Consider the following 72,089-nt stretch of genomic DNA (forward strand, 5'->3'; position numbering starts at 1 on the left):
AGGGCTTATGGTTGTACACTTCTGCTGGAAGCAGAAATAGACAGATATGCAATTACACACTGATATGTGGGTTCTCACCAAGAATCTGACTCGATACAGAGTTGGAAGGAAAATGATTGGAAAACTCCTAACAAATAAACATGGGGAATGGGTAAATAAGTGACCTCTGAATGGGCTTAAGGACATCCCCAAAAACTGACTTCAGTAGAAGAGTAATAATCAGGTGGGTAGTGTGGCTTATTTTGTGTACATTAATCAGCCTCTTTCCTTAGCCACTTCTGTCATTACCCAGTTGATCCCTAAACAAAGTGATCATGGGGACAAGGGGAGGCCCAGTCATGCCTTGGGCTCTGCTACAACAGATGTACACCCACCAAGACTGACCCAGTTACAACCACTGCTGAGAGCCCCGTCAGCCAGCAGCAGTGAGAGTGTCGAGTTCCACAGGTCAGGATAACCCATGGTGAGCAGCCAGCTGCCCGGTGGCAGGTTGACTATGTTATGTAGTTTCCATCATGAGAATGGAGTGGCACCTGCTTTAGATAGGGATTTGCCATTCCTGCCCATAACACTTCTGATGTCACTGAGCTTACATCAGCATTTAAATATTATTACTTTCACGTCATTGGGTTGAAGCTATTGAACATCAGGAGAAAGGTTAACCTCCCTCAAGGAATTTGTCTTGTCTTCTAGTATATCTTTGGTTACACACAGGTGGCAACTGAAGTGACACTATCCCTTATTTGTATCTTTATTTAACATTATGGCTTTAGGAGGTGCCGATGGGTGCCATGTGGTGGGCTTGTGATGGGTAATTTTAGGTGTCAACTTAACTGGGTTAAGGAATACATGGAGACTTGGCACTGCGATATTTGGGGGTACACTTGTGATGACATTTCCAAAGGAAATTAGGGAATGGGTCTGAGTGAGTAGGTGGGGAAGACCCATATCCTCAAGTAGGCAAACATCAGTCCATCCTCTGAGATTCAGGAACCACAGAAATAAAGATAGAAAAGGTCCCCATGTGTCTATCTCCTGGAGTGAGAACATACTCTGCCTCTTTTTCCTTGGACATGAGAACTCCAAGACCACTCTTTTTGGGGACTCCGGGTGGGTAATACACAGACTTTGCTAGCATTCATCATGGTGACAAATTCAAAATGTAAATTCCAAATGTCACTACCATGTTCACTATCATGAATATGTTTTTCTCCATTAGTTTGGAAAGAAATTAAGTCTTCACCTACTGAGAGCCACAGCACAGGAGTAACCTCAGAGTAAGTCCGGTGGGAGAAAAGCATTGAACAGAGATATATAAATCTTAAATCATGGTGACATAAGAGGCTAAGAAATCTAGCCCTAGTAATATTTTGGAATTTTCTGTTGCATGAGATAGTAATTGTCCCATTTTATTTTCTTACATCTTTCTAAGTGGAGGTGTTCCTATATTAGTCAGCTTGACATTAGTAAGGTACCTGAGGTTTACTACTTATGGAATAATTTCTTTTTTTAATAAAGTTTTTATTGTGAAAATACTGTACAGAGAGGTTACAGTTACATGAGCAAGGTAATGAGTACATTTCTTATCAAGTATTGTCACCTCCACCTTTGTTTGTTTTTCCCCTATCATCCTTTCCCTCCCACCTCCACAACTATACTTTCCCCCCCTAAATTGTAAAGGTCCCATCTCATTATTACAATGAGTCAGTCTGTATCCCTATTTAAGCATTTTTTTCCTTCCCTTCCCCAAATTTGAGAAGTGTACATATAAGATGAAGGGCACCGACATCAAATACAGTGAAAACGGGTTATATTGTGGGGGAGAAACATACAAAGCAACAACAACAACAACAAAAAATCACATGGCTCATTACAAATACGCTAGAAACAATAGCAAGAAAGAAAAAAACACTTGTGTCCCTATCTTGGGGTTCAATTTTTAACGTAGCATCATCTTATCTGGTCATATGTACATAGCTTTTGACCTTTTCTGCTTGTCCCAGACATATCCTAGTTATTGCAAATAAGGGAAACCATGTGAACTATGTTTCTTTGGGCCTGGCTTACTTCAGTTAATATATTTTTTTCAAGTCTTTCCATTTCCTAACAAATGGGGCCATGCCATTCTTTCTGATGGAGGCATAGAATTCCATTGTATATATATGCCACATTTTTTTTTTTTTTGGGTCCGGTCGTGGGGCCTGAACTCTGGGCCTGGGTGCTGTCCCTCAGCTCTTCAGCTCAAGGCTAGCACTCTACCACTTGAGCCACAGCGCCGCTTCCGGCTTTTTTCTTTTTGCTTATGTAGTGCTGAGGAATCGAACCCAGGGCCTCGAGCGTGCAAGGCAAGTGCTCTACCACTGAGCCACCTTCCCAGCCCCACATTTTCTTTTTTTTATTAATAAGTTTTTTTATTGTGAAAATACCTTACAGAGGGGTTACAATTACATGAGCAAGGTAATGAGTACATTTCTTATCAAGCATTGTTGCCTCCTGCTTTTTTTCCCTTCTCATCCTTTCCCTTCTCCCCTCCCTTCCCATCTCCCCCCTGCTCCATCCCTCCTTAACTCGCCCCCCCCACCAAGGCTGTAAAGTTTGTTTTACAACATAATGTCTTGTACATCTCATTGTTGCAAGGGGTCCACCTGTATCCCTTTTTAAACACTTGGTTTTTTCCCTTCCCCTCCACAAATTATACCAACATCAAATACAGTGAAAACAGGGGGTATACCGTGGGGGAGGGACATACAAAGCAACAAAGAAATCATCTTATAAATATGTTAGAAACAATCACAAGAAAGAAAATCCATTTGAGTCCTTATTTTGGGTTCATTTTGCCTAACATCAACTTATCTGACCGTTTCTGCTTGTCTCAGACATATACTGGTTATTGCAAATAAGGGAAACCATGGGACCTATGTTTCTTTGGGCCTGGCTTACTTCACTTAATATAATTTTTCCAAGTCTTTCCATTTCCTAACAAATGGGGCAATTCTTTCTGATGGAGGCACAGAATTCCATTGTGTATATATACCACATTTTTTTTGATCCATTCATCTACTGAAGGGCATCTGGGTCGGTTCCATATCTTAGCTGTGGTAAATAATGCTGCAATAAACATAGTTGTGCTGGTAGCTTTATTATGGTCTTGTTTGTGATCATTTGGTAAATGCCCCAAAGTGGAATTTCTGGGTCACAGGGGAGCACTATGTGGAGTCTTTTTTTTTCCTATGTGGAGTCTTTTGAGGAACTTCCGTACTGCGTTTCCAAAGTGATTGAACAAGTTTACACTCCCATCAACAGTGCAGTAAGGTTCCCTTCTGGCCACATCTCCTCCAGCATCTGTTGTTGTTAGATTTCTTGATGAAAGCCATTCTAACTGGGATGGGTGGAATCTCAATGTTGTTTTGATTTGCATTCCTTTTTTGCCTAGAGAGGTCGAGCATTTCTTCATGTGTCTATTGACCATTCTTATTTCCTCTTCAGAAAAGTTTCTCTTTAAGTTTTTAGACCCCTTATTTATTGGGCAGTTGTTTCTTTGAGGATTTGTTGTTGGGAGATTTAATTTTTTGAGTTCCAAATATATTTTAGATATGAGACCTTTATCCATTGTATGGCTAGTGAAGATCTTCTCCCAATGCATGGGCTTTCTATTGATCTTGCTAGCTATGTCCTTTGCCATGTAGAAGCTCTGCAGCTTCATGCAATACCATTTGTCCAACCTTCCTTTGATTTGTTGTGTTTCTGGGTCTCTATTAAGAAAATTTCAGCCTGTGCCAAGGAGACCTAGGATTTCTCCTATTCCTTCCTGTAATGTTTTCAGGGTGTCTGCTTTGACTCTGAGGCCTTCATATGGAACAATAGAAGACCCCAAATAGCAAAAACAATCCTTGATATTCCTTGGAGGAATATCAATACCAAATTTCAAACTCTACTACAAAGCCATAGTAATCAAAACACCTTGGTACTGGCACAAGAAGAGACCTCAGGACCAATGAATAGAATAGAATTGAAAATCCAGAAGTGAACCCATAGACCTATAGTGACCTAATCTTCCATAAAGAAGCTAAAAAATAGAATGGGAGAGAGACAGTCTCTTCAGTAAATGGTGCTGGCAAAATTGGTTAATCACCTGTAGAAAACTAAAGCTAGATCCTTATATATCATCCTGCACCAGAATCAACTCCAAATGGATCAAAGTCCTTATTATTTAACCAAGCAACTCAGAAATGAGTTTTTCATTGATTTGGCAGGATTCCTTCTGCTTTCCTGACAAAGACAAATGATACATTGCAAAAATAATTTTTCTCTACAGATTGTCTGAATTGAAGAAAAACTTCCCAAATGGCCAAACAAATAATAGTGTCTGATCCCTTTTTCAATTCTTTTATTTGTTTGAAGTTCTAAGGACTGAACCCAGAACTTTCATCATGTTAGACATGTGCAACACCACTGGCTTTTCCCACAGCTTGGACTCTTATTAAGGTTGGAATAAATACAATCACCTCTGTCTTAATTGTTGAATGTTTTAAGTAATGTATAAACAAGGTTCAATAGCTGATGTCTATCAAAGTGCAAAAGATTCACATCTGTAATCCTAGCTACTCAGGAGGCTGAGATCTGAGGATCATGGTGCAAAGCCAGCTCGGGCAGACAAATCTGAGAGAATCTTACTTCCAATTACTAGGAAAATGTCAAAGGTGAAGCTGTGGCTCAAGTGATAGAGCACTAATCTTGAGCAAAGTAGCTCAGGGACAGTACCTAGATCCTGAGGTCAAGTCCCAAGACCAACACAAAAACAAAATCTAATGTCTTCTCCATTTCTACATACAGTTGTCACTACTTAAGAGCAAGTAGCAAGTAATTGTTAATAATTATTGATTGACCTGGCAACATTATTTGATTTGGTAATGCTATTAACCCAGAATAAGGTTTGGTTCACTTACAATTTTCACCAAATTCAATATTTTCAATTTAATTCAACTCAACCTGCTAATTGTCAAAAACATGCATTACAAAAAAGAGAGTTACTACATAACTGTACTGGAGGTTACTTAAAAAAATCTCAGGTAATTTGCTGATCAGCTGACTGACATGCAGGTTGACAGCTACCAACAGTGCCATCTGGTGGGCACAGCTCATAGTGTTTACATCTGAATAGAAGTCATTGCTAAATATCTCTGCATGTAAACCAAATCTAGCATTTTGTGAGATTTAGGTTTCATGACAATGTGCTAAGCAAAACCATGTTTTAAAATATTGCACAAGTGCATCATTCCTTCTTTTTATTCTCTTCTTTCATATTTACCAATTTTGGGCATTCTAGTCAGGGAATTAATTCTCTCATTGTACTATTTATCCTTAGTATGGAAGGAAGGAAATTTTTTAGAGATGATTGAGAAGGGCATTGTCTTCAAAAACACTTAGTCAAAGCTATATTATGAGAGTCACTTTGTATCTATTCGGCTGTTATTGTAGGTTGTTTATGATATGATTTTAATATTTAATTCATATCAAACCAAAGTACTATTGTGTTGCTCTGGTTAACTTACAAGCCAAGAATAATATGTTCTAACACATGGTGCTTAATAAAATTCAGAACAGAACTACTGCATCCACAAACTATATCTGTGCGGGCTAATGTATGTAAAGAATATATACCTCAATATGAGCTGAAGGAACTAGAAATCATAAGAGTGTATTGTTGGGGTGAAAGTTGCAATAATCTTCTTTGATCTCTCCCAATAAATGCTAGTAGTTTCTCAACACAAATTGCTCAAATGGTATCTTGCCTTTCAAACTAAATATTTTAAATGGAAAAAATATTAAAGATGTCAAGGAAAATATAAGGGTAAAATATCATTTTACAGGATTATATTGGAAACCAGTAAATATAAGTTAAATGGGTCTGTAGAGAGGGGAACAGATCTAGGAATGCTCCTTTCATTTCTTCCCTTTTATTCTAGGTTATATTTACTAAACCTATTAGGAATTCTTGCATTGAAAAACCCACTAAATGTTAAAAAAAATCTTTTTAAAATCATCTTCAAATAGTTGATTGTAAATCAATAATAACTTCCAAGGACTAAAGAATATCAAACATGGAGACAGGAAGGCAGGGATGGTAGGGGAAAAACAAAGGAGGAGGCAACAATGCTTGATAAGTAATGAACTCATTACCTTGCTCCTATAATTGTAACCCCTCTGTATAGTATTTTCACAATAAAAACTTTTTAAAAATTTTAAAAAAGAATATCAAACAGTGTCACCTAGAAGCTATAAACACCCCTTCTAAATACATGTGGAGAAAGAGAGAAGCAAGGTTAAGGGCAGATGTAATTCTCTATGGAAGAATCAAAATTGTGCTTGCTCATAGACCAAAGTTGCTTTTAGTGGCTAAACCCTGGGGATTAAGCTAACAATGTTGACATCTACCCAAGAGTTTCTTGTGCCTGCATGTGTATGTGTATGATACCCGTGTGGAAACTTAAATGCCCATCTCTGACTCTACAGTTCTTCACATTTAATGCACCACTTAAAAGAATTTCAAGCTTGAGAGGCATTGTAATCATTTACCCAGGAGTTTCTGAAGCTTAATTCTAATTTTGTTCCTTTCTAAATTAACTTTTTTAATAGGGCCCTAGGAGACTGATTAAACTCGTGAGATCTTTACTATGACTATATTGACAGTAATGTGCTGCAGGATACAAAAGTTTCACACCACCCTTAGGGAATCCCATGATTGCCCTGATGTGACTTGGAACTAATTATGGCCAAGCGAGATCACAGAAGTAAAGGTGGAGAAGTTAGGTTCCCAAGACTGTAGTTGTACCTTGAGACCAATGGTGTCCCATCTCACATGAACCTCAAGGACATCAACTCATCTTTGAAGAGTCTCTAACAGTTTACTGTAGAAATGGAGTATTCACTGAAACCTCCTGTGGGAATCACACTATTTGGAAACCATGAATTCAGAACTAGCGCTAAACATATTACCCTGAGAATGACTTCATCTTTCAAATATCGATGTAAATATTCTCCATGGGTTAAGGCTAACGAATGGCAACAATAGGGAGTTCTCCATGTGAGCTTCTGATTTTGTCTCCAGTATTTGTTGTTTAAAGATGCAAAATTCTCCCATCCAAGTACTAACCAGGCCCGACCCTGCTTAGCTTCCGAGATTGGGGGCATTGGGGGGGAGGAGAAAGGGGGCAGTGGAGGGGGAAATTGAGGATGTGGGGAGGGACGGGATGGTAGGGGAAAATCAAAGGAGGAGGTAACAATGCTCAATAGGAAATGTACTTATTACCTTATTCATGTAACTGTAACCCCTCTGTATACTATTTTTTTTACAATAAAAAACAAACATTTAAAAAGATGCAAAATTCTATTGTATATAGACTCCAAAAAGCACCTTAAGCCTTTTTAGGTGAAACCTTTCACCTTTTTGAGTGAAAAAATACATTACAAGGATAATTAAGATGATACTCTCTTCTAAGGAAAAAAAAGAAAATGTTTATCAAAAATGCCCTCATCAATTTCACAAAATTTTAGGTTTCAAGGGGGAATTAAGTAGACAATACAATATTTTTATTTTTTTATTTACCAGGGCTGGGGTTAGAAATAGAGAGGAATGGAACAGCAGGAAATGAAATCATAATATTCAATGTACATCCTATGAAACTAGAAAAAATGGAGGGGAGGAGTGTGAATGAGAGAGATGGAGTGGGAGATTGAAGGTAGTGATACCAACCAAGATGCCTTGTACTTATAAACTGACATGTTGACAACTAGTTAAAGATGATTAATGTTGTCTTAATTTAAAATAATTTCTCTTTTCTAATCTAAACACATGAAGGTATTATGAAAAAGAAAGCATGGTATTTGGAAAAAAGGAATGCTGTGCTCTTGTGAATTTATATTGATAAGAAGTTTACATATGGGCTAATCATTCCACATTTTGTGAAGTTCTCATTTTGAAGCTGGAAGAATTAGAGCCTTACATCACAGAATCTTTTAAAATAAAGAATCTTCTAAATTAAAGAATTGATGCAAGCAAATGCATGCATTCTTTTTGTATTCTATTCCTCAAATTGATCTATAGTCAATTCAAATGAACTGATAAAACCCAGGTTCAAATAAATTGATAAAACACAGTTCCAAAAGAATTTTTTCAATCCCTTCAAATGTCTCATTATAATCTTCTAATTGTGCCTGTAAAAACAAGTTACCATCATTAAATGAGTCTCCAAATTTACAATATATTTCTCCCTTGTATTACTTCTTGTTTCAATCTATAATAAGGAAATGGTTCTAAAATGTATCACTCTGGCAAAGGACATAGCAAGCAAGATAAATAGGAAGTCCACAGAATGGGAGAAGATCTTTACTAGTTATGTATCAGACAAGGACCTCATATCTAAAATATACTTAGAATTCAAAAAATTATCTCCCCTCAAAGAAATAACAATCCTATTAGTAAATGAATTAAAGATTTAAAGAGAGACTTGTCAGAAGCAGCAAGAATAGCCAATAGACACATGAAGACATGTTCAACATCTCTGGCTATAAAAGAAATGAAAATCAAAACTACATTGAATTTCACCTCACCCCAGTTACAATGGCCATTATCAAGAAAACTAAAAATAACAGATGCTGGCAGAATGTGGCCAGAAGGGAACACTACTACACTGATGGTGGGAATGTAAACTTGCTCCACCACTATGGAAAACAGTATGGAGATTTCTCAAAAGACTAAACATACAGCTTCCCTCTGACCTCGCAAGTGCACTTGTTGGCATTTATTCAATAGACCACAAACAATGCCACAATAAAACTACCAGCACAACCATGTTCAGGGGACCATTGTTTACCATGGCCAAGCTATGCAATCAACCCAGATGCCCCTCAATGGATGAACTGAGCAAGAAAATGTGGTATATATACACAATGGAATTCTACTCTTCCATCAGAAAGAATGATATTGTACCATTTGTAAGGAAATGAACTTTAAAAATTATATTAAGTGAAGTAAATCAGACCCAGAGAAACATAGGTTCCATGGTTTCCCTCATTTATGGTAGCTAGAATATGCCTATAAATCTATAAGTAAACACACAGGATGGAAAAAAATACACTAGGAAATGGTAAGTTATACAGATCTCGAAACATTCACAATGAGACCAAAGGAGGGTATTCTTAGGAAAAGAACACAAAGGCTCAATAGCTATATGTGTATGATCATATAAAATATTTTTGGAATACACTCCAAGAAATGGATACAAGAGATTTATTGTTGTTGCTGTCATCTTTTTCTTCTGTCTTCTTTGGTAGCTATTTATCTTTAGGAGGGGAAGGAAGAGCACAGAAAAGATAAGACGAAGGGTGAACAAATACAGTAGTGATACTCACTAAATCCTATATTGAAAATAAAAAACTTGTGAATGAGTATGGGAGGGAATAACTGGGGGAGGAGGAAAGGAGTGACATATTTCAAAAAGAAATGTAGTCATTACCTGACTTATGTAACTATAACTGCTCTATACATCACCTCTACAATAAGAATAACATACATTAAACAAAAAGAAAATAGATATGTTAGGTCATGAATAATTGTGGAACTACTGCTGCCCCTACTCCATGTGGACCATGGTGATAAGTTCTAGTGTGCATACAAATATACATGGAAATTGGTGTCCCAGAAGCAAACAGTGCAGAGCTGAAGTAATCTTCAACACAAGAGCTGCAAAGGATTTTTATAAAGCATTACATTTTTTAAAAAAAGTTTTGGGAAAATACCGTACAGAGGGGTTACAATTACATGGGCAAGGTAATGAGTACATTTCTTATCAAGCATTGTTGCCTCCTCCTTTGCTTCCCCTTCTTCCCATCCCTTCCCATCTTCCCCCCCTCCCTGCCTTGCAAAAGTTGTAAAGTTTGTTTTTCAACATTACGATTTGTAATCTCATTGTTGCAATGGGTCCACCTGTATCCCTATTTAAATGATTTGTTTTTGCCCTTCCCCTCCACAAATTATACCAACATCAAATACAGTGAAAGCAGGGGTTATACCGTGGGGGAGGAACATACAAAGCAACAAAGAAATCATCTTATAAACATGTTAGAAACAATTGCATGGAAGCAAAAATGTTTGAATACATATCTTGGGGTTCATTTCACCTGACATCAACTTATCTGACCTTTTCTGCTTGACATATACTAGTTGTTGCAAATAAGGGAAACCATGGGACCTATGTTTCTCTGGGCCTGGCTTACTTCACTTAATATAATTTTTTCCAAGTCTTTCCATTTCCTAACAAATGGGGCAATGTCATTCTTTCTGATGGAGGAATAGAATTCCATGGTGTATATATACATTTTCTTGATCCATTCATCTACTGAGGGGCATCTGGGTTGGTTCCATGTCTTAGCTATGGTAAATAATGCTGCAATAAACATAGTTGTGCTGGTAGCTTTAGTGTGGTCTTGTTTGTAAACATTTGGGTAAATGCCGAAAGTGGGATTGCTGGGTCATAGGGGAGCTCTATGTGGAGTCTTTTGAGGAACCTCCATACTACTTTCCAAAGTGGCTAAACAAGCATTAACATTTTTATAAAGCATTAACTAAAGGAGCCCAGTGAGTGCCGAGTGAAACCACTGTCACCTGTCTCTTCAGCAAAGCCTGCTGATGGTGAATAGAGGCAAAAAGCACTGAGTACAAAACCCTCAATCTGGGTTTCTGTACTTCTCCAGCTAGATATTAAACATATTTTGCTTAAGTCAGTGTCAAAGACCAAGAGGAACTAGAGTAATGGAGAGATGATGCCTAAATACCACATATGATAATCATTTCTACAATCCACCAATATTTCTTTCTACTCTGGTCCAGTTAGGGTCTAGGAGAATGTTACTAGGGAAAATTTCACATGAAAGACTTTATTCATGTTGGAAAAAAAATGGAAGAAAAGCAAATGCACACTGAAGCCTCCCAATATTAGAAACTACCTTCTAAGGGATTAAGAAAGAAAGCACCAGTATCTGGTTTCTAGTGATCTAACACCAGTAATCTGATGACACTTTGTCTTCTTTTTCTCTTGAATTGATTCATTCACTTATGAATTGATTTCTGTACATTTTCTAGTTGAGATGCAGATGAAAAGAAAAAGATTTTTCAGGAGGTTGCTTCTTTTAAAGACTCCATAAAACAAAAGTCTACTAATATAAAGAAGAGTAAACAATATGTAGTATATATATTTACATAAAGATAAGTCTAATAATGTTATAAAGAAAAATAAGGGTGCATGTAAAGCAAACTTTTTCTTCCATTCCCGTAGATAAACCTCCTGTAACAAGTCAGGATTAACAGAAATACAATCAGAAGGACAAAGAATTCAAATACTCCATCCAAAACAAGTGTTATGTAATTAAATAATTCATATATTTTAGTAACTGTCCAATGATACTAATTAAACATATACAATCAAAATTTCATGACAAAATAATGGCATTTGCAGGAAATGGATGGAGCTAGAAGAAATCATGTTGAGCGAGGTAAGCCAAGAGCAAAGAGACAAAAGGTATATGGTCTCCCTGATAAGTCGATGTTAAATCCAAAATGTTAGGTGATATGACAAAATTAACAGGACTTAAGAAACAAAGAACTTCCACTCATCTGGTCGAACCACTACTAAATAACCCCATGCTGCTGATCACACGTATGGTGTATATGTGTACACCATTATATGTTATAGACCGTGATAGACAATTTGCTCCAGGAAAGTTAGAATGAACTTGTGACTTTAAATGAGCATCATTATTCCACAATACTGTGAAATTTGGGATATTATGTAATCACTTAATCACAATTTAAAAAAAAACCCACCAGAAAATGAGAAGTGGCGCGATGGCTCAAGTGGTAGAGCATGAGCCTTGAGCTGAATTGTTCAGGGACAGCTCCCAGGCCTAGAGCTCTAGCCCCATGACTGACAAAGAGAGAGAGTGAGAGAGAAAGAGAGAGAGAGAGGGGGGGGGAGAGAGAGAGATCTTTCATGCGATTGTTTCTAACATATTTATAAGATTATGTCTTTGTTGCCTTGTATGTCCCTCCCCCATGGTACAACCCCTGCTTTCACTATATATGATGTTGGTATATGTGGAGGGGAAGAGAAAAAATAAATTGTTAAAACAGGGCTACAGGAGGACCCATTGCAACAATGAGATGTACAAGTCGTTATGTCGAAAAACGAACTTTACAACTTTGGTGGGGGATTACGGGGCAGGGGGGAGGATACGAAGGGATGGGAAGGGGAAACAAAGCAGGAGGCTACAATGCTTGATAAGAAATGTGCTCATGGGGAAGATGGCGGAGGAGAAGCTGGAATCTGAACAAGCTCTTGCATAGAAAACAGTTTCAGAGTTCCAGTGAACAGTCCCAAGCCAGAGAATCACACCAAGTGTGCCATCACAGGACAGAGAGTTAGTCAAGAGAGGGGAAGCCAAGCAGACACATCTGAGCGCTTGCCAGCAGCTGCCGCTGCGGCGGCAGGGTCGCAGCGGCGACCACCGCCACGGGGGGCATACCTGAGACACAGTCCGGGACGAAGGAGCCAGACGCAGCAGACGAGCGGATCCTACTCAACACCAGCAAGAACCGACAAGGAGTGGACAACTTCATCCTGCACTTTGCAGACCAGAGACGACCCAGGATCCAAGACTCGGCGTGAGTAGAAGCCCGACTTCCTCACTCCTTCTCAGGGAGCAGAGGAGGGAAGACCACCCCTCCCCACCCAGCACCGGTGATCTCCATCTTGGATACCGACAAAGCTCGGAGGAGCTGCCAGCTCCAGCTCAGGCCTTGGAATAAAACGAGTCATTTAGCAGGTCACAAGAACTTAACGGCGAAGTGACCTCACAGACTCAGTTCCATCCAGGGAAAAGTCACCCAGCTCAGGCACCAGCCATTGGAGTGGCTCTCCTCACCGGGTAACCAAAGCCAGAGGCTGCCCCTCCCTCTAGCAGCCACCACAATCAATTGAAAAACAGAAACCCTGAGAATGGCTCCAGGCTGGGTGCTGTGAGTTTTTTTTTCACAAAATAGCCCCAGGGAAAAGCTACTGTTTGTTGAAAGGCCTCAACTCTACCCAGAACCTAGCCTCATCACTGCATCCCCCTCTTTTGTGATTCTCAAAGCAGATCACCCTCCGATTAAACTAATCTGGGAGGGGATTTCAAAATCATGGGCAAAGCAGAGCATTGTTCTGCCTGTTCCAACAAACTGACTTAAGAAACAAATCAAGCCACAGGACCTCAAGCCGACCAGAGACTCCAACCAGACTCTGGTTACAGACAAAAGGGAGATACAGGACTCTCCCCACCCCTCCCCCCCCAAAAAAAAAATCAAAGAACTTTTTTTTTCGTCTTCTTCTTCTTTTCTTTTTTCTTTTTTTTTTTTTTCATTTTTTGTTAACTTATATATATAAAATTTTTTTTTCCTTTTCTAAAACTTTTATTAATCTTTAATTTTTGCCTCTTCTGAAAAAATAATTGTTTTCCAGTAACTTTTTTTTTCTCCTCTTATAATTTTTATTTAAGGAATACGTGAATGTGTGTTTTCCTTTCTTTTCTTGTCTTCTTTCTCTTTTTCTTTCATTCTTAATTATCTTTTTGTTTTTTGTCTAGCTCTACTGAACTTTTGATCTTTTCTTCTCACTTTCCTATCCTTTCCACCTTTTCCTCTTTTGTTCTTCTTTATGTGACTTAACTCTTGTCCTGCACATCCTCAGATAAACCCGTAGTTAACTAGTAGACCCTATCCCCCATTGTGTACACACTTAATCCACAAACTTATTACTCAATTCAAAACCTCTGAGACTTAAATTCATTAATAGCAGTACTACCTCTTTATACCTATATAATATTTTAAGCATTTTTTTAAAGTTTTTCACATCTCCTCTATGTCCCTCCCTTTCTCTCAACATATTCACATTCCTCTCTAAATAGATGGTCTTTTAATATCTATAATAACATTAATTTTTATGTTTCTATTTTTTTTCTGGTCTCTTTTCATTCCCCTTTCCCTTTCTTCTTTTTTTCTCTCTCTCTACTTGCATCCTACCCAACCTATTTCCTGCATTGTGATTAGGACATAGTTAACTCTCCCTGTGCCTCCCCACACCAATCTATTCCTAATTTTTACCCACATCTCTCCCTAACGCTAATAATTTCTGGTTTTCCAAATTCTTCTCTGCGGTTCGAAGTCCTTTAACATATAGTTGTTTGATGTCGAATAGATGTATCTGTTGAACTAGATTGTATCTGTAGACTATTGACTGTACAAATGCAAACTTTGGTTGATGGTTGCCTTAAGATAGTGTTCTAGCACAAAACTGGTGCTATCTTCATCTCAAATGGGCAGAGTAAGCCGGAAAAACACAAGAAAAATGGCAAATTCGGGTATCTCAATTCCCAATCTTGATAATCAGGGGTTAGAACAGATAATGAATAATCCAGAGGAGAGTTCCCAAATAGCTCTACAAACACTGCTCGCAAACATGATAATTGAGAAGTTTGACAACATACAAAGGACTCTGTATGAGCGTGATAGGGAGAGAGAGGAGGCATCCCAGAAGTTTATACAGGAATATCATAAGCGTGAGGAAGCTACTCAAAAACTGATACAGGATTTGCGTGAACAACTTGAGAATACTCAAAGAGAAAGGGAGGTATGGCGTGAGCAGGCTGAGAACACTCAAAGAGAACTGCAGGAATCCCACGAACGGGAGGAAGCTAATCAAAGAGTAATACAGGAATTGAGAGACCAGGTAGAGAACACACAAAGATCACTAAAGGCATTCATGGAATCCATTAACAAAGAGCTGAAGGAAGTCAGGGAGAACACAAAGGGAATGCTGAATGGAACCCAACAGAAGGAATGGGAGTCCAAAGAAAGCATAACCAATCAACTAAGTGATTTGAGGACAAACACTGAACACCAAATTAAGGAAGTACAGAAATTCATACAAGACCTAAAACAGAGCTTCAACAAAGAACTTGAAGCCATCAAAGCTGACCAACTAGAAGGAAAAGAGATAAAAAACAAAGTAGAGAGTCTTGATAGCAGGTTAGACCATGCAGAAGATCGAATCTCAGGGATTGAAGACAGCCTACATATTATAGAGAAAGAACATACAACCATCCAAGACAAGTCCAAGAAATATGATAGATCTATCCAACACCTGGAAGACACCATCAGAAGGCCTAATCTAAAGAAAATGGGTGTAGAGGAGCACCTAGAAACAGAAGTTAATGGTCTAGGAAATTTGTTTAACAGGATCCTAGCAGAGAACTTCCCAAACATGCAAAAAGATAGGCCTGTCCAGATACAAGAAGCCTTTAGAACCCCAAATAGACCAGACCAGAATAGGACATCCCACCACCACATTATAATCCACACAGGATCAACTCAGACCAAGGAAAAGATCCTTAAAGCTGTCAAGGAGAAAAGGGTAATCACCTATAAAGGGAAACCAATTAGAATCACCTCAGATTTCTCAGCAGAGACAATCAAAGCAAGAAGAGCCTGGAATGATGTATGCCATGCCCTAAAAACAAACAACTATCAACCAAGAATACTGTACCCAGCTAAACTCTCCCTCATAACTGAAGGCCAAATAAAAACCTTCCATAGCAAAGAAAAATTGAAACAATACATCTCCACCAAACCAGCCCTACAAAAGATTCTTAAAGATGTCCTACACATAGAAAACCAACAAGACCGCAATAAAGGCCAAGAAACTGCACCCAAACTGAGAATCCAAGAACCATAGGAAGAACCCAGTTTTCGCAGACCCCAAGAAGGTAGATAACATGGCAGGAACTCCCAAATACCTCTCAGTCCTATCTCTTAATGCTAACGGACTGAACTCTCCAATTAAGCGATATAGACTGTCTAGTTGGATTAAAAAACAAGACCCTTCTATCTGCTGCCTGCAGGAGTCACATCTTGCCCGTAAAAACAAACACATTTTCAATGTTAAAGGCTGGAACAAAATCTACCAAGCAAACGGACCCCATAAACAGGCGGGAGTTGCAATCCTAATATCAGATAAAATAGACTTCAATTTAAAATTCGTGAGAAGAGATAAAGAAGGTCGCTACATACTAATTAAAGGATCTCTCCTTCAGGAGGATATTACAATTCTAAATATCTATTCGCCAAACAATGGAGCACCCAAATTTATCAAAGAAACACTACTTTCCCTCAAATCCCATATAGATCCAAAGACATTAATTGTTGGGGATTTTAACACACCACTCTCCCCACTAGATAGATCAACTCGGCAAAAACTCAACAGAGAAACCACAGATCTAAACAGCTGCATAGATCAACTAGACTTAACAGACATCTACCGAATATTTCACCCAGCAGCATGAGAATACACGTTTTTCTCAGCAGCACATGGAACGTTTTCTAAAATAGACCACATTCTAGGCCACAAAGCAAACTTGTCTAAATTCAGAAACATTGAAGTTATACCTTGCATTCTCTCTGACCACAAGGGAATAAAATTAGAACTCAACACCAAAAGCCACCAAAGAAAGTCCGGTATCACATGGAGGCTGAACAACACACTGCTGAATCATGAGTGGGTCATGGAAGAGATTAGAAAGGAAATTCAAATGTTCATGCTATTCAACAAAAATGAACACACAAAATACCAGCTCCTCTGGGACACAGCAAAGGCAGTACTCAGAGGCAAGTTTATAGCTCTGAGCTCCTACATCAACAAATTGGAGAGATTTGAAACTAACAATTTAATGACACATCTAAACCTCCTTGAAAAAGAGCAGCAAGATAAACCCCAATCCAGTAAACGGAAAGAAATAATCAAAATTAAATCAGAATTAAATGAATCAGAATCCAAAAAAACTATAGAAAGAATCAACAAAACAAAGAGTTGGTTCTTCGAAAAACTTAACAACATTGACAGACCCTTAGCAAATCTTATCAGAAAAAGAAGAGAACACACCCAAATTAATAAACTCAGAGATGAGAATGGAAACATCACCACGGAAACAACCAAGATTCAGAACATTATAAGGGAATACTTCTCAAAACTGTATGCTAATAAGTTTGAGAACTTGACAGAAATGGACCTCTTCCTAGCAAATATTGACATGCCAAAACTAAACCAAGATGAGTTAAACTATCTTAACAGGTCCACATCAAGCATTGAAATAGAAACAGCAATAAGAGACCTCCCAGCTAAGAAAAGTCCAGGACCAGATGGTTTTACAGCGGAATTTTACAAGGCCTTCAAAGCAGAGCTCACACCAATTCTCCTCCAACTCTTCAATGAAATTGAAAGAGAAAGCTCACTAACGAACACATTCTATGAAGCCATCATAACCCTCATCCCAAAACCAGGCAGTGACTCATCAAAGAAAGAGAACTATAGACCCATTTCTTTGATGAACATTGATGCAAAGCTTCTCAACAAAATTTTGGCCAACCGACTTCAACAATTCATCCAAAAAATCATACACCACGATCAAACAGGATTCATTTCAGGGATGCAAAGCTGGTCCAATATACGCAAATCAATTAATATTATTCATCACATCAACAGGAGCAAGAATAAGAACCACATGGTTATCTCAATAGACGCAGAAAAAGCATTCGACAAGATCCAACACCCCTTTATGATGAAGATTTTGGAAAAATTAGGAATCCATGGAACATTCCTCAATACAATAAAGGCTGTATATGACAAACCTACAGCCAGCATTATACTCAATGGTGAAAAACTAAAGCCATTTCCTCTTAACTCAGGAACAAGACAAGGATACCCACTCTCTCCACTTCTCTTCAATCTAGTATTAGAATGCCTAGCTATAGCAATAAGACAAGACACAAACATAAAAGGGATCCAAATAGGGAAAGAAGAAGTAAAACTCTCCCTCTTTGCAGATGACATGATCTTGTATTTAAAGAATCCCATAGACTCCACTCCCAAATTACTCAAGCTGATTCAAAACTTTGGCAAAGTAGCAGGTTATAAAATTAACCCCCAAAAATCAATGGCTTTTCTGTATGCCAACAATGAGAAAAGTGTGGCTGAAATTAGGAAAGCAACTCCATTTGTAATAGCCCCACAAAAAATAAAATACCTAGGAATTAACTTAACTAAAGAAGTGAAGGACCTCTATGATGAAAACTATAAAATCTTGAAAAAGGAAATCAACACAGAACTTAAAAAATGGCAAAACCTCCCATGCTCCTGGATTGGAAAGATTAACATCGTACAAATGGCAATACTTCCCAAGGCTATCTACAAATTCAACACAATACCTATCAAAATTCCACCCTCATTCTTCAAGGAAATAGAAGAGGCAATCCAAAAATTCATATGGAACAATAAAAGACCCCGAAAGGCAAAAACGCTCCTCAACGGAAAGAACAGTGCTGGAGGAATATCAATACCAAATTTCAAACTCTACTATAAAGCCATAGTAATCAAAACAGCTTGGTATTGGCATAAGAACACACCTCAGGACCAATGGAATAGAATTGAAAACCCAGAAATGAACCCACAGACCTATAGCCATCTAATCTTCGATAAGGGTGCTAAAACAATAGAATGGAAGACAGACAGCCTCTTCAGTAAATGGTGCTGGCAAAACTGGTTAACTACATGTAGAAAACTAAAGCTAGATCCTTATCTATCACCCTGCACCAGAATCAACTCCAAATGGATCAAAGACCTTGAACTCAAAGCAGACACTCTGAAAACATTACAGGATGGAATAGGAGAAACCCTGGGTCTCCTTGGCTCAGGCCGAAATTTTCTGAATAGAGACCCGGAAACACAACAAATCGAAGAAAGGTTGGACAAATGGGATTGCATAAGGTTGCAGAGCTTCTGCAGGGCAAATGACATAGCTAGCAAGATCAATAGAAAGCCTACGGATTGGGAGAAGATCTTTACTAGCCATACAACGGACAAGGGTCTCATATCTAAAATATACTTGGAACTCAAAAAATTAAACCCCCCAACAACAAATCCTCAAAGAAACAACTGCCCAATAAGTAAGTGGGCGAAAGACTTAAAGAGAAGCTTCTCTGAAGAAGAAAGAAGGATGGCCAATAGACACTTGAAGAAATGTTCAACATCCCTAGCCATAAAAGAAATGCAAATCAAAACATCATTGAGATATCACCTCACTCCAGTTAGAACGGCAAAAATCAAGAACTCTAACAACAACAGATGCTGGAGAGGATGTGGACAGAAAGGAACCTTACTTCATTGTTTGTGGGAATGTAAACTTGTTCAACCACTTTGGAAAGCAGTATGGAGGTTCCTCAAAAGACTTCACATAGAACTCCCCTATGACCCAGCAATCCCACTTTTGGGCATTTACCCTAGTGTTTACAAAAAAGACCACACTAAAGCTACCAGCACAACTATGTTTATTGCAGCATTATTTACCATAGCTAAGATATGGAACCAACCCAGATGCCCCTCAGTAGATGAATGGATCAAGAAAATGTGGTATATATACACAATGGAATTCTATGCCTCCATCAGAAAGAATGACATTTCCCCATTTGTTAGGAAATGGAAAGGCTTGGAAAAAATTATATTAAGTGAAGTAAGCCAGGCCCAAAGAAACATAAGTCCCATGGTTTCCCTTATTTGCAATATCTAGTATAGGTATGAGTCAAGCGGAAAAAGTCAGAGAATGTGATGTTAGGAAAATGAACCCTCAAATATGTATTTTAATGTTTTTATTTCTTTCATGCATGTTTTTATAACGCATTTATAAGATTATTTCTTTGTTGCTTTGTATGTCCCTCCCCCACAGTGTAACCCCCACTTTCACTATATTTGATGTCAGTATAACATGTGGAGGAGATGGGGACAAACAAGTCGTTTAAGGATTCAGGTGGACCTGTTGCAACAATGAGAAGTACAAAATGTCATGTCAAAACCAGCTTTACAATGTCGGTGTGTGGGGGGGGGCGGGGGGGGGGTATGATTGGGTGGGGGGGAGGGGGGAGGCTGGGAATGGAGGTGAAGGGTAAACAAAGGAGGAGGCTGCAATACTTGGTAAGAAATGTATGCATTATCCTGCCCATGTAATTGTAACCCCTCTGTACAGTATGTTCTCAAATAAAATAAAATAAAATTAAAAAAAAAAAGTGCTCATTATCTTACCCATGTAATTGTAACCCCTCTGTACAGTATTTTCACAATAAAAATATATTTTAAAAATTTCACACAAGCTTTGCTTAAAATAAGTACTTAGTGTACATATATATTATTAAATTAAATTAAATAAATTAATTTTTTTCAGCTGATCCGGATCCTGGGACTTGAGTTTAGGGCCTGGGCACTGTCTCTGAGTTTCTTTTGCTCAAAGTGAGCACTCTACCAATTAAGGTGCAGCTCCAGTTCTGGCTTTATTATTTTTTAGTAGATTTTATTGGAGATAAAAGTCTCATAGACTTTCCTTTCCAGGGTGGCTTCAAACCATGATACACAGATCTCAGCCACCTGGCTTGCTGGGATAACAGGAATGAACCACAACACCCACTTAATGTAATTGTATTAATAAATAAAACATTTGAATAACTTATGTCATGTAATTGTGGATCTTTCTTCTTGCTATTTTTTTCTTTCCTTTTTGTATTTTTTTTACATATTTCTGGGGGAGATTATGTTAGTTAGAAATTTGTTTCAGATTAAAATATAATAGTGAAGTAAAAATAGAGAACTTATCATTTCCTTACTGTTGGAATTACATACTCTTCTGACATTTAATGTGTTAAAATAATTTCTGAAATAAACTAATTAAAATTATTCCACCTAATGTTGTGGCCTCATTAGTACCATTCCTCAGGAGAGACATCTTCATTCTGCTTTCCTACAAAAGTCCCCTGTGTGTGTTTCAAGGAGGTAAAAGAAACAGATATAATAAGTATACTTCTTTGGCAAATAATAATTGGAAAAACAAATTTCCAACTGGCAGGTGCATAAAGCAAAAATAAGAATTACACAAGAATTACTGAAGACTAAGTAAAACACTATATTAGTGAGGATTTCTACTCATCAGGGTCAGGAACTCTATTCCTCCTATAGCATTTTTTGGAGGGTGGAAAACAAGAGAAACCAAAGATGGAGTTTTGGACCATACTGATTAGAAAAGTCACTGTAAATTTTTGATGACGTTCTGTCTCAACAAATTTCGTTCATATCTCATGCTTATTTTGCCATAGCTGTTGATTATTCTCACTTATGGTTTTCTCTCTTTGCTCCCATCAACTAAGGGTTTCACTGAATTAATAAGTAGAATGTTATCACCTCCTCTTTCTGTTCCACTGTAAGTTTGGCTCCAAAAATCTGACAAAGTACTTACTTGTCCTCCTTCCCTTCCCTTCCCTTCCCTTCCCTTCCCTTCCCTTCCCTTCCCTTCCCTTCCCTCCCTCTTCTCCCTCCCTCCCTTCCTCCCTCCCTCCCTCCCTCTCTTCCTTCCTTCCTTCCTTCCTTCCTTCCTTCTTTCCTTCCTTCCTTCCTTCCCTCCTCCCTCTTTTTACTCTTTCTTTCTCTCTTTCTTTCTTTCTTTTTTTTCTCTCTCTCTTTCTTTCTTTCATTCTTCTTTTCTTTTCTTTCTTTCTTCTTTCTTTTTCTCTCCCTTTTCCTTGCCTTTCCGTTTCCTTATCAATCTCTTTCCACTTCCCTATCCCTTCCTCCCTCCCTCCCTCCCTTCCTTCCCTCCATCCTTCTGCCTACTTTTTCTCTCCCCCCCTCTCTTTTCCTGTCTGTCTCTGTCTTTCATTCATATTACAGAAAAACATGATCTCTGGTTCTGAATTCCTATTCTGAATCCAGTTCTAAACTGTCCATTAACCCACAGACCTTCCTCATCTCTACATCCTTTACTCCTAAATAATAACTAATCACCAAAGACACTCAACAACAACAAAATTCTTACATTATTTGACTTTCAAGCTTAATATAAATTTCAGACTTAATATAAATTTAATGTTTGGAACTGCCTTTAGGGCTTTTGATACTGCACGATTTCTCACTATAACTTGCAGAACCTCATGGACACTTTGATTAGTTCTGGTTGAACACCATCTACCTGAAACCAAGATCTTGTCCCCATCCTACTGGGCAATCCAAAAAGCATGCTCCATTTCATTGTATATAACCAGAACCATCTTGCCAAACTCTACCCATATAGCATATAGTTATATTATTATATAAGGCACTTCTCCATAGGTGGAGAAGTGTACAAATTTTCTAAAAGGAAAGCATCAAATCCTGACACTCAGAGGAAAACTTGGGCCTGAGCAATCTCACTGCTGCTCTGCTATGAGATTACACAATTGTAAGTACATGTTTTTTATTAGATAATAACTGTATATACTAAGTCATTTAGATTTCGCTAATAGACTCTTGTGTAGGAAGTGATCATATGCTATTTTATTCAGAAAGTAAAAACTTGAAAGCTTTTAAAACACTGCAAAATACTGTTTGTTTCTTTAGAGGTATATGAATATTAGATTGATGTTTGTAATTCTTTTGTTAAAATATTAGTTCTCTCTATATATCTTGATGTTTTTTCTTTGTTTTGTTTTTGTCGGTTGTGGGGCCTGAACTCTGTGCCTGGGTGCGGTCCCTCAGCTCCTTAGCTCAAGGCAAGCACTTAACCACTGAGCCACCTTCCCAGCCCTCTCTATATATCTTTAAATAACTCAAAAACACTTTGGAAAAATTTTCCTTTTCAGAAAATAAATACATGGTAATTACATTACTGTTTTAGTAATAAAGTAACATTGAGAAATTTAAAATTACTATCTAAAGATTTTTTAAAAGTAAGATATATTTGGTAGGCATGTTTTTCTTTTATTCATGCATTTATTAGTGCCATCAAATGATTAATTAAATATCAAGTTGCTAGTTATGTAAGGTTGATAATAGACTTTTTTTATTGTGAAAATACTGTACAGAGGGGTTACAATTACATGGGCAAGATAATGAGTACATTTCTTATCAAGCATTGTAGCCTCCTCCTTTGTTTCCCCTCCCATCCCTTCCCATCCTCCCCCCGCCCCCCCACCCAATCCTTCCCTCTACACCGTCCCCCCAGCCCCCACACCAAAGTTGTAAACTTTGGATAACAGACATATTTTTGTGGTGAATAAGTATTTCACAATTTGGTCACTGACGTATTGTTTCATTACTGGTTTTACATGTTACTTAACCAAGTAGGTAAGAAAAAGATAAAATCTTACCCTGTTTTAAGTAACTGTTTTCCCTTTTGATTTTTAGACTTGACAAAAATCAACACCAGAAATGAAAAATCAAACATCTGTGATAGAGTTCATTCTTCTGGGATTAACAGATGACCCCACACTAAATATTTTGATATTTCTATTTCTATTTCTCGCTTATATGCTGAGTATTACTGGAAATCTGACTATTATAACCCTCACACTGATAGACTCACACCTCAAAACACCCATGTACTTCTTCCTTAGGAACTTCTCCTTCCTAGAGATCTCATTCACAACAGTTTGTATTCCTAGATTCCTAGTCAGCATTGCCACTGGGGATTTGACCATTTCCTATAACTCTTGTATGGCTCAGGTGTTTTTCTTATTACTCCTTGGTTCAACAGAATTCTTCCTTTTGACAGCCATGTCCTATGATCGTTACGTAGCCATCTGTAAGCCCTTGCACTATACAACAATAATGAGCAGCAAGGTATGCATCCAGCTTGTAATTAGCTCCTGGCTTGCTGGGTTTCTCATTATCTTCCCACCAATCATCATGGGGCTTCAGTTGGATTTCTGTGACTCCAACATCATTGACCACTTCACCTGTGACTCTTCTCCTATGCTGCTGATCGCCTGCACAGATACAACCTTCCTGGAACTCCTGGCATTTTTCCTGGCAGTATTCACCCTCATGATGACCTTAATACTAGTGGTCCTTTCCTATGCCTTCATCCTCAGGACAATTCTGAGAATCCCTTCTGCTGAGCAGAGGAAAAAGGCCTTTTCCACTTGTTCCTCACACATGATTGTTGTCTCCATTTCTTATGGAAGCTGTATTTTCATGTATGTCAAAACTTCAGCAAAGGAGGGAGTGGCTTTGAGCAAGGGCATAGCAGTGCTCAATACCTCCGTTGCCCCAATGCTAAATCCTTTCATTTACTCCCTGAGGAACCAGCAGGTAAAGCAATCCTTTAGGTACTTGGTCAAAAAAGTGCTTGCCAAATAAATTTGAATGGTAAAGAAATTCATTTCCTTCAACTTGAATGGGATCTTTTGTCATGAAATATTAGCAATGTTTACTTTATGTATAATTGGCATTTAAACTCTGACTGCTAAAAGCTATTAGGACTAAAGGTGGGCCCATGAATTTGTTAAAAGCGTCTCTATCATGTTTCATCTGTCCTTTTATTCTAAACCATTCACTTTGTAGCCACCTTGGAATCAAGGAAGAACAGGACTGTTCCATAACAAGGACCTGAAACTGTTTCTGAAGAACAGTAGATCCTAGCAGAACAGACAACTTGTTTTTGCTCATTTATTTTTTTTTCCTGTCCTTTTGTTCCTGAGCTTCTGTTGCTCAAGGCTATAGCATTCTACCACTTGAGCCACAGCACCACTTCTAGCTTTTTCTGAGTAGCTAACTGGAGATAAAAGTCTCAAGAACTTTTCTGCCCAGGCTGGCTTCAAATCATGATCCTCAGATCTCAGCCTCCTGAGTAGCTAAAATTACAGGCATGAGCACCAGTGCCTGGCTTCAGACAAGTAAAGGACAGTTACCTGTCCTAAGTTGGACAGTTACCTGTAATGATGAGACAATATCTTGAAATAAGTGTAGTCATCTTATGGGAACCAAAATGCTCTCCTGAAACGAGGAGATCATTCACAACTTCTCCAATCTCAAAGAAACAGTTCTGAGACAATGTCAGAGGAAAGATCATAAATACCATGAACACCTGTTTCCTCCTACTCTTGTTTCTTTGGCCACTTAAACCTCATGTCTATACTCAGTGATGGCTGATCATGAACTGCAGTGCTGTCTCTCCATGGCTGTATGAACTGTATAGTAAAATTTTTTGTCTCTTTATTTGACATATGGTGTTTTGGCCCAGAACCTAAAATTGCAATTACACTTCATTGCTTTATTTAACTTCCTTATTCTGAACATCCTTTGTTCTTCATGCCTACCATTTTGACCTTATTGTACATGATTACATGTTTACAGTGTATATGCCCTAAAAATCCTGGTAATGAGAGATGGATGTTACAAAAAAGAGAAGATCATTTTGCAAGAATACCAGAATTTAGTTTTAAATAATCTATAAAGAGTAGTAAGAGCAATCGATAAAAATTTTCATCAGGCAATTCTGAAGTTATTTTTTCAAGTGCATGAGCACAGAGAACCTGTCAGGCACTACTTCCTAGATCTGCCATGTTCTATTCCTTTTGCATGTCCATTTCTTCTTTATAAAAACTGGCCTATACTGGCCTATGCTATATACTAGCCTATACTATTGGGAACCTAGGTATTCTATTGTCATTGTGGATGCCATTCTTTGTTATTTTAATGCATATGTCTTCATCCTGTATTTTGGGCAGCAAGCACCCTCACCAGGAAACATCATGAATGAACTCAAACCATGGTTGCTTCATTTCCCCATTCCTCTCCAGTTGGCAAATGCTGAAACTTGGGCTTTATCTGAGACTTCTTTGGGAAGAACCTACCTTCCTTTTATATCCTGAGAGCGAACACCTGTGGTTTTTTTTTTTCTTTGTATGTTTTCTTGTATAGTTTTATTTTAATAAGTTTTTTTATTGTGCAAATATTGTACAGAAGGGTTACAGTTGCATGAGCAAGATAATGAGCACATTGCCTATCAAGCATTGCTGCCTCCTCCTTTGTTTTTCCCCTACTATTCCTTCCCTCCCACCTCCCAACTACACTCCCCCTCCACCCACCTAAATTGTAAAGTTCGTTTTTCAACATAGTGTTTTCTACATCTCATTGTTGCAATGGGTCAACCTGTATCCCTATTTAAACAATTTGTTTTTTCCCTTCCCCTCCCTAAGTTATACCAACATCAAATACAATGAAATCAGGGGTTATACTGTGGGGTAGGGACATACAAAGCAACAAAAAAAATTGCATCGTACCTTATAAATACATTAGAAACAATAGCAAGAAAGAAAAACCCACTTGTGTCCCTATCTTGGGGTTTATTTCACTTAACATTATCTTATCTGACCTTTTCTGCTTGTCCCAGACATATAATAGTTATGTATCTTTTTTTAACATCTAGTTTAAACCTGTGTGTGTTCTATTTCCCGAGAAGTTCTTGAGACTTCTGGTACAGTGATGTTATCCTAAATTATTTTCCATGATTTTCTTAATGTTTTTTATTTCTTTATTTCCGTGGTTTCTTTATTTTTAATGGAATTTTAGAGGGTGTGGGCATCAGAATTTGACAATATCCATAACTTGATATAAACTTTTCCTCTCAGAGGTTGATTTTTAGAATAAAAGTATCCTTAAGACTCATTTATTTGCTTCTTTACTGTCTTCTCCCTCAACAATCAATGTATGAACACTTACTGTCACTTAACCATAACACTTTTCTTTGAAATTCACTCAGATTCTCAGCTATAACCACTGCTTAAAAGCCACTCCATCTCTACGAGATTATTGAAAGAGCTGTGAACCTCCACAGCACAGTCCCTCAGGGAAATTCCAAATTGGTGAAAATACACAATCAAAAGAGTACAGTTCAGTATGAAGAACCAGTTTTGTGTTGGTGCTTTAAGGCCAGAAAATCACACCAGGAGTGCAGGCTGCTGTAACTACAGCTCCCTCAGTGTTTTGGAAATGAGGAATGCTATGAATATGAATGCCCACAACACTGTAAGCATTTCTAATAAAAATTTATCACCTTTTTCTTCACTAACTACTCCTCTGTTGCTGTTCCTTATAAGACACCAGAGTCTAAAAATAGGATTCTCTCATCTCTTAACTTCATGGTTTCTTCAGTCAACAGACTAATCCGTTGAGTTGCTTACTCTGTCATCTTTCAGGAACTCAAAGCATCAGATTTTAATTGTGATGAGCTATTTTTAATCTTTTTTTCTTTCATGAAATTTTTCTGAAGTGGGGAAGGGGGAAGAACACTTCAAGCGGGTGTTTTAGAGTAATACAGTTCTCTAGGCTTATCTTCAATGTAAAAGCTTTATAGTGAAAGAAAGGAGCAAGGAAAAGAAAAAAGCAAAAGCAATACAGTTGAGTAATCATGAGGATATCTTTGTTCCCAGGCAGGGATTGTGGGCTGACTGCTACAGGAATTGAGAAAACTTCTTCAGGTCTGTTCAAGCTCTTTGGTTTCATGAGGCCTGATAATCTGAGAGCCCTGGTGCCCAGAGTCATGACTTCAAGCCCCATCAATGCTCCCTGGCATTCAAAGTGCCAAGTGAGGTTTTGCTTGGCTCGCCTTGGTAGAGCAAGTGCCACACGGTCTGGCATTCCCATGATTCTGTTCTTTGCAAGCTAGGAATCCATTTTCTAAAGACTTGTCATCAAATGAAACTCCAAAACACCTAATCTGAGGTGTCTTGTTTTCCATCTGTTTTTGTCTGCATCTATAAGTACATCTGTATATTTATTTAAGAAATCTGTAATACTTTGCTAAGTCACTCAACCGGCATATAGTTTATTTCTCAAAAGAACTTCAGATCTCCGCAGGAAATTGCTTCTCCTCATTATTGTTGGCTACAGAATCTCTAAGCTGTCAGGATTTATTTTCCACTCCAACCTCTAATTCATGTTTTATTGTTAATTACTAGAGCTCCTTGGTGAATCTGTCTTCGTTAAAACTAGTAATTGAAAGGATAATTTGAAACAATTATTCAACAACTAATCATTCTTTCATCAGTCTTTCTCTTTGCTTCTTGCATAGCCTAACACTGTAGGAATAATTCTCTATTCTCTATTCCTCTCTAATACCAAATGGGTCCCCAAAGGAACCTAATTGAAGTGTTCACAAAATCAATTATGTTGTAGATGTAGTCTATGTCTCTAGGGGTTTGTCTATTATGTTTTCCTCCTATGTTTTCTTTCTTTTTCTTTTTTATTGTGAAAATACCATACAGAGGGGTTACGTGGGCAAGATAATGAGTACATTTCTTATCAAGCATTGTTGTCTCCTTTGTCTCCCCTTCCCATCCCTTCCCATACCCACCCGGTCCTCCCAACCTGATCTCCCCCCCCACCAAAGTTTAAAGTTCATTTTTTGACATAATGACTTGTACATCTCATTGTTGCAATGGGTCCACTTGTATCTCTATTTAAATGATTTGTTTTTTCCCTTCCCCTTCACAAATTATACCAACATCAAATACAGTGAAAGCAGGGGTTATACTGTGGGGGAGGGACATAAAAAGCAGCAAAGAAATCATCTTATAAATATGTTAGAAACAATCGCATGAAAGAAAAAAACATTTGAATACTTATCTTGGGGTTCATTTCCCTAACATCAACTTATCTGACCTTTTCTGCTTGACTCGGACATATACTAGTTATTGCAAATAAGGGAAACCATGAGATCTATGTTTCTTTGGGCCTGGCTTACTTCAGTTAATATAAATTTTTCCAACCCAGATGATCCTCCTATAGTTTATAACATGCAACATGTATTTGTTTCTTCTGGGGAAAATTTTTTTAGAAAAACTGAAATTCAACAATGTCAGAATGCCTTGTTAATTACATTTTAGTTATGTCCTCAAAAAAAATGTCAGAAAAGTCACAAAACACAAGGCATTCAAGTTCTCCATCCCTAAAATATTGGAAGCCTGCTACTTAGCTTTTTTTCATCCCCAGATTGAGAAATGGATGACTTATGGCAAAAAAGGGTCTAGACAAAATGTTTACATTTTGTAATTTTGAGTAGTTGTACAAAGTTTCATTAGTCTGGTAACAGGTACAAAAATGAAGTAACTTTTTGGCATAAAGCATTTTCTTTCTAAAAGGAAAGATTAAACTATGACTGGACCAATGTTAAAGTGAGGGCAGTTATTATTTATCTTTTGAATCATGAGCCTCTTAATAATAACTTAGTAACAATAAATATTAATATGTCTTTTAAATGTGTTATAAAGACCTTTTGTCACGTTTTATATTCTCGTTTTCAGCTTAACTATTTCTGAATTTGTCACAGCTGAGTTCAAATTTGTATGATAATTGACTCAGGGAAGAGTTAGGTAGCATTTTCTTAGCTCAATTTCAGTGGTTAACACAGATACAACAGACACAGAACTTGCAACCCATAGCGGTGTAATCCACACTGTGTTTAATATTTCACACTTTAAATCTCTAAATTACCATGCTCAAAAAGAGATAAGAAAGGAAAGGAAGGAAGGAAGAAAGGAAAGAAGGAAGGAAAGTAGGAAGGAAGGAAGCAAGCCCAGGGTGTTATTGAACCACAGTCCTCAGATCTTCCTGAGTAGCTAGAATTATAGGTGTGAGCTACCAGTGCTCAGTTTGTTCATCTTTTTTTAAAAATTAAAAATATTTTTTTAATTTTCCCTCAAATTTTATCTCAGTATAGAAACCTTGAAAATCACATTGATATAAATAAATTTTTAAATTGTATTATGTATTTCTTTTTGTTTTTGTGCTTGCATTATTTATTGAATATCTAATTTCATTGATTTGCTTTGTATTGCCCTATTCTTTTTATTTTGTATTTATTTACTTTTTGTTTATTTGGTTAGTTGGTTTTTTTTCTCTTATAAGTATAGTTTACAATTAAGAGGCACACTGTAACTAAGCTGGTTTGCTTAACTTACTTTCTGTGCTTATGTGTACAGTTTTCTTACTTGTCTGTCTACCACTTGAACTATGCCCCCAAGTTGGCATTTTTTTGCAGGTTATTTTGGAGATGGGAATCTCACAGACTTTTCTGCCCTGTTAACCTCAAATTACAATTCACTGGATCGCAGCCTCTTGAGTAGTTAGGATTATAGACGTGAACCACTGGTGCCTGTTTAATTTAACTTTATTTTTTTAAGATAGCCTCTTATCATTTGAGGGTTTATTGACTTAGGGGTTACAATTGTCCTGCCTCAGCTTCTTGAATCCTTGGGTTATATATGAGTCTGTGTAGCCAGCTTTTCTCTTTCTTTCTTCTTCCTCTTTCTTTTCTTCCTTATTTAAAAAATATTTTTTTGTTTTCAGTTAGACCAGTTTTCTTTCTCCCACCTATTTTATTTTCTTTTTCCATTTTCCTCTTCACCATTTTAATATTTTCATTAGTCATTGTTCTTGATCTCACTTTATTTTTAGCTGGTTCTTCTCTGATTCTTCCATTCTTTTTTTTCATTTCCTAGTTTATATATCCTTTATATCCTCTCTATTTTTCTACTACTATTCTCTAATATTGTTTCTTTACCTTCTTTTGATTCTTGCTCTTATGGATATCTTCTTAGCACATGCTATATTATACTTGCTGTTTTATTCTTCTAAGTTTATAGTACACGTGGAAGGAATTGGGTTTTTTTTTTATGTGTATCCATAAAAAGTTTCCTTATCCATTGTGAATACATACCCAGTTAGTTTTCTTCCCTTTGAATTGTATTGGGGAATAGCTTAAGTCTTTGCACATTGAGCCTGTGACTATTGAATTGTCCAGTCCACTAGTCCAGTGGCAAGAAAATACTCTTTAACCTTGAGAGAATATTATCTCATCTGAACACTGCAAATAAATAAATCTAAAAAATGCCCCCAAAAGACAAATCTCTATGTAGAAACACAAAAAATATAAAGAAAACAAAACCAAGGCAACATGATTCCCTCAGAAGTTAACAATTCCACTGTAATAATTTCAGTGATAGTGGAGTAACAATATATTCCAGATAAGTAAGGCAGAGGAGTAATTATAAGAATGATTCATGAAATCAAAGAGAAACCAACACCTGAATGAATTCAAAGAAAACATAAACAACTGAAGGAAATAAGGAATACAATGAAGAATATGAAAAGGAACTTCAAGAAGTATGTAAGCATATGAAAATTATCAAAGTGAATTTTGGCAAATGAAAAGTTCAATAAATCAAAGTTGAAACACTTCCAAATAGACTGATGAAGTGTAAGACAGAATATCAAGGCTTGAAGACAGAGTAGATAAATCAGAATAGTCTGATGATGATGATGAGGAGGAGGAGGAGGAGGAGGAAGAGGAAGAGGAAGAAGAGGAGGAGGAGGAGGAGGAGGAAGAAGAAGAAGGAGAAGAAGGAGAAGAAGAAAAGAAGAAAGAAGAAGAAGAAGAAGAAAGAAGAAGAAGAAGAAGAAGAAGAAGAAGAAGAAGAAGAAGAAGAAGAAGAAGAAGAAGAAGAAGAAGAAGAAGAAGAAGAAGAAGAAAAGAAGAAGAAGAAGAAGAAGAAGAAGAAGGAAGAAGAAGCTGCAGCAGCAGCTGCAGCAGCAGAAGCAGCAGGCAGCCACACTTAGAAATCATGGGACTAAGTTAAAGTAAAGCAAAATAATTAACCAGCAAAAACCTAGAAGTGGAGGTATAGCTCAAATTGTAGAGGAGCAAGCCTTGAATTAAAAAGCCAAGTGAGAGCTTGAGGCCTTGATTTCAAGCACACACAGACACACAGACACAGAAGAAATATCTTACTTTTAGAGTTGAGATAGTTTAATCAAAAAAGTTAAAAAGTTTAAAAATTTTTAGTAAAGTGTGGATTCATTGAGAGTCTAATAGACATCTTGTGTGAATATCAAATTGTATCACTGTTTTACAAAGTATTTTGGCACATTCTTAAAAGTTAAGCACATATCTACCATACAAATAAGCAATCATACTTCTGGGTACTTAGCCCAGCAGGATGAAAGCATATGGCCACAAAATTTTATAATCAAATGCTAGTAGCACTTTCGGTATACTAATCAACAAAAGAAGCAAATTTATGCCTCCCAATAGATAAACAGATTAATATGCTTGTGTAGAAATAAAATGGAATACTGGCAAACAATATGAAATAAAGTATCAGGGATGAATCTCAAATGATTAGAATCCAGGAAGGAAAAAATACTGAATTCTTCTATTTATATTCTGTTCTAGAGACTGTAAAGTATTGAAAGAGAGAAAGCAAATATTTCATTGTAGAATATGGTGAGAGAGATAGAAAGCAGGGGTTCTAATGATTCATTCTGAAGCTTTGGGTAATGATGGATTATTATCTTAATATGATGATGTTTCTTTATCATGATATAGTGATATAATGATGGTTCATTGTCTTGCTATAGTGATGGTTTTACTTTACAAAATTCTTAGAAACTGTGAAGTATTTTTATATGTGTCGAAGATTATTACATTTTACACTTAACATAGGCATCTCACTGTATATTACACATCAGTAAAGCTTTCAAAATGTGTATTGCCTTCAAATAAATCATTATTGTAAAGAAATAGTTCTATATAATGTTATTTTGGGACCTATAACTGCCTTTTGAAGTCATTGTTTTAAAAGTACTCAATGTTATGTCAACATAGTGCCAATTAAAATTGTTAGCTGATATAATATTTATTTATCAGAAACAAAATCTCTCAATTCCAGTTTCTTTCACCTAGTAAATTCACTCTCCTCGCTTCTGCTAGTAGTACTATATGTGTCTGGCCACCAAAAGTTCAGAGAGTGTGTAGCTAGGAATGGTATATTTTGCAGTGCAGTTGTTCTTTTTCCATTAAATTGATTTCAGGAAGATGATAAATCACATCATTTATCTATTCCTCTCCCTCTATTGGAGTAAGAGGAAGCCCTCCACTTCTTAGATGACTATATATACAATCAGATATGATATTCTTTGTATTTTGGACCTACAGAAAGCATTGTAACTGGTATTATCATTGAATGATTCTGAGCACTATGGCAGGTTGTTAGTAATGTTCTATTTAAAATTTTTTCTTCTTCTAAAACAGATTTAAGTATTTCAGTACCTTTCTTCCAGAAAAATGGTATTTTTATAAAGAATTATTTTTTATTGTGAAAATGGTGTACAGAAGGGTTACAGTTAGATGAGTAAGGTAATGAGTACATTTCCTATCGAGCATTGTTACCTAGTCCTTTGTTTTTCCCCTGCCATCCCTTTCCTCTCCACCTCCTCAACTCCCCATTCCCTCCCAAGTTGTAAAGTTTGTTTTCTACATAGTGTCTTGTACATCTCATTGTTACAATGGGCAAACCTTGCTTCAGCATTTTGTTATTTCCCTTCCCCTCCCCAAATTAGAAAAAATGTATATACAAGATGCACAGCACAGAAGTCAAATACAATGAAAACAGGTTTATACCGTGGGGGAAGAACATACAATAGAAACAAAAAAATCACATAGTACATTTTAGATACATTAAAAACAATAGCAAAAAAAAAAACCAAAAAACAAGTTGTGTCCCTATCTTGGGGTTCATTTCACTTCACATCATCTTATCTGGTCATATATACATAGCTTTTGACCTTTTCTGCTTGTCCCAGATATACACTAGTTATGGCAAATAAGGGAAACCATGGGACCTATGTTTCTTTGGGCCTGGCTTACTTCACTTAATATAATTTTTTCCAAGTCTTTCCCTTTCCTAACAAATGGCGCCATGCCATTCTTTCTGATGGAGGCATAGAATTCCATTGTATATATACCACATTTTCTTTTTTAATTAATACTTTTTTATTGTGAAAATACCATACAGAGGGGGTACAATTACATGAGCAAGGTGATGAGTACATTTCTTATCAAGCATTGTTGCCTCCTCTTTTTTTTCCCTTCCCATCCCTTTCCATCTCCCCCCCTTCCCATTTCCCTCCCTCCCCCTTACCTTCCCCCCACCCTTGCCCCACCGCCAAGGTTGTAAAGTTTGTTTTACCGCATAACGCCTTGTACATCTCATTGTTGCAATGGGTCCACCTGTATCCCTATTTAAACAATTGGTTTTTTCCCTTCCCCTCCACAAATTATACCAACATCAAATACAGTGAAAACAGGGATTATACCGTGGGGGAGGGACATACAAAGCAACAAAGAAATCATCTTCTAAATATGTTAGAAACAATAGCAGGAAAGAAAAGCCATTTGAGTCCTTATCTTGGGGTTCATTTAGCCTAACATCAACTTATCTGACCGTTTCCTAGGATATTTAGGAGACAGAACTGAGAGAGTGGGAATGCTAGTTCTCGATTACAAAGAAGCAGTATAGCCGAAGGAAGCAGTAGAGGTGCAGGAAGAATGAGACTCAAACACCATTAACAAAGGATTCATAGGGAGCCAATTGGCTGCTGAACCAGACATGAACGAGGCCCGGAGTCACATAATATAAAGGCATTTTTTTTGCTTTAGCATTTACGTAGAACACAATGCTGTCTGTGGAACACTGTAAATCAAATGAACTTAACAGACGTGAACAATATTCTACTCGTTGTCTATTCCATGAACATGCTTTCAAACAGTCTATGGAAATTCATCTGAAATATATTACAATGTAGGACATAAAACAAGTCTTAATACAAGAAATTTAAATAACTTCCTAGATTTTCCCAGATTACATGATATAAAAGTACAAATTAACACTCAAACCCTACAGAAAAAGCACAAATGAAAATGCTATTGAATAATATACATTTTAACTTGGTGAGACAAAAGATAAGGGGGAAACCAATGCAACAGAAATATACACAAGACAGTATGTTGGAAATGATCTTTACAGCTTGGGGGGGTGTACTGTGGGAGGAGGGAATGTAGGAGAAAAATGAGGGAGGGGTAACAAACTTCAAAAGAAATGTACTTATAGTTACTTATGTAACTATAGCCCCTCTGTACATCACTTTGACAATAAAATATATACATTTAACCATCTATATTCACTTGAAGAAATAAGAAATTAAAAAATTGGTAGACTCAAATACAAATGAAAACAAGTTATAAAAGGATAAAAGGAATATGCTTCTAGGAAGAAAGTTTATAGCTACAACACCTACAAGAGAAAATACTCATAGACATCTCAATGTATAACAATGACATACCCCAAGGCCTTAGAAAAGAAAGATGACCGTTGTCCAGCTTAGTAGCAGAAAAGGAAGACTAAACATAAGAGATGAAATTAGCAAAACTGAAGCAACAGCATGCTGGAAATGATAGTTGAAAGGGTTGCTAACAATATCTTCTTCTTTAACAGGCTATGTACGACTGACAAATGTTAAAGAAAACAGAGAAGAAGATACAAATTAGTAAAATTAGACATGGAAAAGTCATTATAACAAATAACACTGAAATCTAGAGGGTCACTAGGAAATAGTTGGAAAACTTACATTAAATATATTGTGCTCTTTGCAAGGAAGTGGATGGATATGAAAGTCATACTATTAAGTAAAACAACTCAGTTTCAAAAAGAACTGTCTTATTTTCTCTCCTTGAGAGAGCTGGGGTGGAATTAAAATACATGAGGGAAAGAGTTGTGTGTGCTACTAGGAATGTGGAGGGGGAAGTTGAGAAGGACAGGGTGCATATGAAGAGTAACAGAGGGCAAATATAATCAACATACCATATACATGTAACTGAAATGCTATAATGAATCCCCTCCTTTATTGCTTGTATGTGCTAAATTAAAAAAAAAAATCTTTAAAAGCACAAAATTACTTTCTATAACCATTTTATATAAGTGGGGTGGATCCACTGATAGTGAGCTGCAACTTCCATATCCATGAACGGATAGTGCGAATATGAAATTATATCATTTTATAAAACTATTTTAATATGTTCTTTGAAAAAATGTTTAAATATGTACCTCTCAAATAATCATGCCATCAAACTACTGAATGTTTAACCCAGGAAAATGAAAGCATTTCACCACAAAAAAAATTGTTGTCAAATGCTCATAGCAACTTTAGGTATACTAAATCAATCAGAAGATAAAAATTCATGCCTCCTAACAGATAAATATTGAATAGATTTGGAATGAAATGGAATACTGGTTAGCAATAAGAGATAAATGATCAATACAGGCACTTCCAAGTTAAAAACTACAATAAGTAGCCTTTAGGAAGGAAACTAACTGAAAGAAAGACTGGACAATATCAGACGGTTGCCAGTGGGCCACACCTGTAATCCTAGCTACTCAGGAGGCTGAGATATGAGGATCATGGTTCAAAGCCAGCCTGGGTAGGAAAGTCCAGGAGACTCTTATATCCAATAAACCACCAGAAAACTGAAAGTGGTGATGTGGCTCAAGTGGTAGCTATCTTTGAGCTAAAGAGTAATGGGACAGTGCCCAGTCCCAGAGTTCAAGCTCTACAACTGACAAAAAAAAAAAAGACAGAAATACTGGATAATTCCATTCATATATGAAGTAAAAATAGCGACAAAGCAAATATTTCATTCCTGAAGGTGGTGAAAAATATAGCAATTTATAGTAATAAGGGATAAAATGCTCATAATCTTGATACAGTATTAGTTGTACTTTACATAATTCTTAGAAAATATGAAAATGTAAAGTATTTTATGCATAAACAAGCTTATCATTTTTTATACTTAAACATAAGCCTCTTTCTGTGTATTATATATTAGTCAAACTTTCAAAATATGTATTGACCTCAAATGAATCACCATTGGAAAGAAATATTTTATTTGTGTATGTTTTTTGGTACATATGATCCAAATGTCTTTTTTATTTTTGTGATTAATAAAAAAACTCAACATTCCATGTGAACATGATGCAAGTTAAAATCCTTCACTGGTATAAGGTTTATTTTGCAGAAATAATTCGTTAGTTTTCACCTAGTGAATTTTGTCTTAGAAAAACCTAATATCCTCTGCTGTGGTAGGATTAATTAATTTGGGGTGGCCACACAATAATTCAGGCAGCTTCTAGGGAAAGAAGCTGTTTTGTGTTCTTCTACATTAACTTGACTCCAAAAGATGATAGATCATTTATCCCTTCCTCTCCCTTTGTCGGTGTTAAGATGAAAGCTTTTATTTCTGGAACGACTATCTTTAAGGTTGAATAAGGTATTGATAATATTTTAAACTTTCACAACAATTCACAGGAAGCTTACAATGCTCACTTAACAACTGGAATTGTTCCTAATTTTTACTTATTACTTAAAGTATCATAACTATTACTGACATTGAATGATTCTAGGCATTGTCTCAGAGTGTTAAGGAGTTCCATTTTCTACTTCTTCTAAAACCTTTGTCTTTATGTGCTTCATTCCCTTTTCAGAAAGCAATAATATTATAAAGATCATTATAAGAATAACCCTTGGTTGGAATATTTTATTCCCTTATCAATGTAAACTACTAGAAAATATATTGATTTAACAGAATTTCAAGAAAAAAACTTGAAGTAGAAATCTTGCTACACCCAGGCTAAATACAGATCATAAAATCCAGAAGTTCAAAAAAATAAAAGATTATAAGACAATACATTATCTAATATTTGTTGTTTTTCCTTTTATTTTTTTTTATTAATTGTACCCTGTACAATTATCCTTTACAACCAGAATCCCAAAGGAATAACAAAGAAGACAGAAATAACAGAAGTATATTTTAGGTAAAAGAAATCAGCGATTAGAAACCAGTAATTTGCAAATTGGATTGAACATTTAGACATGTCCCAAACCCAAGTTAACAGTGAATGCAGAGTGGGATTTTTTTTTTAACAATCCATTGTCACCTCTAGGATTTTAGAAATGTTTTCTTATATAAGTTACTAAGATCTTCTTTCAAAGAAGATTAAATATAGAGCAGGTTCTTAAAGGTAATATGATATAAATATTCAAGGTAAAACTTGAGACAGATCAGAAAAGTGCAATTTTGTGCTGCTTTATCATACATGTCTCAACAACATGTTGAGTGTACATAGCTATTGCTTCTTGGTTTTGCAAAAAAAAAAATCCTTTGAAGCACATGTTTAAAAGCTTTCTTTACCTGCTTGTTCCTTAGAGTATAAATGAAAGGATTTAGTAAAGGGGCCACTGAGGTATTAAGCACAGCTACACCTTTATTGAAAGTCACTCTTTCTGTTGCAGAAGGCTTTATATACATGAAGATACAACTCCCATAAGTAATGGAGACAACAACCATGTGTGAGGAACAGGTGGAAAACGCCTTTGTTCGTTGTTGGACAGAGGGGAATTTTAGGATGGTTTTGATGATGAATATGTAGGAGAGGACCACTAAGAACAATGTGAAGATAAGCGTCAACAAAGCTAAGATGAAAGCCATCCTTTCTATGAAACTTGTGTCTGTGCAGGAGAGCTGCAGGACTGGGGAGGTGTCACATAGAAAATGGTCAATTGTTCTGGATGCACAGAAATCCAGCTGGAGTCCTAAGAGCAAAGGGGGAGAGATGGTTAAGAATGCAATCACCCAGGAGCTGAGCACCAGCTGGTGGCACACCTTGCTGTTCATGATGACCGGGTAATGCAGGGGTTTGCAGATGGCCACGTAGCGGTCATAGGACATCGCGGCCAGGAGGTAAAACTCTGTAATTCCTAGTAGAAAGAAAAAGAATAGTTGAGTTGCACAACTGTTGTAGGAGATTGTTTTGTCTCCTGTGACAATGCTGTTCAAGAAGTGTGGGATGTCAACTGTGGTGAAAGAAATTTCTAAGAAGGAGAAATTTCGAAGGAAGAAGTACATGGGAGTCTTGAGGTTGGGGTCCAGCAGTGTGAGCAGGATGATGACAAAGTTCCCCATCAGGCTCAGGATGTAGTTGACAAAGAGAAATAGGAAAACTAGTATTTGTAGCTGAGGGTCATCTGTCAGTCCCAGTAAGATGAACACCATCTCGTCTGATTTATTCTTCATTTGTCTTTTGAGGATCAGATCTATAGAAAACAAACATCATATCACAGGAAAGAAAACTCCTGTCTTCTCTTTCAGATCTACCAATGTGCAACTATTTCTACAAGTCACTTTAGAGTTCATCACAATGCACATCTCACTCAATTTACCAGTGCTAAAATGAGTATCAACCAAGATGTGTGTGTGGTAATAAGCAGACTTCTGTGATATTTAGAAACGTGAGAAACAAATTGGGCAATGGTGGTTCATGCCTGTAATTTTATGTAGTTTGGTGGCTGAGACTTGAAGATCTCAGTTGGAAGCTAGCCTGGGAAGGACTCCATAAGTCTCTTACTTCAATAAACTACTCAAAAATACCAGACGCAGCATGCTATGACTCAAGTGGTAGAACACTACCCTTAAGTAAAAGAAGCTCAGAGACAGTGCCCAGGCCCAAACTTCAAGACACAGGACTGGCAAAAAGGAAAAAAAAAAAAGAAGGCAAGAAATAAGACGATAATACAATTATCTATTGAATCACCGGAAAGATGAACATGTCATTCTGACATGATTTCCCTTTATCATCCACCATCTGCTACTCTGTAGGAATGGAAGGAAAAGAAAACTCAGTGAATTGGTGCCAGGGATAATATCTTAACTGCAGTTAGCATGTGATATTTCTAATAGTAATGCTAAAAGTACTTTCTGTTTTATGGTGGCTTCTTGCAATGAGTAGTTTGCATTTCTGGACAGTTAAAGCTGTGTTTTAAAGCACTCCTTTGGAGAAGGTTACATATGCATACATTTAGTAACCTGTTACTAATTTTCTGTGAAAATAATTTAGAAAAAATACTTCATTCTCATACAACGTGGACATTTTAAGAAGCATATCATTTCTTAATTGGTTATATGTGCTCTAAATGAGAACTAGAAGCAAACATGTATAGCAATCTTGTTTAGTCTTTAAAACATGCATTATGATACAAACTAATCTAGAGTATCCCAGTAACAAGAATTCACATTTACTGGAACATATATCTATTTCAAAACATTTATTACTTGAGTGCTTTAATTTATTTTCAGTGCTAAGGAACAAAAGCTCCATCATGAGTTCAATCCTGGCTCACTTTTAATGACTAATGAGTGGTATTGTTTTATCAGATATTTCATTGTTACATACAGGAAACCATTTTATTTTTTGTTCTAATAAGGATTTTCAATCCTCACCATCTGTGATAAGAGATACAAGTTTCTTCTGAAATAACTTCACTAGAAAAATATTTTAATAAGGATATAGCTAGCAACAAATATTTCATCTTCTAGTCATAGTTTGAAAACATACATAGTCTAGTGAAACTTTACATATGATAAATGGTTGTAAAAGCTGAGAAACACAAAAATGCATTTAGGATGAATCCTAGGAATATAAATGTAAACTAAAGATAAAAATGCTCAGAGAGGCCTAGCATAAGTAATGTGTTTATCTAAATTAAAGAAATTATATAATATATTTTTCTAAATTGTAGAAAAAATAGAAATTTAAATAGTAAAGCTATGAAATAAAATAAGTAAATATAAAAATAAAAGAAGTCTTGGTGTGAAAGTTCTTCTAATATAGGGTATGATTAGATAACTGACCAAGAAGTAGCAATCAAATAATAACAATTCTTGGCTCTATTGAGAAATTCACATCTACTTTTTGTGATTATTTGTATATCTATTAACATTAAATGAAGTTAATCATACAGAAGACAATTCTATTCTTGCTTTGGAGTAGGAGGTCAAATTAACAGGGTATATCTTCCAAAGCTATGGTTTTAATATTACACTTTTAGAAAGGTAGGTATAGGAGTTTTATCTTTCATAAGTTGTAATAGAAGCCATGTAATGGGACATTTCCCATAAAAAGAATTACTGATATTTCCTGGGGAAAAAACCTCATTCTCAGGATTTTTTTAACATTAAATAAAACAAAGTCATCTTAAATGGACACTTTAAGATCATATATGAGAAAGATATTAACAGAATTAGTTTCAAGCTCTAAAACATGAATTATTTTAAGAAAGGAGAATGCATAAAGAACCAAAAATAAGTGAAAGTTAGAAAAATTTTCAAGGACTGGGCAAATGAAGGACTTTAATCTGGTTATTTTTGTCATTAAAACCTAAAATAAAATGATGATTTTAGATAATACTGTAGGCAAGTGAAGGAGTAAAATCTAGTGATAGAGATGATTCATGATACATTTGAAAAAAATAGTTGTAAATCTCATGCCTAGTAATCTTTTCAGAAACCATAAATTATGGAAAGAGCATGTCCAGAGTTCCTTAGTCAAGTACATTCAGACTTTATAAAACACCATATTCTCACAAATCATCCAGTAACAACATTTATAGGAATGTATTATCATAATATATAATTTCATCTTATCAAAGTATTGTCCAGCTTCACCAATGACTTATACCATGTGTCCCTATATAACAGATATTATTCTTCAAATCACAGAAAAAAATGCTGAGAACACAGGCTAGTTAATGTAATCACATTCTGTGTTGTTACATGCTAGTATTAATTTAACAGGATATTAGAAATGCAAAGTCTTTTTAATTTTAAATTATTATTGCTTCTTGCTTTGAAGGTCTTCCCCATTATGTACAAGTCAATGTGGTTAAAATACTTCTTCTTAAAATACTTTAACAGCTTTCTTTAATAAATTGAATCCCAAAATATGGACAAAACATTTTTGCACTTCAATTCTTAACTCACCCTGATGAACAGAGAGCATAGATGATCCATTCTTTTATCAACATACCACATTCAACCCTAAAACATGCAGGTGATTTAAAGATTATCTAAGAGATATTTTTTGGCTAATTCAATAATGCATGTTGTTTGGAAAGTCTGTCAAATTACCTTATTTTTTTACAGCTTGAAGTATTATACTATAAACACTGTACTATAAACACTATATATGTAGTTACTTGAGGTATTATGAACTTTGCTAAATGTGACAATGGTTATAGTAGGAATATTAATAATAACTCCACAAGCTATTTATGACTGGGTGTCTTATGGGGATATATCTAACAAGGAAAAATATCAATTCTCAAGGTAACCAAGAGCTGATGACTTTATTTCCTAAAGGATTTCCAAGTTGCAATGCAGAAAAGTCCTTTAGAGACACACACACACACACACACACACACACACACACACAACATATTTACTCCTTTTGATTATGCTTCCAGAGAATTCATTACTGATGGCTATAACATTAAAATGTCTACTAAACATCTGTCTTTTGCAATCACCATTGTATGTTTCAGGGTTTAGAAACAGAGAATGAGGAATATTTCAGGTAGATATTGAAAGGCAAACATAAAATGGAAAAAGACAGTCTGTTGTAGAGCAATTGATTTCAGGAAAAATATATCATATGGAAAATAGCATTTAAAAAATCACCTAACACTATATAACAAAACACATGCCATGGCAATTCCACAGACATAGATCTTCTTTGTGAAGATTAGTCATATTCATTATTTTTCTGATATGTCAGCTGATAGACTCCGTTGTGACAACTTGAAAGAATATGTCATCAGTAAAATTGTACATATAAATATATATATATATATATATCATACTTGTACGGCACATGGAAATACTAAATAAAAACTAAACATTACATACACATCTTTGCTAGCTATTGATTCACTGTTCCCTAGATATGTTAGTCTTCCATTCCCAACAACAGCGAGTAGGACTCCAGTTTCTTGGCGGTCCTATCTACAGCAGTGTAGGTTCTTAGACTTCAACAGTATTGGCTGTCACATGGCTAACCAACGGTAAAGAGAGTCATGTTTGAATTTTTCTAATTATGTGGGTAGTTGAATATCACTTCATAAATTGAAAAGTGTTGCCATATAGGGACATATTTTGAGTTGTCTACACATCTCATAGTGTTTTTGCTGTCAGGCTTTTGTTTGTTCCTTCATACACTTTAGTTTATTATGTGCCAGCAACCTCAACTTTGCCTCTTCAAGTTAGGTTGTATATATTTCCTTCTATTTTGACAGTGACTTACCATGTTGTTAATGAGCTTGAATGTGTAAATAGTCATCGCTTATTTTGTTTTGATTATGGTAGATATATACTTTGCTCTGCTTGTACCCAATCTTCAGAGATAAGACAAAAAGAAATCCCCTATTAATTTTTAAGTGTGATAATCATTTTAATAGTTTTACTATTTTTGTTGGGTTTCATTTTCCCTTTAGATTCTGTAGTATGTTGAAATACATGATTATAGCTCCTTGTTGTACTATTTCTCTTTCTTTCTCTCTCTTTCTCTCTCCCTCTCTCTCCCTCTTCTTTCTTTCTTCCTCTTTCTTTCTTTCTTTCTTTCTCCTTTCCTTCTTTCCTTCCTTCCTTTCTTCCTTCTTTCCTTCCTTCCTTCCTTCCCCTCTCTTTCTTTCCTTCTTTCTCTTTCTTTCTTTCTCTCTCTTCCTTCCTTCCTTCCCCTCTCTCTCTTTCTTTCCTTCTTTTTTCCTTCCTTCCTTCATTCTTTCCTTCCTTCCTTCCTTCCTCCCTCCCTACCTCCCTTCTTTCTTCCTTCCTTTCTTTCTTTCTTATTTGCCATCTTTCTTTCTTTCATTCTTTCTTTCTTGCCTGTTTTCTTTCTTTCATTCTTTCTTTCTTCCCTGCTTTCTTTCTTTCCTTCTTTCTTTCTTGCCTGCTTTCTTTCTTTCTTCCTTTCTTTCTCTTTCTTGCCTTCTTTCTTTCTTTCTTTCTTGCCTGCTTTCTTTCTTTCTTGTCTTCTTTCTTTCTTTCCTTCCTTCTTTCTTTCTTTCTTGCCTTCTTTGTTTCTTGCTTTTGTTTCTTTCTTTCTTGCCCTTGTTCTTTCTTTCTCTCTTTCTCTCTTTCTTTCTTTCTTTCTTTCTTTCTTTCTTTCTTTCTTTCTTTCTTTCTTTCTTTCTTTCTTTCTTTCTTTCTTTCTTTCTTTCTTTCTTTCTTTCTTGCTTGCTTGCTTGCTTGCTTGCTTGCTTGCTTGCTTGCTTGCCTTCTTTCTATTGGTGAATTGCCCAACATAAAGTGTAGTGAGTTTGTGCAGCTGCAAAAGGAGTAGACTAAGTTGAAAGGAAGAAATAAGGAAAGTCTCCAGGAAATAAACACTGTAGTTTCAATCACAAAAACCACAAAATTTATTTTAACAAAAATGCATGTTGAATAATATAAAATTTTAACTATCTATATTCGCTTGAAGAAATCAGAAAAGAAATTTAAAAATTGCTAGATTCACATACCAATGAAAACAAGTTATACCAGAACCTGTGGGATAAAAGGAAAATGCTTCTAGGAAGAAAGTTTATGGCTAAAATACCTTAAAAATACTCCTAGTCATCTCATATGTAAAACTGGATGACATACCCCAAGTTCTTAGGGAATAAAAAGACAACCATTGTCCAATTTGGGAGCGGAAAAGGAAGAATGAATATAAGAGATGAAATTAGCAAAACTTTAGCAACAGCATACTAGAAATGATAGTTGAAACAGTCAATAGACACATACCTTCTTCTTTAACAGGATATATGACTTATTAATTAGCATAATTAAAGAGAGCAGAAGACACATTAGTAAAATTTGACATGGAAAAATACTATAAGAAGTACTGCTGAAATCTAGAGGATTACTAGGAAATACTTGGAAATCTTACATTTAATAAAATCAGCTGTTTGCAGGGAAGTGGATGGAACTGAAGGTCATAAAATTAAATAAAACAGTTCACATTCAAAAGGGAACTGTATTATTTTCTTTCAATTGAGAGAGCTGGGGAGGAATTACAAGGTAAAACTTGTGTGTGCTACTAGGAATGTGGAGAGGGGGGAGAAAAAAATCGGGCAGGTGCATTTGAAGAGTAACAGACGGTAAATATCATTAATGTATTGTATACATGTAACTGAAATGATATAATGAATCCCTCCTTTATCACTAGTATGTGCTAAATTAAAAAAACCTTTCAAAGCACAGAATTGCTTTCTATAACCATTTTATATAAGTGGTGGATCCACTGATAGTGAGCTGCACCATCATATCCATGAACTGATAATGTGAATATGAAAATATATCATAATTTTACCATAGTTTTTTTTCTTAAATTGTGAAAATACCGTACAAAGGGGTAACAATTACATGGGCAAGATAATGAATACATGTCTTATCAAGCATTGTTGCCTCCTCTTTTTTCCCCTTCCAACTCCTCTCCCCAGCGCCCCGTTGCCCTTCCCTCCGGTCCAAAGTTGTAAATTTCGTTTGTCGACATAATATCTTCTACATCTCATTGTTGCAATGGGTCCACCTGTATTCCTTTTTGAACAATTTGTTTTTTCACTTCCCTCCACAAATTATACCAACAATGCAACTAAGAAATCATCTTATAAATCTGTTAGAAACAATCGCAAAAAAGAAAACAAACATTAGAATCCTTACCTTGGGATTCATTTTCCCTACCATCAACTTATCTGACCGTTTCTGCTTGTCTCAGACATGTAGTAGTTATTGTAAATAAGGGAAAAATGGGAACTATGTTTCTTTGGGCCTGGCTTACTTCACTTAGTATAATTTTTTCCAAGTTTTTCCATTTCCTAACAAATGGGGCAATGTCATTCTTTCTGATGGAGGCATAGAAGTCCATTGTGTATATAAGCGACATTTTCTTGATCCATTCATCTACTCAGGGGCATCTGGGTTGGTTCCATATCTTAGCTATGGTAAATAATGCTGCAATAAACATAATTGTGCTGGTAGCTTCAGTATGATCTTGCTTTTGATCATTTGGACAAATGCCCAAAAGTGGGATTGCTGGGTCATAGGGGAGGTCTATGTGGAGTCTTTTGAGGAATTTTCATACTACTTTCCAAAGTGGTTGAACAAGTTTACACTTCCACCAATAACGCAGTAAGGTTCCCTCTGTCCACATCCCCTCCAGCATCTGTTGTTATTAGAGGTCTTGATTATACCATTCTAACTGGGGTGAGGTGGTATCTCAATGTTGTTTTGATTTCCATTTTTTTTATGGCTAGAGAGGTTGAGCATTTCTTCATGTGTCTATTGGCCATCCTTCTTTCCCCTTCAGATAAGTTTCTCTGTAAGTCTTTAGCCCACTTATTTATTGGGCAGTTGTTTCTTTGAAGATTTGTTGTTGGAAGATTTAATTTTTTGAGTTGCAGGTATATTTTAAATATGAGACCCTTGTCCATTGTATGGCTACTGAAGATCTTTCCCAATCCCTGGGCTTTCTTTTTTTATGGTGAAAATACTGTACAGAGGGGTTACAATTGCATGGAAAAGATAATGAATACCTTTCTTATCAAGCATTGTAGCCTCCCCCTTGGTTTGCCCTTCCCATCCCATCCTCCCCTCCACCCCTCCACCCCTCCACTGAATCCTCCTCCCCCCTCACCAAAGTTGTAAATCTCGTTTTTGACTTACGACTTGTATGTCTCATTATTGCAATGGGTCCACCTGTATCCATATTTAAACAATTTGGTTTTTTCCCTTCAACTCCACAAATTATACCTATATCAAATACAGTGAAAGAAGGGGTTATACCGTGGGGGAGGGACATACAAAGCAACAAAGAAATAATCTTAAAAATGATTTAGAAACAATCTCATGAAAGAAAAAAAACATTTGAATACATATCTTAGGGTTCATTTCCCTAACATCAACTTATCTAACCTTTTCTGCTTGACTCAGACAACATATACTAGTTATTGCAAATAAGGGAAACCATGGAACCTATGTTTCTCTGGGCCTGGCATACTGCACTTAATATATTTTTTTCCAACTCTTTCATTTCCTAACAAATGAGGCAATGTCATTCTTTTTGATGGAGGCATAGAATTCCATTGTGTATAGATACCACATTTTCTTGATCCATTCATCTACTGAGGGGCATCTGGGTTGGTTCCATATCTTAGCTATGGTAAATAAGGTTGCAATAAGCATTGTCATGCTGGTAGCTTTAGTGTGGTCTTGTTTGTGTTCATTTGGGTAAATGCCCAAAAGTGGGATTGCTGGGTCATAGGGGAGTTCTATGTGGAGTCTTTTCAGGAACCTCCATACTACTTTCCAAAGTGGTCGAACAAGTTTACACTCCCACCAACAATGCAGTATGGTTCCCTTCTGTCCACATCCTCTCCAGCATCTGTTGTTATTAGAGTTCTTGATTCTGGACATTCTAACTGGGGTGAGGTGGCATCTCTATGTTGTTTTGATTTGCATTTCTTTTATGGCTAGAGAGGATGAGCATTTCTTCATGTGTCTATTGGCCATCCTTCTTTCCTCTTCAGAGAAGTTTCTCTTTAAGTCTTTAGCCCAATTATTTATTGGGCAGTTGTTTCTTTGAAGATTTGTGGTTGGAAGATTTAATTTTTTGAGTTCCAGGTATATTTTAGATATGAGACCCTTGTCCATTGTATGGCTAGTGAAGATCTTCTCCCAATCCGTGGGCTTTCTATTGATCTTGCTAGCTATGCTCTTTGCCATGCAGAAGCTCTGCAATTTCATGCAGTCCCATTTGTCCAACCTTTCTTTGATTTGTTGTGTTTCTGGATCTGTTTTAAGAAAATTTCTGCCTATGGCAAGGAGACCTAGGGTTTCTTCTATTCCATCCTGTAATGTTTTCAGAGTGCCTGCTTTGACTCCGAGGTCTTTGATCCATTTGGAGTTAATTCTGGTGCAGGTAGATATATAAGGATCTAGCTTTAGTTTTCTACAAGTGATTAAACAATTTTGCTAGCACCATTTACTGAAGAGGTTGCCTTTCTTCCATTCTGTTTTTTAGCTCCCTTATTGAAGATTAGATGGCTATAGGTCTGTAGGTTAATTTCTGGGTTTTCAATTTTATTCCATTGGTGCTGAGGTCTGTTCTTGTGCCAGTACCAAGCTGTTTTGATTACTATGGCTTTGTAGTGGAGTTTGAAATTTGGTATTGATATTTCCCCAGCACAGTTCTTTCTGTTAAGGATCGTTTTTGCTGTTCAGAGTCTTTTTTTGTTCCATATGAATTTTTGAATTGTCTCTTCTATTTCCTTGAAGAAAGAGCTTGGAATGTTGATAGGTATCGCATTGAATTTGGAAATAGCCTTGGGTAGTATTGCCATTTTCACGATGTTGATCCTTCTAATCCAGGAGCATGGGAGATTTTTGCCACTTTCTAAGTTCTCTTTTGATTTCCTTTTTCAGATTTTTAAAGTTTTCATCATAGAGGTCTTTCACTTTTGGTTAAGTTAATTCCTACGTATTTTATTTTTTGTGGGGCTATTATGAATGGAGTTGCTTTCCTGATTTCAGCCACACTTTTCTCATTGTTGGCATACAGAAAAGCCATTGATTTCTGAGGGTTAATTTTATATCCTGCTACTTTGCCAAAGTTTTGAATCAGCTTGAGTAATTTAGGAGTGGAGTCCGTGGGATTCTTTAAATACAAGATCATGCCATCTGCAGAGAGGGAGAGTTTTACTTCATCTTTTCCTATTTGGATCCCTTTTATGTTTTGATCTTGTCTTATTGCTGTAAGTAGGCATTCTAATACTAGATTGTGGAGAAGTAGAGAGTGGACATCCTTGCCTTGTTCCTGAGTTAAGAGGAAATGGCTTTAGTTTTTCACCATTAAGTATAATGCTGGCTGTAGGTTTGTCATATACAGCCTTTATTGTATTGAGGAATGTTCCCTGGATTCCTAATTTTTCCAGAACCTTCATCACAAAGGGGTGTTGAATCTTGTCAAATGCTTTTTCTGCATCTATTTAGATAACCATGTGGTTCTTATTCTTGCTCTTGTTGATGTTATGAATTATATTAATTGATTTGTGTATATTGAACCAACTTTGCATCCCTGAAATGAATCCTGTTTTATCGTGTTGTATGATTTTTTTGGATGAATTGTTGAAGTCGATTGGCCAAAATTTTGTTGAGAAGTTTTACATCAATGTTCATCAAAGAAATGGGTCTATAGTTCTCTTTATTTGATGAGTCCCTGCCTGGTTTTTGATTGGGGGTTATGATGGCTTCATACAATGCGGTAGGTACTTCAATTTCATTGAAGTATTGGAGGAGTGTTGTTATGAGTTCTGCTTTGAAGGCCTTGTAGAATTCCACTGCAAATCCATATGGTCCTCGGTTTTTCTTAAATGGGAGGTCTCTTATTTTTGTTTCTATCAGTGCTTGATATGGGCCTGTTAAGATGGTTAAACTCATCTTGGTTTAGTTTCAGTATGTCGATATTTGCTAGGAAAAGGTTCATTTCTGCCAAGTTCTCAAACGTATTAGCATAAAGGTTGGAGAAGAATTCTCTTATAATGTTCTGAATCTTGGTTGTTTCTGTGATGATGTTTTTGAGTTTATTTATTTGGGTGTGTTCTCTTCTTTTTCTAATAAGATTTTCTAAGGGTCTGTCAATTTTGTTAATTTTTTAGAAAAACCAACGCTTTGTTTTGTTGATTCTTTCCATTTTTTTGGATTCTAATTCATTTAATTTTGATTTAATTTTAATTATTGCTTTCCATCTACTGGATTGGGGTTTATCTTGCTGCTCTTTTTCAAGGAGGCTCAGATGTCTCATTAAATTGTTGGTTTCAGATCTCTTCAATTTGTTGATGTAGGAACTCAGAGCTATAAGTTTGCCTCTGAGTACTGCCTTTGCTCTTTCCCAGAGCTGGTAGTTTGTATGTTTATTTTTGTTGAATATGATAAACATTTGAATTTCCTTTCTAATCTCTTCCATGACCCACTGGTGATTCAACACTGTTGTTCAGCCTCCATGTGTTACAAGACTTTCTTTGGTGGTTTTGGTGTTGAGTTCTAATTTTATTCCCTTGTGGTCTGAGAGAAGGCAAGGTATAAATTCAATGTTTCTGAATTTGGACAAGTTTGCTTTGTGGCCTAAAATGTGGTCTATTTTGGAAAATGTTCCATGTGATGCTGAGAAAAACTTGTATTCTGATGTTGCTGGGTGAAATATTCGGTAGATGTCTGTTAAATCTAGTTGATTTATGCAGTTGTTTAGATCTGCAGTTTCTCTGTTGAGGTTTTGCTGAGTTGACCTGTCTAGTGGGAATAGTGGTGTGTTAAAGTCCCTAACAATTAATGTCTTTGGATCTATGTGAGATTTGAGAGAAAGTAGTGTTTCTTGGATAATTTTGGGTGCTCTGTTGTTTACTGAATAGATATTTAGAATTGTAATATCCGCCTGAAGGAGAGATCCCTTAATTAGTATTTAGTGGCCTTCTTTATCTCTTCTCACTATTTTTAATATGAAGTTTATTTTAGCTGATATTAGGATTGCAACTCCTGCCTGTTTATGGGGGCTATTTGCTTGGTAGATTTTATTCCAGCCTTTCAAGTCAAAACGTGTTTGTTTTTATGGACATGGTGTAACTCCTGAAGGCAGCAGATAGAAGGATCATGTTTTTTAATCCAACTATGCAGTCTATGTTGCTTAATTAGAGAGTTGTCTGTTAATGTTGAGAGATAGGACTGAGAGGTATTTGAGATTCCAGGCATTTTATCTACCTTCTTGGGGGCTATGGCAACAGGGTTCTTCCTATGGTTCTTGGATTCTCAGTTTGGGTGCGGTTTCTTTGCCTTTATTGTGGTCTAGTTGGTTTTCTATGTGTAGGACATCTTTGAGAATCTTTTGTAGGGCTGGTTTGGTGGAGATATATTGTTTCAGTTTTTCTTTGCTATGGAGGACTTTTATTTGACCTTCAGTTATGAAGGAGAATTTAGCTGGGTACAGTATTCTTGGTTGATAGTTGTTTGTCTTTAGTGTGTGGCATATATCATTCCAGGCTCTTCTTGCTTTAATTGTCTCTGCTGAGAAATCTGAGATGATTTTAATTGGTTTCCCTTTATAGGTGATTGATCTTTTCTCCTTGACAGCTTTAAGGACCCTTTCCTTGGTCTGAATTGATCTTGTGTGGATTATAATGTGATGGTAGGATGTCCTGTTCTGGTCTGGTACATTTGGAGTTCTAAAAGCTTCTTGTATCTGAATAGGCTTATCTTTTTGCATGTTTGGGAAGTTCTCTGCTAGGATCCTATTAAACAAATTTCCTAGACCATTAACTTCTGTCTGTAGGTGCTCCTCTACACCATTGTTCCTCAGATTAGGCCTTCTGATGGTGTCTTCCAAATGTTGAATAGATCTATCATATTTCTTGGATTTGTCTTGGATGGTTGTATGTTCTTTCTCTATAATATCGAGGCTGTCTTCAATCACCGAGATTCAATCTTCTGCATGGTCTAACCAAACGTACTGTCAAGACTTTCTACTTTGGTTTTTATTTCTTTTCCTTCTAATTGGTCAGCTTTGATGGCTTCACATTCTTTCTTGGAGCTTTGTTTTAGATCGTGTATGAACTTCTTTACTTCCTTATTTTGGTGTTCAGTGTTTATTCTCAAATCACTTAGTTGATTGTTTATGGTTTCATTCGACTCCTATTCCTTCTGAGAGGCTCCATTCTGCATTCCCTTTGTGGTCTGCCTGAATTCTTTCAGCTGTATTTTTATGGATTCCATGAATACATCTATTGATCTTTGTCTAGTCTCATCCCACGCTCACAATTCCTGTATCACTCTTTGATTAGCTCCCTCACATTCACACAATTCCTGTAGTTCTCTTCGTCTGTTCTCAGTCTGCTCAGGCAATTCCTGTGTTTCTCTTTGTCTATTCTCAGCCTGTTCACACAATTCCTGTCTTTCTCTTTGACTGTTCTCAACCTGCTCACACAATTATGTATCAATCTTTGAGTAGCTTCCTCATGCTCACGAGATTCCTGTATTAATCTTTGGCTTGCTTCCTCTCTCTCCCTGTCATGCTCACACTGAGCTCTTTGCAGGTTTTCATATTTTCATTCACCATGTTTACCAGTAGTGTTTGTAGAGCTTTTTGGGAACTCTCCTCTGGATTCTTCATTAACTGCTCTGTCACCTAATTATCATGATTGGGAGTTGAGATACCCGGACTTGCCATTTTTCTTGTTCTGCCTATTTGGTATAAAAGTAACACCAATTTTGTGCTACAACACTATTTTAGGGCAAGCCTCAACCAAAGTCCTGGAGTTGCACAGTTAAAATTGCTGCAGATAGAATCTAGTTCAACAGATACAATCTATTCAACATCAAACAACTATGGATTAATGGACTAAGAACAGCAAAGAAGAATTTGGCAAACCAGAAATTATTAGGCTTAGGGAGAAATATGGAGAAAAATAGGATTAGAGGGATGTGGAGAGGTAAAAGGAGATTGAATTTAACCAAGTTCTAATCTCAGAGAGGGAAATGGATTGGACAGAATGATAAGAGGGACATTAAAAAAAGAAAAACAAGACAAAATTGAAAAAACAAAAATTTAAATTTAAAAAGTGAAACACAAAATTTATGTATGTTGAAAGAAATGATATTGAGAGAAGAAAAGGATAGGATGAGAGGAGGGGAGGGATAGAAAGGAGACATGAAAAACTAAAAACTAAAAATTCTTAAAATTAGTTACTTGACAATTATGTATGTACAAAGAGATAATACTGCTAATAAAGAATTTAAGCCTAAGAGTTTGTGAATTGAGTAATAAATTTGTGGATTAAGTGTGTACACAATGGCGGATAAGGTGTAATAATAAAGGATGTATATGTATCTGGGGATGAGCAGAACAGCAATTAAGTTATGCAAAAAAGAAAGAAACTGAAAAAATGAAAAGAATTTTTTAAAAAAGGACCAGAAGGTCAGAAAGGATTTTTAAAAAGCACACACACCTATACATCTAAAAAAATTCTGAGAGGAAAAAATTAATAGAAAACAATTTTCAAAAAAGTAAAAATTAAAAAAAAGGTCCAAAAAAGAATAGTTGGATTTTTGGGGGGGGGAGGGAGGGTATGGGAAGATCCTGTATCTCCCCTGTGTCCATAACCAGTCTCTTGGTGGAGTCTCTGGTCTGCTTTTGGTGTTTGGTTTTCTGGTGGCTTGATTGGTTTCTTAAGTTAGCTTGTTTGAGCAGGAAGAAAAATGCTCTGCTTTATTTACCCAGGATTTTGTGATCCTCCTCCCAGGGTAGTTCAATGTGAGGGAGATCTGCTTTGAGTATCACAAAAGAGGGAGATGGCTGTGTCCTCTAATTTGGAGATGATGTGATGAGGTAGAGTTGAGACATTTCAGCAAACAGTAGCTTTTCCCTGAGAAGGCTAGCTCCTAAGACACTCACAGAGCTCAGCTTGGAGCCATTCTCAGAGTTTATGTTTACTGAATTTCAATTGATTGTCTAGGCTGCTGTAGGGAGGGGCAGCCTCTGGCTGTGTTTACCCAGTGAAGAAAGTCACTCCTCCCCCAGTGGAGTTGCTCTGCCTGGGGGTTGGGGGGGGACTTTCCCCTGGGTGGGGCTGAACCTGGCAGGTCAGGTCAGGTTCCTGTAACCTGCTAAATGACTTTTTTTCTTTCTTCCAAGGCCTAAGTTGGAGCTAGCTGCTAGTGGCCCTTTGTCAGTATCAAAGATGGAGATCTCAGGTGGTGTGGTGGGGCAGCCTTCTCTCCTCTGTTCCCTGAGAAGGATTGAGGATCTCAGGGTACTACTTATGCCAGAGTCTTGGTTCCTGGGCCATCTCTGATCTGCAGGATGAAAATATCTGCTCCTTGTCAGTTCTTGCTGGTGTTGAGTAGGATCTCCTCACCTGCTGCATCTGGGGTCTTTGTCCTGGACTCTCTGTGTTGTAGGTATGGTGGCTATAGCCACAGCCCCTGCCACTGCAGCCCCAGTTACCATCAAGTGCTCAGATCTGTCTCCTTGCCTGGATTTTCTGTCTCTGGCCAAACTCTCTGTACTGTGATGGCACACTTGAGGTGATTCTCTAGCCTAGGATTGTTCACTGGAGCACTAAAACTGCTTTCTATGCAAGAGCTTCTTTTGCCTCCAGCTTCTCCTCCACCATCTTCCTCCGAACTCCTAGATCATCATTTTATAAAACCGTTTGAGTATGTTCTTAAAAGTTGAACATATACATTTCAAATAATCATGCCATCAAACTACTGAATGTTTAACCCAGGAACATGAAAGCATATCACCACAAAAAATATTTGTTGTCAAATGTTCCTAGCAGCTTTAGGTATACTAAACCAATCAGAAGATAAAAATTCATGTCTCCCAACAGGTAAATATTTGGATACAAGAATGAAATAGAATACTGGTAAGCAATAAGAGATAAACATTCCATACAGGCACTTCCAAGAATAAAGCTCTAAGAAGTAGCCTTCAGGAGGGAAACTAACTGAAAGAAATACTGGACACTTGTTTCGTATATGAGGTAAAAAAATAGAGACAAAAAGTAAATATTTCATTACTGAGGGTGGTGAGAAATATAGGAAAGGCAGCAATTGTAGAGCTGCATTAGGAAGCTTATAGTTATAAGGGATAAAATGCTCATTACCTTGATACAGTGATAGTACTTTACATAATTCTTAGAAAATATGAAATGTAAATTTTTATGTACATACAAGCTTATCACATTTTATACATAAATATAGCCTCTTTATGTCTAATACATATTAGTAAAACTTTCAAAATGTGCATTAACTTCAAATGAATCATCATTGTAAAGAAATATTTCATTTGTGTATGTTTTGGCTTTATATGATCCAAATGTCTTTTTAATTTTTGTGATTAATAAAAAATTCAATATCCTATGTGAACATGATGAAAGTTAAAAATCATTCGCTGGTATAATGTTTATTTTGCAGAAATAATTCAAGTTATATTTCACCTAGTGAAATCTGTCTTAGAAAAACCTAATAGCCTCTGCTGTAGTAGAATTAATTAATTCGGAGTGGTCACACAATAATTCAGGGAGCTTCTAGAGAAGAAAGCTATTTTGTTGTACAAGTGTTCTTTTCATTAACTTGACTCCAGGAAGATGATAGGTCAGGTCATTTATCCCTGTATAATATTTTAAAATTTCACAACAATTCACAGTAAGATTACAATGCTCACTTAACTACTAGAATTGTTCCTAATTTTTACTTATTGCTAAAAACATCATGACTATTACTGACATTGAATGATTCTAGGCATTGTCTCAGAGTGTTAAGGAGTTCCATTTTCAACTTCTTCTAAAACCCTTGTCTTTATGTGCTTCATTCCCTTTTCACAAAGCAATAGAATTGTAAAGATCATTAGAAGAATAACCTGTAGTTGGAACATTTCATTCCCTTATCATGTAAACTACTAGAAATTACATTAATTTCACAGAATTCCAAGAAGAAAACTTGAAGTAGAGATCTTGTTCCCCCCAGGCTAAATACAGATCATAAGATCCAGAAGTTCAAAAAAATAAAAGAACATAAAACAATACACTATCTAATATTTGTTGTTTTTCCCTTTAATCTTTTTTATTTATGGATTGTGCCCTGTACAATTATCCTTTATAACCAGAATTCCAAAGGAATAACAATAAGACAGAAATAACAGAGACATATTTTAGGTAAAAAAATCACTGATTAGAAACCAGTAATTTGCAAATGGGATTGAACATTTAGATATGTCCTAAAACCAAGCTAACAGTGAGTGCAGAGTGGATTTTTTTTGGAAATTCATTGTTACTTCAAGGATTTTAGGAATATGTTCTCTAGAGCTTACTAAGATATTCTTCCAAAGAAAAATAACATAGAGAGCACGTTCTTAAAAATAATATGATATAAATATTCAAGGTAAAACTTGAGACAGATTAGAAAAGTGCAATTTTGTGCTGCTTTATCATACATGTCTCAACAACATGTTGAGTGTACCTAGATATTGCCTTTTGATTTTGCAAAGAAAAAAATCCTTTGAAGCATGTGTTTAAAAGCTTTCTTTACCTGCTTGTTCCTTAAAGTATAAATGAAAGGATTTAGTAAAGGGGCCACTGAGGTATTAAGCACAGCTACACCTTTATTGAAAGTCACTCTTTCTGTTGCAGAAGGCTTTATATACATGAAGATACAACTCCCATAAGTAATGGAGACAACAACCATGTGTGAGGAACAGGTGGAAAACGCCTTTGTTCGTTGTTGGACAGAGGGGAATTTTAGGATAGTTTTGATGATGAATATGTAGGAGAGGACCACTAAGAACAATGTGAAGATAAGCGTCAACAAAGCTAAGATGAAAGCCATCATTTCTATGAAACTTGTGTCTGTGCAGGAGAGCTGCAGGACTGGGGAGGTGTCACATAGAAAATGGTCAATTGTTCTGGATGCACAGAAATCCAGCTGGAGTCCTAAGAGCAAAGGGGGAGAGATGGTTAAGAATGCAATCACCCAGGAGCTGAGCACCAGCTGGTGGCACACCTTGCTGTTCATGATGACCGGGTAATGCAGGGGTTTGCAGATGGCCACGTAGCGGTCATAGGACATGGCGGCCAGGAGGTAAAACTCTGTAATTCCTAGTAGGAAAAAAAAGAATAGTTGAGTTACACAACTGTTGTAGGAGATTGTTTTGTCTCCTGTGACAATGCTGTTCAAGAAGTGTGGGATGTCAACTGTGGTGAAAGAAATTTCTAAGAAGGAGAAATTTCGAAGGAAGAAGTACATGGGAGTCTTGAGGTTGGGGTCCAGCAGCGTGAGCAGGATGATGACAAAGTTCCCCATCAGGCTCAGGATGTAGTTGACAAAGAAAAACAGGAAAACCACAAGTTGTAGCTGAGGGTCATCTGTCAGTCCCAGCAAGATGAACACGATCTCATCTGATTTATTCTTCATTTGTCTTTCGATGATCAGATCTACAAAAAACAAAAATTATATCACAGGAAAGAAAACTCCTGTCTTCTCTTTCAGATCTACCAATGTGCAGCTATTTCTACAAGTCACTTTAGAGTTCATCACAATGCACATCTCACCCAATTCACCAGTGTTAAAATGAATATCAACCAAGATGTGTGTGTGGTAATAAGCAGCCTGCTGTGAGAAACAAATTGGGCAATGGTGGTTCATGCCTGTAATTTTATGTAGTTTGGTGGCTGAGATTTGAAGATCTCATTTGGAAACTAGCCTGGGAAGGATTCCATAAGTCTCTTATTTCAATAAACTACTCAAAAATACCAGAAGCGGCATACTATGACTCAAGTGGTAGAGCACTAGCCTTAAATAAAAGAAGTTCAGTGACAGTGCCCAGGCCCAAACTTCAAGACACAGGACTGGCAAAAAGGGGAAAAAAAGAAGGCAAGAAATAAGAAGATAATACAATTATCTATTGAATCACCGGAAAGATGAACATGTCATTCTGACATGATTTCCCTTTATCATCCACCATCTGCTATTCTATAGGAATGGAAAGAAAAGAAAACTCAGTGGATTGGTGCCATGGATAATATCTTAACTGCAGTTAGCATGTGATATTTCTAATAGTAATGCTAAAAGTACTTTCTGTTTTATGGTGGCTTCTTGCAATGAGTAGTTTGCATTTCTGGACAGTTAAAGCTGTGTTTTAAAGCACTCCTTGGAGAAGGTTACATATGCATACATTTAGTAACCTGTTACTAATTTTCTGTGAAAATAATTTAGAAAAAACACTTCATTCTCATACAACCTGGAAATTTTAAGAAGCATATCATTTCTTAATTGGTTATATGTGCTCTAGAAGCAAACATGTATAGCAATCTTTGTTTAGTCTTTAAAACATACATTGTAATACAAACTAATCTAAAGTATCCCAGTAATAAGAATTCACATTTACTGGAACATATATCTATTTCAAAACATTTATTACTTGAATGCTTTAATTAATTTTCAGTGCTAAGGAACAAAAGCTCCATCATGAGTTCAATCCTGGCTCACTTTTAATGACTAATGAGTGGTATTGTTTTATCAGATATTTCATTGTTACATACAGGAAACCATTTTATTTTTTGTTCTAATAAGGATTTTCAGTCCCCACCATCTGTAATAAGAGATACAAGTTCTTTCTGAAATAATTTCATTAGAAAAATATTTTAATATGGATATAGCTAGCAACAAATATTTCATCTCCTAGTCATAGTTTGAAAACATACATAGTCTAGTGAAGCTTTACATATGATAAATGGTTGTAAAAGCTGAGAAACACAAAAATGCATTTAGGATGTATCCTAGGAATATAAATGTAAACTAAAGAAAAAAAGGCTCAGGGAAGCCTAAAGTAAGTAATGTGTTTTTCTAAAATAAAGAAATTATATAAAGTATTTTTCTAAATTTTAGACAAAGTAGAAATTTAAATAGTAAAACTATGAAATAAAATAAGTAATTATAAAAATAAAAGAAGTCTTGGTGTGAAAGTTCTTCTAATATAGGGTATGATTAGATAACTGACCAAGAAGTAGCAATCAAATAATAACAATTCTTGGCTCTACTGAGAAATTCACATCTACCTTTTTGTGATTATTTGTATATATATTAACTGTAAATGAAGATAATCATACAGAAGAAAATTGTATTCTTGCTTTGGAGTAGGAGGTCAAATTAACATATATCTTCCAAAGCTATGGTTTTAATATTACACTTTTAGAAAGGTAGGTATAGGAGTTTTATTTTTCATAAATTGTAATAGAAGCCATGTAATGGGACATTTCTCATAAAAAGAATTACTGATATTTCCTTGGAATAAAAAACGTCATTCTCAGGATTTTTTAACATTAAATAAAACAAAGTCATCTTAAATGGACACTTTAAGATCATATATGAGAAAGATATTAACAGAATTGGTTCCAAGCTCTAAAACATGAATTATTTTAAGAAAGGAAAATGCATAAAGAAACAAAAATAAGTGAAAGTTAGAAAATTTTTCCAGTACTGGACAAATGAAGGACTTTAATCTGTGTATTTTTGTCATTAGGACTTAAAATAAAATGATGAAATTAGATAACACTGTAGGCAAGTGAAGGAGTAAAATCTAGTGATAGAGATGATTCATGGTACATTTGAAAAAAAATAGTTGTAAATCTCATGCCTAGTAATCTTTTCATAAACCATAAGTTATGGAAAGAGCATGTCCAGAGTTCCTTAGTCAAGTACATTCAGACTTTATAAAACACCATATTCTCACAAATCATCAGTAACAACATTGATAGGAATGTATTATCATAATATATAATTTCATCTTATCAAAGTATTGTCCAGCTTCACAAATGACTTATTCCATGTGTCCCTTTATAACAGATATTATTCCTCAAATCACAGAAAAAAATGCTGAGAACACAGGCTAGTTAACGTAATCATATTCTGTGTTGTTACATGCTATTATTAATTTAACAGGATATTAGAAATGCAAAGTCTTTTTAATTTTAAACGATTATTGCTTCTTGCTTTGAAGCTCTTCCCCAGTAAGTACAAGTCAATATGGTTAAAATACTACTTCTTAAAATACTTTAACAGCTTTCTTTAATAAATTGAATCCCAAAATATGGACAAAACATTTTTGCACTTCAATTCTTAACTCACCCTGATGAACAGAGAGCATAGATGATCCATTCTTTTATCTACATACCACATTCAACCTTAAAATGTGCAGATGATTTAAAGGTTGTCTAAGAGATAATTTTTGGCTAATTCAATAATGCATGTTGTTTGAAAGTCTGTCAAATTACCTTATTTTTTTACAGCTTGAAGTATTATACTGTAAACACTGTACTATAAACACTATATATGTAGTTACTTGAGGTATTATGAACTTTGTTAAATGTGACAATGGTTATAGTAGAAATATTAATAATAACTCCACAAGCTATCTATGACTGGGTGTCTTATGGGGATATATCTAACAAGGAAAAATATCAATTCTCAAGGTAACCAAGAGCTGATGACATTATTTCCTAAGGGATTTCCAAATTGCAATGCAGAAAAGTCCTTTAGAGACATATAAACACACACACACACACACACACACACATACACACACACACACGCCATATTTACTCCTTTTGATTATGCTTCCAGAGAATTCATTACTGATGGCTATAACATTAAAATGTCTACTAACCTTTTGTCTTTTGCAATCACCATTGTATGTTTCAGGGTTTAGAAACAGAGAATGAGGAATATTTCAGGTAGATATTGAAAGGCAAACATAAAATGGAAAAAGACAGCCTGTTGTAGAGCAATTGATTTCAGGAAAAACATATTTTATGGAAAATAGCATTTAAAAAATCACCTAACACTATATAACAAAACACATGCCATGGCAATTCCACAGACATAGATCTTCTTTGTGAAGATTAATCATATTCGTTATTTCCTGATATGTCAGCTGATAGACTCCGTTTTGACAACTTGAATGAATATGTCAATCAGTAAAATTGTGCCTATATATATATATATATATATCATAATTTTCTGGCACATGGAAATTCTAAGTGAAAACTAAACGCTACATACACATCTTTGCTAGCTATTGATTCACTGTTCCCTAGATATGTTAGTCTTCCATTCCCAACAACAGCGAGTAGGACTCCAGTTTCTTGGTGGTCCTATCTACAGCAGTGTAGGTTCTTAGACTTCAACAGTGTTGGCTGTCACATGGCTAACCAACGGTAAAGAGAGTCATGTTTGAATTTTTCTAATTATGTGGGTAGTTGAATATCACTTCATAAATTGAAAAGTGTTGCCATATAGGGACATATTTTGAGTTGTCTACACATCTCATAGTGTTTTTGCTGTCAGGCTTTTGTTTGTTCCTTCACACACTTTAGTTTATTATGTGCCAGCAACCTCAACTTTGCCTCTCCAAGATAGGTTGTATATATTTCCTTCTATTTTGACAGTGACTTACCATGTTGTTAATGAGCTTGAATGTGTAATAAGTCATCGTTTATATTTTTTTGATTATAGTAGTTATATACTTTGTTCTGCTTGTACCCAATCTTCAGAGATAAGACAAAAAGAAATCCCCTATTAAGTTTTAAGTGTGATAACCATTTTAATAGTTTTACTATTTTTGTTGGGTTTCATATTCCCCTTTAGATTCTGTAGTATGTTGAAATACATAATTATAGCTCCTTGTTGTACTATTTCTCTTTCTTTCTTTCTCTCTCTTTCTCTCTCCATCTCTCTTTCTCTCTCCTTTTCTTTCTTTCTTTCTTTCTTTCTTTCTTTCTTTCTTTCTTTCTTTCTTTCTTTCTTTCTTTTTCTTTCTCTCTCTCTCTCTCTCTCCCTTCCTTCCTTCCTTCCTTCCTTCCTTCCATCCGCTCTTTCTTTCTTTCTTTCTGTCTTGCTTGCTAGCTTGCTCTCTTGCTTTCTTTCTTGCCTGCTTTCTTTCTTTCATGCCTGCTTTCTTTCTTTCTTTGTTTCTCTCTCTTTCATTCTTTCTTTTCTCTCTTTCTTTCTTTCTTTTTTTCTTTCTTTTTTCTTGCCTTCTTTCTATTGGTGAATTGCCCAACATAAAATGTAGTGAGTTTGTGCAGCTGCAAAAGGAGTAGACTAAGTTGAAAGGAAGAAATAAGGAAAGTCTCCAGGAAATAAACACTGTAGTTTCAATCACAAAAACCACAAAATTTATTTTAACAAAAATGCATGTTGAATAATATAAAATTTTAACTATCTATATTCGCTTGAAGAAATCAGAAAAGAAATTTAAAAATTGCTAGATTCACATACCAATGAAAACAAGTTATACCAGAACCTGTGGGATAAAAGGAAAATGCTTCTAGGAAGAAAGTTTATGGCTAAAATACCTTAAAAATACTCCTAGTCATCTCATATGTAAAACTGGATGACATACCCCAAGTTCTTAGGGAATAAAAAGACAACCATTGTCCAATTTGGGAGCGGAAAAGGAAGAATGAATATAAGAGATGAAATTAGCAAAACTTTAGCAACAGCATACTAGAAATGATAGTTGAAACAGTCAATAGACACATACCTTTTCCTTTACAGGCTATATGACTTATTAATTAGCATAATTAAAGAAAGCAGAAGACACATTAGTAAAATTTGACATGGAAAAAATATTATAAGAAGTACTGCTGAAATCTAGAGGATTACTAGAAAGTACTTGGAAACCTTACATTTAATAAAATCTGCTGTTTGCAGGGAAGTGGATGGAACTGAAGGTCATAAAATTAAGTAGAAAAGCTCACATTCAAAAGGGAACTGTAGGGCTGGGAAGGTGGCTCAGTGGTAGAGTGCTTGCCTTGCATGCATGAGGCCCTGGGTACGATTCCTCAGCACCATATAAGCAAAAAGAAAAAAGCCAGAAGTGGTGCTGTGGCTCAAGTGGTAGAGCCCTAGCCTTGAGCTGAAGAACAGTGCCCAGAGTTCAGGCCCCACCACCGTATCCCCCCCCCCCCCCCCCCCGCAAAGGGAACTGTATTATTTTCTCTCAATTTAGAGAGCTGGGGAGGAATTCCAAGGTAAAAGTTGTGTGTGCTACTAGGAATGTGGAGAAGGGGGAGAGAAAAATAGAGCAGGTGCATTTGAAGAGTAACAGATGGTAAAGAACATTAATGTATTACATACATATAACTGAAATGATATAATGAATCCCTCCTTTATCACTAGTATGTGCTAAATTAAAAAAATCTTTAAAAGCACAGAATTACTTTCTATAACCATTTTATATAAGTGGTGGATCCACTGACAGTGAGCTGCACCATCATATCCATTAACTGATAATGTGAATATGAAAATATATCATTATTTTACCATAGTTTTTTTTTAAATTGTGAAAATACCGTACAGAGGGGTTACAATTACATGGGCAAGGTAATGAATACATTTCTTATCAAGCATTGTTGCCTCTTCCTTTTTTTTCCCTGCCCATCTCCCCTCCTCCGCGCCTCGCTGTGCCCCCCCTACCCAGCCAAAGTTGTAAAGTTGCTTTTTCGACATAAAATCTTCTACATCTCATTGTTGCAATGGGTCCACCTGTATCCCTATTTAAACAATTCGTTTTTTCACTTTCCTCCACAAATTATACCAACAAAGCAACAAAGAAATCATCTTATAAATCTGTTAGAAACAATCGCAAAAAAGATAAAAAAAAATTTTAATCCTTACCTTGGGGTTCATTTTGCCTAACATCAACTTTCTGACCGTTTCTGCTTGTCTCAGACATATACTAGTTATTGCAAGTAAGGGAAACCATGGGACCTATGTTTTTTGGGCCTGGCTTACTTCACTTAGTATAATTTTTTTCCAAGTCTTTCCATTTCCTAACAAATGGGGCAATGTCATTCTTTCTGATGGAGGCCTACAATTCCATTGTGTATATATTCCACATTTTCTTGATCCATTCATCTACTGAGGGTCATCTGGGTTGGATCCATATCTTAGCTATGGTAAATAAGGCTGTAATAAACAGTCATGCTGGTAGCTTTAGTATGGAATTGTTTGTGAACATTTGGGTAAATGCCAAAAAGTGGGATTGCCTGGTCATAAGTGATCTCTATGTGGAGTCTTTTGAGGAACATCCTTACTACTTTCCAAAGTGGTTGAACAAGTTTACACTCCCATCAACAGTGCAGTAAGGTTCCCTTCTGTCCACATCCCCTCCAGCATCTGTTGTTACTAGAGTTCTTGAACTGGGGTGAGGTGGTATCTCAATGTTGTTTTGATTTGCATTTCTTTTATGGTTAGAGAGGATGAGCATTTCTTCATGTGTCTATTGGCCATCCTTCTTTCCTCTTCAGAGATGTTTCTCTGTAAGTCCTTAGCCCACTGATTTATTGGGAAGTTGTTTCTTTGAAGATTTGTGTTTGGGGGATTTAATTTTTTGAGTTCCAGGTATATTTTAGATATGAGACCCTTGTCCATTGTATGGCTAGTGAAGATCTTCTCCCAATCCATGGGCTTTCTATTGATCTTGCTAGCTATGTCCTTTGCCATGCAGAAGCTCTGCAATTTCATGCAATCCCATTTGTCCAACCTTTCTTTGATTTGTTGTGTTTCTGGATCTCTTTTTAGAAAGTTTCTGCCTGTGCCAAGGAGACCTAGGGTTTCTCCTATTTGGCTCTGAGGTCTTTCATCCATTTGGAGTTGATTCTGGTGCAGGGTGATATATAAGGATCTAGCTTTAGTTTTCTATAAGTGGTTAACCAATTTTGCCAGCACCATTTACTGAAGAGGCTGTCTTTCTTTCATTCTATTTTTTTAGCTCCCTTATCAATGATTAGGTGGGTATAGGTCTGTGGGTTCATTTCTGGGTTTTCAATTCTATTCCATTGGTGCTGAGGTCTGTTCTTGTGCCGGTACCAAGCTGTTTGATTACTATGACTTTGTAGTGGAGTTTGAAATTTGGTATTGATATTTCTCCAGCAGTGTTCGTTCTGTTAAGGATCACTTTTGCTATTCGGGGTCTTTTATTGTTCCATATGAATTTTTGGATTGCCTCTTCTATTTCCTTGAAGAAAGAGGTTGGAATATTGATAGGTATTGCACTGAATTTGTATATAGTCTTGGGAAGTATTGCCATTTTCACGATGTTGATCCTTCTAATCCAGGAGCATGGGAGGTTTTGCCACTTTCTAAGTTCTCTTTTGATTTCCTTTTTCAAGTTTTTAAAGTTTTCATCATAGAGGTCCATCACTTTTTTGGTTAAGTTAATTCCTAGGTATTTTATTTTTTGTGGGGCTATTACGAATGGAGTTACTTTCCTGATTTCAGCCACATTTTTCTCATTTTTGGCATACAGAAAAGCCATTGATTTTTGAGGGTTAATTTTTTACCCTTCTACTTTGCCAAAGTTTTGAAACAGCTTGAGTAATTTAGGAGTGGAGTCTGTGGGATTCTTTAAATACAAGATCATGCCTTCTGCAGAGAGGGAGAGTTTTACTTCATCTTTCATTATTTGGATCCCTTTTATGTTTGCATCTTTTCTTATTGCTTTAACTAGACATTCTAATACCAGATTGAAGAGAAGTGCAGAGTGGACATCCTTGTCTTGTTCCTGAGTTAAGAGGAAATGGCTTTAGTTTTTCACCGTTAAGTATAAGGCTGGCTGTAGGTTTATCATAGACAGCCTTTATTGTATTGAGGAATGTTCCCTGGATTCCTAATTTTTCCAGAAAAATTTTTCATAAAAGGGTGTTGGATCTTGTCAAATGCTTTTTCTGCATCTATTGAGATAACCATGTGGTTCTTATCCTTTCTCCTGTTGATGTGATGAATTATATTAATTGATTTGTGTATATTGAACCAGCTTTGCATTCCTGAAATGAATCCTGTTTGATCGTGTTGTATGCTTTTTAGGTTGAATTGTGAAGTTTTGAATCAATGTTCATCAAAGAAATGGGTCTATAGTTCTCTTTCTTTGATGAGTCCCTGCCTGGTTTTTGGTTAAGGGTTATGATGGCTTTATAGAATGAGTTTGGTAGTGAACTTTCTCTTTCAATTTCATTGAAGAGTTGGCGGAGCCTTGGTGTGAGCTCTGCTTTGATGGACTTGTAGAATTCCACTGCAAATCCATCTGGTCCTGGGTTTTTCTTAGATGCGAGGTCTCTTATTGCGGTTTCTATCAATGCTTGATATAGGCCTGTAGTGATGGTTTAACTCATCTTGGTTTAGTTTCAGCATGTCGATATTTGCTAGGAAAAGGTCCATTTCTGCCAAGTTCTCAAACTTATTAGTATAAATGTTTGAGAAGTATTCTTTTATAATGTACTTAATCTTGGTTGTTTCTGTGATGATGTTTCCATTCTCATCTCTGAGTTTATTTATTTGGGTATATTCTCTTTTTTTTCTGATACGATTTGCTAAGCGTCTGTCAATTTTGTTAATTTTTTCGAAGAACCAACTCTGTGTTTTGTTGATTCGTTCTATGTTTTTTTTTGGATTCTAATTTGTTTAATTGTGATTTAATTTTAATTATTTCTTTCCGTCTACTGGATTGGGGTTTATCTTGCTGCTCTTTTTCAAGGAGGTTCAGATGTCTCATTAAATTGTTGCGTTCAGATCTCTCTAATTTGTTGATGTAGGAACTCAGAGCTATAAACTTGCTTCTGAGTACTGCCTTTGCTATGTACCATCGGAGCTGGTAATATATGTTTTCTTTTATCTTGAATATCATGAACATTTGAATTTCCTTTCTAATCTCTTCCATGACTCAGTGGTGATTCAACAGTATGTTGTTCAGCCTCCATGTGTTACAAGACTTTCTTTGGTGGCTTTTGGTGTTGAGTTCTAATTTTATTCCCTTGTGGTCTGAGAGAATACAAGGTATAAGTTCAATGTTTCTGAATTTGGACAAGTTTGCTTTGTGACCTAAAATGTGGTCTATTTTGGAAAATGTTCCATGTGCTGCTGAGAAAAACGTGTATTCTGATGCTGCTGGATGAAATAGTCAGTAGATGTTTGTTAAATCTAATTGATCTATGCAGTTGTTTAGATCTGCGGTTTCTCTGTTGCATTTTTGCCCAGTTGATCTATCTAGTGGGGAAAGTGGTGTGTTAAAGTCCCCACCAATTAATGTCTTTGGATCTATGTGAGATTTGAGAGAAAGTAGTGTTTCTTGGATAAATTTGGGTGCTCTGTTGTTTGGCAAACAGATATTTAGAATTGTAATACCCTCCTGAAGGAGAGATCCCTTAATTAGTGTGTAGTGACCTTATTTCCTCTCACTAATTTTAATTTGAAGTTTATTTTAGCTGATGTTAGGATTGCAACTCCCGCCTGTTTATGGCGGCTATTTGCTTGGTATATTGTATTCCAGTAGTTCTCTTTGTCTGTTCTCAGTCTGCTCAGGCAATTCCTGTGTTTTTCTTGGGCTGTTCTCAGCTTGCTCACGCAATTCCTATCTTTCTCTTTGACTGTTCTCAATCTGTTCACGTAATTCGTGTATCAATCTTTGAGTAGCTTCCTCACACTCACGAGATTCCTGTATTAATCTTTGGTTTGCCTCCTCTCCCTTCCAGTCATGCTCACGCTGAGTCCTTTGCAGGTTTTCAATCTTTTCATTCACCATGTTTACCAGTAGTGTTTGTAGAGCTTTTTGGGAACTCTCCTCTGGATTATTCACTAACTATTTTGTCACCTGATTATCAGAGTGGGAGTTCAGATACCCGGACTTGCCATTTTTCTTGTGTTTTTCTGGCTTGTTCTGCCTATTTAGTATGCATGTAACACCAGTTTTGTGCTAGAACACCATTTTAGGGCAAGCCTCAGCCAAAGTCCTGTAGTTGCACAGTCAAAATTGCTGCAGATAGAATCTAGTTCAACAGATACACTCTATTCAACATCAAACAACTATGGATTAATGGACTAAGAACAGCAAAGAAGAATTTGGCAAACCAGAAATTATTAGGTTTAGGGAGAAATGTGGGGAAAAATAGGAGTAGAGGGATATGGAGAGGTAAAAGGAGATTGAATTTAACCGAGTCCTAATTTCACAGAGGGAAATAGATTGGACAGAATGATAGGAGAGAGAATAAAAAAAAGAAAAAATGGAAAAGCAAAAATTTAAATTTGAAAAGTGAAACAAAAAATTTATGTTTGTTGAACAAAATAATATTGAGAGAAGAAAAGGATAGGATGAGAGGAGGGGAGGGATAGAAAGGAGACATGAAAAACTAAAAACTAAAAATTCTTAAAATTAGTTACTTGACAATTATGTATGTATAAAGAGATAATACTGCTATCAAAGAATTTAAGCCTAAGAGGTTGTGAATTGAGTAATAAATTTGTGGATTAAGTGTGTACACAGTGGTGGATAAGGTGTAATAATCGAGGATAATTATGTATCTGGGGATGAGCAGAACAGCAATTAAGTCATGCAAAAAAGAAAGAAATAGAAAAAAAATGAAAAGAATTTTTAAGAAAAGGACCAGAAGGTCAGAAGAGATTTTAAAAAAGCACACACACCTGTGCACCTAAAAAAAAATTGAGAGAAAAAAATTAATAGAAAACAATTTTTAAAAAATTAAAAATTAAAAAAAGGGTCCAAAAAAGAATTCTTGGATTTTTTTTGGCCGGGGGAGGGGATGGGAAGATCCTGTATCTCCCCTGTGTCCATAACCAGTGTCTTGGTGGAGTCTCTCACCTGCTTGTGGTGTTTGGTTTTCTGGTGGCTTGATTGGTTTCTTAAGTTAGCTTGTTTGAGCAGGCAGAAAAATGCTCCGCTTTACCCAGGATTTTGTGATCCTCCTCCCAGGCTAGTTCATTGTGAGGGAGATCTGCTTTGAGTATCACAAAAGAGGGAGATGGCTGTGTCCTCTAATTTGGAGATGATGTGATAAGGCTAGGTTCTGGGTAGGGTTGAGGCCTTTCAGCAAACAGTAGCTTTTCCCTGAGGGGCTAGCTCCTAAAATACTTGTAGAGCCCAGCCTGGAGCAATTCTCAGAGTTTATGTTTACTGAATTTCAGTTGATTGTCTAGGCTGCTGTAGGGAGGGGCAGCCTCTGGCTGTGTTTACCCAGTGAAGAAAACCACTCCTCTGGGCGTGGAGTTGCCTCTGCCTTGGGGGGTGACTTTCCCCTGGGTGGGGCTGAACCTAGCAGGTCAGGTCAGATCTGGTTCCTGTGATCTGATAAACGACTTTTTTTTTTTTTTAAAATTTCCAAGGCCTAAGTTGGAGCTAGCTGTTAGTGGGCCTTTGTCAGTATCAAAGATGGAGACCTCCAGTGGTGGGGGAAGGGCGGCCTTCCCTCCTCTGCTTCCTGAGAAGGAGTGAAGTTGTCAGGGTTCTACTCATGCCAGAGTCTTGTTCCTGGGTTGTCTATGGTCTGCGATCTGCAGGATGAACATATCTGCTCCTTGTCCGTTCTTGCTGGTGTTGAGTAGAATCCTCTTGGCCGCTGTTTCTGATACCTTTGACCAGGACTCTCTGTTGAAGGTATGGCGGCTATGCCCGCCGAAGCCACCACAGCAACAGCTACCGGCAAGTGCGCAGATCTGTCTCCTTGCCTGGATTTTCCCTCTCTGGCCAAACTCTCTGTACTGTGGTGGCACACTTGGGGTGATTCTCTAGCCTAGGACTGTTCACTGGAGCACTAAAACTGCTTTCTATGCAAGAGCTTCTTTTGCCTCCAGCTTCTCCTCCACCATCTTCCTCTGAACTCCTAGATCATCATTTTATAAAACCGTTTGAATATGTTCTTAAAAGTTGAACATATACATATCAAATAATCATGCCATCAAACTACTGAATGTTTAACCCAGGAACATGAAAGCATATCACCACAAAAAATATTTGTTGTCAAATGTTCCTAGCAGCTTTAGGTATACTAAACCAATCAGAAGATAAAAATTCATGTCTCCCAACAGGTAAATATTTGGATACAAGAATGAAATAGAATACTGGTAAGCAATAAGAGATAAACATTCCATACAGGCACTTCCAAGAATAAAGCTCTAAGAAGTAGCCTTCAGGAGGGAAACTAACTGAAAGAAATACTGGACACTTGTTTCATATATGAGGTAAAAAAATAGAGACAAAAAGTAAATATTTCATTACTGAGGGTGGTGAGAAATATAGGAAAGGCAGCAATTGTAGAGCTGCATTAGGAAGCTTACAGTAATAAGGGATAAAATGCTCATTACCTTGATACAGTGATAGTTGTACTTTACATAATTCTTAGAAAATATGAAATGTAAATTTTTATGTATATACAAGCTTATCACATTTTATACATAAATATAGCCTCTTTATGTCTAATACATATTAGTAAAACTTTCAAAATGTACATTAACTTCAAATGAATCATCATTGTAAAGAAATACTTCATTTGTGTATGTTTTGGTTTTATATGATCCAAATGTCTTTTTAATTTTTGTGATTAATAAAAAATTCAATATCCCATGTGAGCATGATGCAAGTTAAAATCATTCACTGGTATAATGTTTATTTTGCAGAAATAATTCAAGTTAGATTTCACCTGGTGAAATCTGTCTTAGAAAATCCTAATAGCCTCTGCTGTAGTAGGATTAATTAATTTGGAGTGGTCACACAATAAGTCAGGCTGTTTCTAGAAAAGAAAGCTATTTTGTTGTACAAGTATTCTTTTCATTAACTTGACTCCAGGAAGATTGTAAAACAGGTCATTTATCCCTGTATAATATTTTAAACTTTCACAACAATTCACAGGAAGCTTATAATGCTCACTTAACTACTAGAATTCTTCCTAATTTTTACTTATTACTAAAAGCAGCATGACTATTACTGACATTGAATGATTCTAGGCATTGTCTCAGAGTGTTAAGGAGTTCCATTTTCTACTTCTATAGCTCTTGTTATGTGTTTCATTCCCTTTTCACAAAGCAATAGAATTGTAAAGATCATTAAAAGAATAACCTTTAGTTGGAACATTTTATTCCTTTATCATGTAAAATACTAGATATTACATTAATTTCACAGAATTTCAAGAAGAAAACTTGAAGTTGAGATCTTGTTCTCCCCAGGCTAAATACAGATCATAAAATCCAGAAGTTCAAAAAAAAAAGATTTTAAAACAATACATTATCTAATATTTGTTGTTTTTCCCTTTAATCTTTCTTTTATGGATTGTGCCCTGTACAATTATCCTTTACAACCAGAATCCCATAACAAAAAGACAGAAATAACAGAGACATATTTTAGGTAAAAAATCAGTGATTAGAAAAAAGTAATTTGCAAATTGGATTGAACATTTAGACATTTCCCAAACCCAAGTTAACAGTGAATGCAGACTGGATTTTTTTTTACAATTCATTGTCAACTCTAGGATTTAAGGAATGTTTTCTTTAGAGATTACTAAGATCTTCTTTCAAAGAAGAATAAATATAGAGCAGGTTCTTAAAGGTAATATGATATAAATATTCAAGGTAAAAATTGGGGCAGATCAGAAAAGTGCAATTTTGTGCTGCTTTATCATACATGTCTCAACAACATGTTGAGTGTACCTAGATATTGCTTTTTGGTTTTGCAAAGAAAAAAATCCTTTGAAGTACATGTTTAAAAGCTTTCTTTACCTGCTTGTTCCTTAGAGTATAAATGAAAGGATTTAGTAAAGGGGCCACTGAGGTATTAAGCACAGCTACACCTTTATTGAAAGTCACTCTTTCTGTTGCAGAAGGCTTTATATACATGAAGATACAACTCCCATAAGTAATGGAGACAACAACCATGTGTGAGGAACAGGTGGAAAACGCCTTTGTTCGTTGTTGGACAGAGGGGAATTTTAGGATAGTTTTGATGATGAATATGTAGGAGAGGACCACTAAGAACAATGTGAAGATAAGCGTCAACAAAGCTAAGATGAAAGCCATCATTTCTATGAAACTTGTGTCTGTGCAGGAGAGCTGCAGGACTGGGGAGGTGTCACATAGAAAATGGTCAATTGTTCTGGATGCACAGAAATCCAGCTGGAGTCCTAAGAGCAAAGGGGGAAAGATGGTTAAGAATGCAATCACCCAGGAGCTGAGCACCAGCTGGTGGCACACCTTGCTGTTCATGATGACCGGGTAATGCAGGGGTTTGCAGATGGCCACGTAGCGGTCATAGGACATGGCGGCCAGGAGGTAAAACTCTGTAATTCCTAGTAGAAAGAAAAAGAATAGTTGAGTTGCACAACTGTTGTAGGAGATTGTTTTGTCTCCTGTGAGAATGCTGTTCAAGAAGCGTGGAATGCAGACTGTAGTGAATGAAATTTCTAAGAAGGAGAAATTTCGAAGGAAGAAGTACATGGGGGTCTTCAGGTTGGAGTCCAGCAGTGTGAGCAGGATAACAATTAAGTTTCCCATTAGGCTCAGGATGTAGTTGAAAAAGAGAAACAGGAAAACCACTATTTGTAGGTGAGGGTCATCTGTCAGTCCCAGCAAGATGAACATGATCTCCTCAGATTTGTTCTTCATTTCTCTTTTATGTTATCAAATCTACAGAAAATTAAAAAAAATTCTTACATGTAAGAAAAAAAACATTTCTTCCTTTTCAGTTACACAAAATGTCATATTCAGTACCTATGAATACATTTGCACAAATCAGCTTGGAGTTTGTCACAATGAATTCCTCCTGAATTGCGCAGTGCTAAAGTGACTATCCACTAGAGTCCATGTTGAGATGGAATAACTAATTTGATATTTAGAAAACTTTTTTATTAATTAGTTTTTTATTGTGAAAATACCATATAGAAGGGTTAAAATTACATGAGTAAGGTAATGAGTACATTTCTTATCAAGCATTGTTGCCTCCTCCTTTGTTTCCCCTTACCATCCCTGCTCTCCCATCTCCACTCCCCCTGCCCCAAAGTTGTAAAGCTCAC

The 72,089-nt window shown here is 36.3% G+C and overlaps 4 protein-coding genes across 4 annotated transcripts; 1 reads left to right on the top strand and 3 right to left on the bottom strand.

Moving 5' to 3' along the window:
* Positions 1-23,363: 23,363 nt before the first annotated feature.
* Positions 23,364-35,284, top strand: LOC122124319 (olfactory receptor 6C76-like). Its single transcript, XM_042699046.1, has 3 exons — positions 23,364-24,262; positions 29,378-29,432; positions 35,270-35,284. Exons 1-3 carry the CDS (start codon positions 23,364-23,366, stop codon positions 35,282-35,284), a joined length of 969 nt encoding a protein of 322 aa, XP_042554980.1.
* Positions 35,285-37,929: 2,645 nt separating this feature from the next.
* LOC122124178 (olfactory receptor 6C6-like) lies at positions 37,930-38,913 on the bottom strand. Its single transcript, XM_042698882.1, has one exon. It carries the CDS (start codon positions 38,899-38,901, stop codon positions 37,930-37,932), a length of 972 nt encoding a protein of 323 aa, XP_042554816.1. The 5' UTR covers positions 38,902-38,913.
* Positions 38,914-55,704: 16,791 nt separating this feature from the next.
* On the bottom strand, positions 55,705-56,667 carry LOC122124194 (olfactory receptor 6C6-like). Its single transcript, XM_042698904.1, has one exon. It carries the CDS (start codon positions 56,653-56,655, stop codon positions 55,705-55,707), a length of 951 nt encoding a protein of 316 aa, XP_042554838.1. The 5' UTR covers positions 56,656-56,667.
* Positions 56,668-70,731: 14,064 nt separating this feature from the next.
* Positions 70,732-71,685, bottom strand: LOC122124172 (olfactory receptor 6C6-like). Its single transcript, XM_042698875.1, has one exon. It carries the CDS (start codon positions 71,680-71,682, stop codon positions 70,732-70,734), a length of 951 nt encoding a protein of 316 aa, XP_042554809.1. The 5' UTR covers positions 71,683-71,685.
* Positions 71,686-72,089: the final 404 nt, after the last annotated feature.

Source organism: Dipodomys spectabilis, unplaced genomic scaffold (assembly GCF_019054845.1).
Source record: "Dipodomys spectabilis isolate Male_0828 unplaced genomic scaffold, ASM1905484v1 ptg000234l, whole genome shotgun sequence".
Classification (NCBI taxonomy): domain Eukaryota; kingdom Metazoa; phylum Chordata; class Mammalia; order Rodentia; family Heteromyidae; genus Dipodomys; species Dipodomys spectabilis.

What these genes read in the sequence shown, in the direction of transcription:
- LOC122124319 (XM_042699046.1), top strand. Translation starts at nt 23,364, where the DNA reads ATGAAAAATCAAACATCTGTGATAGAGTTCATTCTTCTGGGATTAACA. An exon ending in CAGGTAAAGCAATCCTTTAG is followed by an intron (nt 24,263 to 29,377) that starts GTACTTGGTCAA and finishes TGCAACCCATAG; the next exon opens with CGGTGTAATCCACACTGTGT.
- LOC122124178 (XM_042698882.1), bottom strand. Translation starts at nt 38,901, where the DNA reads ATGAAGAATAAATCAGACGAGATGGTGTTCATCTTACTGGGACTGACA.
- LOC122124194 (XM_042698904.1), bottom strand. Translation starts at nt 56,655, where the DNA reads ATGAAGAATAAATCAGATGAGATCGTGTTCATCTTGCTGGGACTGACA.
- LOC122124172 (XM_042698875.1), bottom strand. Translation starts at nt 71,682, where the DNA reads ATGAAGAACAAATCTGAGGAGATCATGTTCATCTTGCTGGGACTGACA.